The sequence below is a fragment of the Cavia porcellus genome, unplaced genomic scaffold, assembly GCF_034190915.1.
Source record: "Cavia porcellus strain 051 isolate PalLab524CR breed Dunkin Hartley unplaced genomic scaffold, mCavPor4.1 scaffold_7, whole genome shotgun sequence".
NCBI lineage: Eukaryota > Metazoa > Chordata > Mammalia > Rodentia > Caviidae > Cavia > Cavia porcellus.
Genome location: NW_026947490.1, coordinates 46,949,980 through 47,022,068, shown reverse-complemented (window position 1 = coordinate 47,022,068; position 72,089 = coordinate 46,949,980). Strand labels below are relative to the sequence as shown.

At 35.8% G+C, this 72,089-nt stretch overlaps 3 protein-coding genes and 1 pseudogene across 3 annotated transcripts; all 4 read right to left on the bottom strand.

Moving 5' to 3' along the window:
- Positions 1–2,133, bottom strand: part of LOC100719861 (olfactory receptor 10J1-like) — a 2,940-nt pseudogene extending 807 nt beyond the window's left edge.
- A 5,109-nt stretch (positions 2,134–7,242) lies between these two features.
- On the bottom strand, positions 7,243–8,178 carry LOC100726544 (olfactory receptor 10J4). The gene has a single exon (XM_003466551.3). The coding sequence runs from the start codon at positions 8,176–8,178 to the stop codon at positions 7,243–7,245; it is 936 nt and encodes a 311-aa protein (XP_003466599.1).
- A 27,460-nt stretch (positions 8,179–35,638) lies between these two features.
- Positions 35,639–49,042, bottom strand: LOC100726272 (olfactory receptor 10J1-like). Its single transcript, XM_013149100.3, has 4 exons — positions 48,871–49,042; positions 48,228–48,375; positions 38,647–38,699; positions 35,639–36,585 (listed from the first exon to the last, which is right to left on the bottom strand). The coding sequence occupies exons 1-4, from the start codon at positions 49,040–49,042 to the stop codon at positions 35,639–35,641; spliced, it is 1,320 nt and encodes a 439-aa protein (XP_013004554.3).
- Positions 49,043–65,093: 16,051 nt separating this feature from the next.
- LOC106026945 (olfactory receptor 10J1-like) lies at positions 65,094–66,027 on the bottom strand. Its single transcript, XM_013149099.1, is given in 2 exon segments — positions 65,094–65,300; positions 65,302–66,027. Coding segments are annotated over 2 exon segments (933 nt in total).
- Positions 66,028–72,089: the final 6,062 nt, after the last annotated feature.

The following is a 72,089-nucleotide window of genomic DNA, read 5'->3' as shown; positions in this document are numbered from 1 at the left end:
TAGCAGTTATATCCCATTACTCCAAGAGGAAGCAGTTAGTGATCTCAGAGATTACAAAAAAGAATACTTGCGTGGCTGTCCTTCCTAATGAAATGTGTCAGTGATCAGTGTAGCTCTCTGCCTCCATTGAATGATCATTAAATCTGAGATGTAGAAGAATAAAAGTCACGTAGTCTCAGACCTCATGCATATTTCTGAAATGGGTTGAATTAAATTCCCAACTACAAATATGGGATAAATTTTATAGTGGACTTCAGTTCATTACTGGGTTCACTTAACTTTGTTTAAAGTGTTTTTTGCTCTATATCCATCTATTACAATTTTCTGTATATCACAGAATCATATAGTGTCCCATTTTTTCACTGTATAGCTGAATACCCCTGCTATTTAAATACTCTTTCTCTCTCACATATTAGTAATTCTCTTCTTTTTCTCCTGTTACGTAAATTCTCTGTCTTTGTAGATCAATGCCAGTTTTCAGTTCTCCATAAAGTTGTATTATACCCTGATGTTCTCATATTTATTTGGATTATTTTATACCCCTATCATTGCTGCCACTTCTCACACAAATACTCAGAGACTTTATAATACCTTTTTTATCTTTTCATATCTCATTAGCTCAGGATTATACATGAATTAGAGGCCTGAAAATAATTTGTTTAGTGATGGACTGCAGAGTTCTCTCCTTTAAAGACTATGAATCATACCCCATGCACATCTTTTATAAAGTGGTGGCACAGACGATGCAGCAGGGTTCATCTTGTTTTTAAGAAGGAAAAGGAACATCTTAACCAATCACTGACCTCTCTCTGCTGCTGTTTGAATGATGGAAGTCTTCTGACATTTCCTGCCACTGATTCACGAATGTTATAAACTACACTACATCTTTACCTTCCCTAAACTAGGAGTCAAATTTACAGCCAATATAACTTTGAGAGTAGTCACAGGTCTATTCTGAAGAGGTAAACAGTTGTATCAGGAGAGATGCCCCATATTTAAATGTCTTTCACTCAAAAACAGACTCTGAATATGAAAAAGTTACAATGAGGATATATCATTTTGTTGAAGGATGAGGATTGATCTAGCTTATGTAATATTTTACATTTTTGTTTCTTGAAACAGCAAGCTCCTGTAGGGTATTCAAATTATATTCTGATTTGCTTATGCATATTCAAAAAGTTACTTTTTACATAAAGTAAATCACATTTGTGAGGAAGGTTAGAAGGCTTGGAGATTGTCTTCAAGTTTATAAAAATCTATTTAGCAGAGGTTGATGACCAGCTGTTAATCACTTATGCAAAGAATACTAAAAGAGAGTGAGCCTGTGGTGGAAAATGTTTCCAAACAGAAAAAAATCATTTGACACTAAATTACGTAGCTAAAGACATTTGTCTTCTGTGAAGTCTCTGAACAAACACTAGGCAGCCGTCCAGCTATGGGGTGGTGCTGCACCACTACAGGGAAATCAGAAGTGCTTAGTTGAGCTTTTGAAAGATCTAATGATGGGCATGGGTGTTCATAGAAATGTAATCATGTGAAATGTCTTGGAACACATGTGATAGCTTTTCCCAAGGAAGAATTACACTATTCCTGATACCAACAGGGCTCCTATTGAGACATACTAGGTTACAATACTGGCGGATGTGGCTAAAGTCAGTCTTGAGGTATAATGACATAGTTAGCATTCTTCATCTTTGAAAGCCTATAATTCTTTAAAGGAAATTTAAGTAATGCTTCTTTATGGAGGCCTCTCTAGCTGTGATAAAAGCTGTCTTACTACAATAAATTAAAGTCAGTTCATGGGTGACAAGCCCCACGTCACCCCTCTTTGCTAAAGAGCATGATTCTGCCAGTTCCATGTCAGAATGCTGCTGAAGACCAGAGAGGGAATACAAAAGTATTGGCTTCAAGGGTCACAGGAAAGAACAAGGTTGCCACGAAGGCTGTGACAAGGTTGAGATTCAGCCAGTGGGGAAGAAACACTCTCACAGGAAAGTGGTCAGGCAGGCTGAGAGTCATACATTCTTCACAACTCCTCTGGATGGAAAAGTCTTCAAGTCGTGGAAGATGCTCTCCACAAATAAGACAGCTGGACTTCTGGGGGTCACTCCCTGAAGACACCCCAGGAACCATCCTGTGAGGAGGATGCAGGCAGCAGGTAATTTGAGGGCTCATTATATGTAGAACTCATTTATTCCATCTTCAGGTTAGTACTGGGGAGCCTAGCAGAAGCTTTTTGTTTCACGTAGAAACCGAGTAGAAGAAACTGGTTTACTTGGATTGAATTTTACTTGTTTTGCTTTTGTTTTTTTCAGATATACCTTGGAAATTCATAGTGATGTATCATTGCAGTTCAGCCTATAGCTAGACTGTCTTGGATCTCAGGAATTTTAGGCTTTTCTACTTATAGAGAGCCCTATCCATTGTAAGAGCATGGTATTCTTTTTGGAGTCAAAGTGGTCAAATACAGTCATGGTTTGACTCATGTAGCATGAGCATGGTTAGCTCATGCTACATGTGTTTGTCTCATCTCATTTGGAACTGAACGTGCATAGTAGAGAGAACCTCTTGGTGGTATCTGTTATCTGTGTCCATTAATTCCTCAACCATATAACTAGATTCTGTGCAAGCTGCTGGAAATACAGAAATGAATGAGCTCGTATACAAACCTTCAAAGAGCTCATATTTAAGTGCAAGTGATAAACAATCACAATGAATGAAAATAAATACCACATGTAAGACAGCTAGGGAAGAGGTTGCTATTATTTACACTCAGATTCATTATATTTAATCCTAATTGTTTGCATAGGGAAAGTAAGACTACATTGCTACAGTTTTAAATTTGCTTTTTAAAGAAGGATGATCATGAAGCATTGGTAGGTAAATAGAGGCACCTTGAGACTATCAAACATGCATGTTTAAATGTTGCCCTGTTTCTCTGTTGTGAGAAACTGAAAGGGTAAATAAGGACCAAAATACGTAATACATATTGTGAAATAGGAAGAAAATGTTCAAATGGGAAGTGGAACAAGGGTGACAGGAAAGGGGAAGGGTGGAAGGAAAAAGAAAAAAGAGAACGGAAGGAAAATAGAATCACAACTGTATATACGGAGAGGAAGAGAGGCAAAAAGGAGAGGAGGGAGTTGGGGATAAAGAAGGAAGAATACATATCATTTACAGGTACTAACTCTCTACGGTGCATGTGATTATTATTTATATTTAAAATGCACCAATAAAATTAATTTTAAAAATAAGGTATTTGAATTTCATGATTTATAAGGATATTTTAAGTGATTCTCACATATCCCTCCTGTTTATGGACTTCAAAGTTTCCTAACAATTGGCCTCTTAAGGAAATAAACTTCCTTAGCACTAGATACCCATTCTCTCTTCTTGTCTAACTGTTAATTTTGCTTCCTTGATGGAAAAACATGCCCAACACTCAGCTTGGGTAGATTGATCTGGTAACTGTGTGAAGATGAATTTGAGGTGGTAGGAAGAGGCAGGGAAACCAATTAGGCTGCTGCTGTGCCAGAGATAATTGGGATTGATCTAGAAGGTTGGCAGTTGTGCCAGAGAGAAGGGATAGATGTGAGAGACATTCGAACTAAATCGATATGGCTTGTACCCCAATCAATGTGTGGACAAAAGGAAAGGAAAGAGTCAATCATTTCATAAACTACTCTTATCAGGTTCATTTATGCCAATGCCCTGATTACCCACAAATATGCTTTTGTAAGAGCTAACCGTTGTAACAGATGAATTGAACAAAATTTCGTTTTATATTAATAGTCTATCATTAGATAGGATTGATGGTTATGAGTTCTTAACACAAAAAGAATAGAATTGGGGGAAATAGCTCAATGATTTATGATATTTGGGGACAATTAAAATGATTTTAGAAAAGATGAACTGGGTTAATGTTATAAAAATGTAGTACCTGGTGAAAAGGAGAGATACTTAACTTCAGTAGCAATTAATCGAATTAGTTTTCTCAAACAGCAGATGGGAGATGTGTGAAAAGTCTAACCTAGTGTTAATGGTGGCTGTATTACCATTTGTTGCTAGAAAAATGAACATATATAGGGTGACTATAGAAGCAAAGCTCATAAAACAGAAAAATAAACCTCCTATAAACTCCCATAGTTCTGAACACTGCTTTAGTTGAGAGCACATGTGAGTAGTTCTTACAGTTCATACAAGGTATATAATTTAGTTTAGGATCTCAGGAATAGACTTTGTAATGATTCTTTGGAATTGTCAACACGAGGCTTTCAAGGCCCTGAATAAGATAAACAATAGATCAAACTGAAATTCCTAAATGTCTCTCCTGCATACTCTCATGCTGTGTTCCTTGTTGCATAGAGCTGAGGTGTCCAACTTTTCTGCATTTGAAAACTCCTTTTTAATGTCTAAATATTTCATGGGTCTCTCACTTGAAAATAGCAGGATAGAACTAGTTATACCAGCTATAAGTATTAATAGAGAAATACATTCTGAAAAAGAGAACTAGGGATTTAGTAATTAGTACTTTCAAATAAATTAACATTACATTAAAAATTGATGCATATGTCCCTGTAAGAATTTATTCAGCCTAAATACAAGGATTGGTGCACACAAGAATCTCAGGACTCCTTGCTGTGACTCTGAAGCAATTAAGAGAGAAGAGAGGATGATGCTATGGGGAGTATTTGGTAAGCTAGCAAGTGAGGATCACAAAGGAAAGGGGACTCTTAAGGACAAAAGACTATATCTGTGTATCTGAAAAATAATTCTTGGAAGACCCTGGGAGAACGGCTCCCTTTAAGACCTCCTGGGAAGAGTGAACTCATTTACTCACTCTGCTTGTTCAAACCTTAAGTCTGTGCCAACAGTAACTTTAATGTTGACCTCAGAATGACTAGAGAAAGAGAGAGTTATAGTGGAGGTGCTAACAGCTAACACTGCCTGGAAATGTCATTCCGTAATATTACTATTCCTCCCTGAAACCCTGTGTGTTGATATTGTCAGCTCCACGGTGCAGGAAGAAAACAAAGGCCAGGGAGGCCAAGCATTCTTTACTAGAGCATATGTACATACGAGTAGACCTATGGTTGGAATGTATGTCAAAACTTGTGATTTGTACCATATCACACTGCTTGAATAGCTCCTACTCGAGGTCATTGGTTTTTGGAGGAAAGTCATAGTGACCCAACCTGTGGGAAAGAGGATGGGTTATATAGGTTAGTAATCTGAACTCTGTGATTGCCCAGAGTCCCTTGGCCCACTTCAGACTTACTTTTTCTTTTCTTCTTTTTGATTTGTCTTGGGGGGTGGAATGCACCAAAATGTTAAAGGAATGGAATTGCATTACAATACATAATTTATAGATGTCCAGAATGATTTTCAATGTCAAGAGCATCCCTAATTGGATTTGAGAGATTTATAAAACCCCAATTTGGGGTGCTTTTCCTTCTAGCAGTATGGAATAGTGTAGTTTTGTTATTGTAAAGGAGAAGCCCAGGTAAAATAATCTTCATGAGCTTATAACTACAGACTCTGGGGTTAAATTGCTTGTGTTTAAATTCTGATTCTGCCACACACAAGCTGCATGAGCCTTGAGAAATTTACTTAACCTTTTCAGGTCTCAGTTTCTTACCTGTAAAATCAGAATAATGAAATACATACTTCATGGATTTCTGCTGAGGGTTAAATGAATAAAGTGCTTAAAATAATGCTTACTCTCTAGGATAGTTTCAATAAAGGCATATAAAAAAGGATGTCATAAAGGGGAGGAAATAGCCTGAAAATATTAAATAATAAAACTAAAATAGACAAGGGTTGCCTGCTGAGGTGAATTGCATTTTAGTTGCCCCAAATTGTTTTTCTTTCTTTTTTCATTTAATAAATAATTACAGAGTATCTTCTGTGCCCTAGACACTGTTCTACGTGCAACAGATGCTAAAAGAACCCTCAGAGAAAGGTCTGCATGGTAGCTCTGTATGTGTAGATACCAGCCAGGGAGCTTCTGGCCACTGTGAGGTGAGAGGCACAAGTGTTTTGTAGGAGCTAAGCTTGAACAAGGGCCTGGATGCAAGAGATAGTATGGTCAGAGAAAAGGGAGTGAGAGAAGCACGTTGGAACAGGAAAAGCTCAGTGAGCAGGCAGTCTCAACTGGAGTCTAACTTGGGCCTGGTCTAATGAAGGACTCTAAAATTGTACAGTTCAGCCCGTTTTGTGGGAAGGTGAGTGGAATTCTGTGCCTTTGGGCCATTCAGGTATTCACTGCGGGCTGTCTGGGCAGAGGAAGAAGGCATACAAACTCATCTCCATGTTAACTAAAGAAAACTCTTCATAAGCAAGTATAAGCAATTAGCATGCCACCATTTATGTACGCTTTAGGATGGGTGCCCCAGTGCAGAAAAAGCAGACCTGAGCAGAAGAACATCAGCAGAGCCATTGTCCTGCACATTGTATCTAAAAACAGAGAATGGGATGAGGAGAATGATAGGGCTTTTCTTTTACAATTCTCAGATATGAAAGGAGGAATTTTATGATTTTTGCTTGTTACACAAAGTTTAAACTTCTTTTTTTACACTTTTTTTTTTTTTTTTCTTTTTACTGGTACCGGGGATTGAACTCACGACTGCCTGCTTGCAAGGCAGGCGCTTATGCCGCTGAGCTAAACCTCCAGCCCCTAAGTTTAAACTTCTTGATCAGCTTGTAAACTGGCTATCAGAGCTTCTGTCTGACATCTCTCTGGGATTCTTGGTGTAGTAAAAGGCACAGGATAAATAATGGCGAGTCTGTTATTAACAGTAGTGTAAAGTGCAGCATTGGAAATGTCAGGCATAAACAATGCAGACCATAGTTTTGGTGCCCGGATTTTTACAATGAGAGCAGATTCCTCTACATAAATTCTTGTGATATACTATATATTCTTCCCACCAACCTTGCTGGCTTATCATACCTCATGCTAAAAATAACAGGAATGATGTTCAACATGATAGTTCAGTAAATGGAAATGTTTATCCTATTTGATTTTCATCAAGCTTGGTAAACCCATCTGTCCAGCTTGGCAAATCTACCCATCTCTGCTTTCAAATAATATTTTCCTTCCTTGTTTCACTTTATCTCACTTGTTCCCAGCTGCTTCCCAGACCAGGCACCTGGTGCCCTCACACTGTCCCTTGTCTGGCTAGCTCTCGCCAGGTGACTCCTCACTGCACTGTTCTCATTTCATTGCTTGAGACTGACCAACATCTAAGACAGGGGCTTTCTGCCCAGCACTCTGAGCAGGGCATCCTTAACTTCCTTGTTCCTCAGGCTGTACACAACAGGGTTCAGCAGGGGTGTGATGACAGTGTAGGTCACAGAGATGAGTCTGTCCTGCAAGGAATTTTGGGATTTGGGTTTCAGGTAGATGAAGGAGGTACAGCCATAGTGGACAATGACCACTGTGAGGTGGGAGGCACAAGTGGCAAACGCCTTTTTCTGGCCCTCAGCTGATGCCATCCTGAGGATGGTGGTGACAATGAGGACATAGGAGATGAAGATCAAGACCATAGGCAGAACAAGAACACAGAGGCTGATGAGCAAAGTGATAAATTCTTTGGAGGTAGTGTCAGCGCAGGCAAGCTTCATTAGGGGCCGGATATCACAGAAGAAATGAGAGATGATGCTGGCATCACAGAAGGGCAGGCTGAACACAGATGACACTTGAATGATAGCTGTGCTCAGGCCAATGCTCCACGATCCACTTGCCAATTGCAGACAAGCCTTTCTGCCCATGATGAGTGAATACCGCAGAGGGTTACAAATGGCCACATAGCGGTCATACCCCATTGCTGTGAGCAGGAAGCAGTTATTGATACCAAAAGTAAGATAGAAAAAGAGTTGTGTGGCACAGGCTGGAATGGAGATGGCCTGTTGGGGGCTGAGGAGATTGGACAGCATTCGGGGGATAATGGCCACAGTGTAACAGGTCTCAGAGATGGACAGCACACTCAGGAAGAAGTACATGGGTGTGTGAAGTTGACGGTTGAGGTGGATTACTGTTAAGATGATAGCATTGCTGGTGAGGGTCAGCAAATACAGGACCAAAAAGACCACAAAGAGGATGAGTCTGTGATGCCACTGAAAAATGGAGAAACCTTCAAAGGTAAACTGTGTCACAGCTGTGAAATTGAGCCTTGACATTGAGGATACACTGAGTCTGAAAGAGATAGAGCAGGGAGGTTGAATGCTCAGGTTGGAAGCAATAGGTTATTCTAGGGTCATCATTAATCATTTGCATGGAATCAAAAATCAAAAAGAGTGCAGCTCTGTGCTTAAGAAGGACTCAACATTTAGATATTGGCCAAATACTCCAAGACCTTAGAGGTCTGGGATCAGAGAAAAATACAGTAAGGAAATAAGGAAGAGTAACTGCATAAAGGAAATGCTGGAAACCCCCACTAGCATGGCCAAAAGTAGTAGGCCAGAGGATATCCTAGAAGTAGGGGGCACAGATATGGATGCTGTAAATCAGCTGTGGCCCATCATATGTTAAAAATCCTCCTACGAAGTGACAAAGCTACAGAATGAGTTGGTTCAAGAGTGGGGACAAATCCTGTGTGAGATATTTTCTCAGGAGGCAAGAGCCAGCTCCAGTTCTGTGCCAAAGGGATTTTACTAGATAAATCAAGAAACAAAACAATCCCTCCTCTTATCATTCAAATTCAAAGTGACCAATGTCTGAAATAAGGCAGTTAGGGGAAATACTACAGGTTCTCCCTTGAGTAGTGTATGTGTTCCCAGGAATCGTGTGGTCCGGAGTCAGTTCCTGTCTTAGCCTTGTTTTCTTCCTATGGATGCTACACATCATTTTTTATTGCCTGCATCTCTGTCATCCTGGGTGAGCGCTGTTTCTGTTTCTACTTTCTAATCTTTCATTAAACACCATAAAGGCTCTGAAAAACTGAAATGCTAATAACCATTACAAAACAACAAAATATTTAAGTTTATAGAAATCTCTGGCTTTAGCCCCAGAATAAATGGGAAGAGATTTGGTTTTCTTTGCCCATTTAATCTGTCTCCATTTGCTCATCTATAAAATAGAATCATAGTATCTGCACTATACTGTTGCCATGGAGATTATATGAATTATTATACATAATTTTCCAAGTTCAGTACGTGATATATAGCAGGAAAACAATACATTAAATTTTTACTTCCTGCTTTACCTTCCTCCTCATCCCCACTCCCCACAACCCTGAAATCTACTTGTGTGTCTTGGGGCCGCCTAGCCCAGAGCACATATATATGCATATTCTGTCTCTGCCTTACCCTCTCTCTGTCTTTCTCTGGTATTTATAGGTTGTTGCTGCTACTAATTTTTCCAACCCCAATTAAATGGAAAGTCCAGTCTTTACTTTCCATGCCCAGTTCCCATCCAATTCAAGAGCCTGAAATGTGTGGTGACGGAGGTGGGGTGATTTGGAGTCAAAACAGCTCGGGCTTCACTTACTTCTCATGTAACCTCAAAAACATTTCTTATCTCTTCATGCCTTTCAGTTTCCTCACCTGTGACATAACGAGTGAAATATACCATGAGAATATGCATATGTAAGGTATTTAGCAGAGCCTGGTTTAGAGCATGCCTTCAATAAATAATATGCGGAGGGAAAGAGGATCATACATTTCAAAATATGAACATTTGAGGTCATCGATTTATCTTTCGCATTTCAAACAGAATGAAAATTTGAGATCCTTGATTGACACTTCTCTCCTGAGCTGGGCTTCAAGGGTACAATGTGGTCTTCATCCACCTGCTATTTGTGTAGCAGTTTGCAGTCAGAGCAGAGGAGGCTCTCCCAGCATTTGGAGATGTGACGAGAAGACAGCAGGGAAGGAAAGACAACAATGAAGAAGAGAAGGGGACTTCAAGCGGGATCTTGTTGACAAGGCTAAACATTCCCAATGTCCCCCAACTTGTCAGAAGGGGAAACCTTACTTTGATTCTGCACTCTTGCAACTCTGAAGATCTGCCAGCCACTTACTGACCTGTCACTGCCTGGTCTTTGCTTAAGCTACAGGACAGGAAAACAAGGATGGTGAGGGATGTGCTCAGAGAGAATACTCTTTTCATATAAAGGGGGGAAATTAGGTTCACTCAATAAGAGTCAGGTTTCTATTATTGTCCCCAGACCACACATATTCTGAAGGTGATAACACGAGATGGAGGGACAACTGGGTGCTCCTAATTTGCCTGGCTCACTCAGTATGAACTAATTATTTTGGCTGGTTAAGCTCTTTAAACACTCTGTCTAAAATTCTCTAACACTAGTGGCTTTTCAGGGTACTTTCATTAATGCTGATTCCTAAATTTTGTAAGAGTACTTCATACGCATCTTTTTGCCTACACCAAAAAAAGAAAGGACGTGATGTCCCACTACCCAAGGGTCATAGGCCACTTTCAGTCACAAAGCAAGAATCTGCACTGCATCATCATGAAATGTGACTTATGTATCACTGGACTGGGTTGAGTCCTTTAGCATTCAGGAGAGTAAATTCGAGATCCCTGTTCCTAGGGACCTCACTGTTCTGTAGACGCAGAGACTTGCAAAGGGGAGCACTAGAAGAGAAGTGCAGTACTTACCAGGGTCTTTCCGTTAACTGCTTTCCTGATCAGTGAGATCTGGGAATAGCAAGCATACAGAAAGTGGCATAGGCTCTCCTTTGCCTCCCCGTGGCCCTGTTTCTTTATGCTTGGACTGTAGACTGTCTGCCAGGACCATTCCCCTGGTCCCCACACTCTGGGGTCCCACTCCCCAAACAATGATGGTCCCCAAGGAGTGATAGCAGCTCTAAACACCAGGATGTCTGGGGATCTCATTAAAAAGAAACTCATCACCCCACTCACATAGATAGAACTTAGAAAAATCTAGGGTTTTCCATAGGAACCAAGCTTTAGCATCAGAACATGATTCTGCCTTGCTCAGGGGACAAAGATAACCTGTTGCATCTTGATCATCATTTTAGACAAAACTTCTGAACCCAACTATGTTTAAGGATGCAGCTTCACTGGACAAGTCACTCACACTCCAGGGTTTCTGTCCTAAGCACTGAATGATCTACCTCTGTGGTCCCTTTAATCTGAATGTTCATTCATTTATTGACTTCTTCAGTGACTGCTCATTGATTGTCTCTCACACACCAAGTGGATGCAGTGAGGCACAACTGTACCTGTACTGCCTGCTGGTCCCATTGACTTTGTGGTACCTGAGTACCATGATGTACTACCTAGGAAAAACTGAGATCATTTTCTGAGAGGAAGAGCAGAAAGAAGGCTTCATCAGTGTTTTCTGTGCCCTGCCAGGCTTTAGTCAATCTTCGAGTTTTGATTTCCACATGAGCCCAAGAAGGGCCTTTCCAAAGACACTGGAAAGGAAGTTTGGCTTTTTAGTCAGTCCTGGTCTGGCGCCCAGTTTATGCCTTTTTTTAAAGAGACTCACATAGAAGGAAAGGTTCTCTTTCTGAATGCCAGGATGCTGAGAAATAAATACTTGAGAGCAAGACAAGTTTCTTGTGATGTCTTCAAGAGGCCAAGTAAATTGGAGAGACACAAAAGCACAGATAAGTAGCCAGGCATTCGATGTCTTCCACATCATCTCTTTGAAGGTCCATAGCATTTATTACCCCCCCCCCAAAACTGGAAATAATCAAACTACAAGCCTTTAGGAGTCCCACAGCTGAGAGATACATACATGGTGTCTTTACCACTGCTTGGGAATGGCCAATGCATAACCTTGTCAGAACCATGCTCTGTCCATCAGAAAGCCCCCACAGAGAGGCATAAAGCTGGGCGCAGGTCTTCTCCATCCCTAAAAATGAAGTTTGTCTTGGACTTTATTTGTCAATGCTCCTTAGTCACAGTTTTTCTTGTTTTCCTACTTAAATATGTAGCTCTTCGAAATTAGAGATAAAATGATGTGGAAACCCATGAGAAAGGAAAGGAAACCCTGATACTGAAATTATGAGCTGAAGAATGACAGATTTTTGAAAAATGTTATTATTGCCATATATTTATCTGAAATAAGAGGTTTAAACTAAATAAAACTAAAAATATATGAAATGAATGTAACTTTTTTTCTAAAAAAGAGAGAAAATACTGATGATTATATTTTCTGTAAATTTTGGCAGTTCTGTTTTTTTCTTTCTGGTTTTTCTGTCTTATTTATTATGACTTGTTGCATTTGGTTTTGAAATATAATATTGAATGCTAGCAGTTACAGAGGCATTTTTGTCTTTATCCAGATTTTCAGTTAAATGCCTTTCTCGTTTCATTAACTGTGATGCTTTTTACAGATGCCAGGCAAATTCCCATCATCAAAACAAGGGATTTCCCATCTATTTCTGGCTTACTTGTAAGTTTATCATGAATGAGAGGTTAAATTTTCAGCTAGTTTCTTTTCTGCATTGTTAATATAATTATATTCCTTTTATTCTTTAATTGGTTAGGGGTGAATTACATTCATAGGTTTTCTAATGTTGGTGCATTCATGTTTTTAAGACTAATCCCAGTTGGTCTTTTTATACATTGTTAAATTCAATTTGCTGTTTTGCCACCTATCTGTTATTGACTGGTAATTATCTTTTCCTACTTTATCTATTTTTGGTAATCAAGGTTTGCAATTAGCAACTTCTCTCAGTGCTGGAGAAATTTCACACCCTTTTCGCACTCTCATGCTCTGAGCCCGATGTGTTTCTCACTAATATAATTTCATTTATTAGGATTATTGCTCTAGTAAATTTTCTATTTCTTCTTGGTCTGGTTTTGATTATAAAGTTGTTCAACATACTTTTCCTTGTTTGCTTGTTAATTTTTTTGAGACAGGGTCTTGCTAAGTCACTAGATTGCCCAGGATAGCCTTAAACTTGAAATCTTTCTGCCTCTGCTTCCCAAAGTGCTGGTGGGACACCCATGTGTGTTCTCCTGCTCTCTCCTTCCCCTCCCTCTTCCATCCTCTTCCTCTTTTTTTCTTCCTTTTCATGATTGTGCACTTGCACAAGTGCTCACATGCACACACGCGTGTATTGTTGAAGAGTGAATCTAGGACTTTTGCGAGTAGGCCGACTTTCTAGGCCTTTTTACTTTTCATTTTGAGATAGAGTCTCATTCTCTAAGTTTTCGAGACTGGGCTGGAACTTTCAATTCTCTTTCCTCAGTTTCCCAGAGTATGCAAGATACTCTGTATTGGTCCTCATTTTCCTCTTTTCTGCTTCTTTTGCTTATTGTGTCCTCTAATTTTTCTTGGTTATGACCAGTAACGTATTCATTTCTAGATTAATGTCTTCAAAGATTCAAGTTTTTTTTAAATCTATTTTTTAAATTTTTCTTTACTTTTGTATTTAAATTGTTTCTATTTCATTATTTTTGACTTCTTCCTTCTCTGGATTTCTTTTGTTATTCTCTCTCAAGCTTCTTGAATTAAAATTTTTATTATTTTTTAAAGTAATGTATACATTTCTTTCTGAGAACTTCTTTGGGTATATCTCAGTAGTATTAATATATAATGCTTTTGTTAAGATGTGGTATTGTATGCTTTTAGTTTCTATTTTAATTTCTTCTATACACAGTTTAAATTTTTATGTCAACAGAATAAACTTAATACAGGTGTTAGATCCTGAATTTAGAGCCCAAGGTTTTATATCCCATCCTGCCACTGGCTGTATGACTTTGGAGAAATTATCAAATTTCTTTGCACCTCAATCTCCTCATTTGTAAAACGTGAGGAGTAATAATACCTACTTCAAACACCTGTTATAAAGACTGAATAATTAAATTCTTGAAAGTGCTTCACAAAATGACTAGCATGTATCCATTAGATAAATATACAGAACTAAAAGGAAGGATCACAGTGGCATTTTAGTTACTTTCTTCTTTTGGTTGATATTTTATTATATTGTGGTGCATGAATATAGAATATCTATATCAAGGCATCTTTCATGGTTAAAAAAAGTGAACATTCTCGGTAGAAAGGCTATAGTTTTAGATGAGGCTTGTTAGCTGCCACTATACCTTTCTAAGGTTTATCAGTACATTTAATTGTCAATTCCCCCCCCCCAAAATCATTAGTATCTGTAAGGAGTGATTGAAACATGGTGAATGTTTAAATTTTTAAAACATTATTACAGCAAAAGTCACATTGCCATTAATCCCCCTCAAAAATATTCTTTTGAACTTCAAATGCCCTCATCCCACCATTCTTGCTACTTTCTCAGTGTCTTCCTAAGGTTTGGTACAAATACAGTGAACGCTTCTGCCAAGTGCCACCCAATGGAAAGCAGACCTGTGAAAATATTGTGGTGCGCCACCATCCCTCTCTCCAACAGCTACGGCACCGCTGGACTGCCAACACTTGTCCAAAAGGCAAACATTTATATTGATTCAGGACATGGAAGCAGCCAAGACAGCCTGCTGCAGGAAGACTTCCAGAATTGCTTCAGAAAAGAGAATGATGGGAGAAGTGTGTTTAAAGCTCATGGGAATAATAAGAATGTGCCTTTTACTGTAATAACTATTGTTATTTAAGCACACTGTAGTTTTGATCGCCCTACATATCTCTTAGTGTGTTTGGGTAGTTGCCAGTTTCTCTAGGTAGTTTCATTGGGCTTTTCATACAATACATTTTGAAGCTATGCTGCTAGGAGCTTGTAAATTCATGAATGGACTATGTTTCTGGTAAAGTAATTTTTTTGTCAATACTATAAGTTGCTAGTATTTTTCACTTTGAATAATATCTTGTCAGTTGTTAGTGATAGACCATTAGTTTTCTTTTTGTCTGCATTTGCCTGAATATCATTTCAATTTCTTTGCTTTCAACTTTTCTATGTCAGATTATTTTAATACACATTTTTGAAATAGTGAAGTGTCACATTATTAAAATGAAGCCTGAGAACCTGTTTCAATTAACTAGATGAATCCATTAATATCTATTATAACTAGATAAGTTTTTGGATATCACTTTATGTTCTCATTTAGTAAGATTTTCTGATTTCTTTTTGCTTTCTACCAGCCTTATGTTTAATTTCTTATTTGTTTCTATTTTCTGGCTAGGAAGTTGTTCACCTACTATTTCTGTTCTTCCAATGGTCATGCTTAATTGTTAAAATTTAATTATATTTTTGGTAAATACTCCAAATATAAAATTAAAAATGCAAACAGTACTATATTATTTTAAAAGTTGGTTCTCTATCACCCCTTGAGTATTGCTTTTTAGAAGCAACCACAAACTCCATATTTCTACTGCTACAAACTTTCATATTTCTCCTGTATTATAGTTAATATGTACGTAATGGCATTTCTTGATTCTTAAATGTGAGATATTCCCTCTTGACTTTCCAGCTCATTTATAATCTCATCTGCATGCACATGAACACAAACATACCCGCATACTTCCTCTCTATCACCCTCTCAGTCAAAATTAAATCTATTTTCAGAACATATATTATTATGTTATGCAAATATTCACAACTCAACTACACAGCTTATTCTAAATACACATCTCTCACTGTACATGTTTTTCTTGCTAAATTTTTATAATTCAGTGCTTTTATTTGTTGAGCTTTCAATTACCTATAATTAATCAACACTCAAATTTTCCACAGAAGTTGTACAACTTTCTCTCCACAGACTTACATGTAGTCAAACATATGGGGTAATTGCCACCAGCTTTTCTTATTCACTCACTTAATTTATTTATATAACCTGCTAGTTATTTAATTTTTTTTTTAGTTTTAAGATTATCATAGTGGAACCCTTTCCCATTCTTCGTTCTGGGTTGGGTTTCTCTCCAGCGCTGCTCTGCAGCTAGAATTCCAGAATTCCATTATCTCTCACCCATGAATCTCTCTGTTTCCTGGATCCCTCATTTTCATGAAGCTCATGTTCTGAGAACAAGAACATGGGTATTACCACTGTGAAATATGCTTCTAGCATTTACACATGTTATAAATAGCTTATTTGATATATTAGTTTAGCTTAGAAATAAATTCCTTCATAACTGTGACAGTAATTGCCTCACTGTCTTCTAGTGTCTAGTTTGGTTGTCTAATTTCATTTGAATTTTAATCTTTTAATTATGATATGTTTTCCCTCTCTTTCTCTTGGAAGTTTGTAGCATTGGCCTTTATCCCTAGAGATTTTTTATTTCATCACAATGACTTTAAATGTGTGGGGCTTTTTTCTTGTTTTTCTTTACCATGCGAATCACTCAATCTGGAATCTGTTCTTAAGAATTTTAAAACATCTTTTATTGATTTTGTTTCTCTCCTATTTCCGTATTTTCCTTTTGGACATTATATCTGCTCTATCCATCCTCATGTTATCCATTGTTTCCTATTTTTGTAAACCTTTTTATTATTTGTATTACATTTTCTAGACGATTTTCTAGAAATTCCCTTTCAGTGTGTGAACTAACGCCAAAAATAACTTATTTTCCAAATTTTTCTTTGTGTGGAAGCTTGTCTTTATTTCAGAGACATACTTTATTCTCTCATCTCTTAGAAGGCATTAAATATGTATAAACATATGCATATATTTTAAAAACTTTTCCCCTTTTTAGTGCATCACTCCCCCAATTGTCTTATTGTTATGTATTTATTTCTTTTGGTTTTTTATGGTACCCACCACCACAGCTGTCTATTCATGGCTAAGAAAGAGGCTCTAAGAAGCCAGTTAAAAGTCCTGCATACATATGAGCAGAGAGAAGTTGAGGAACAAGCTGTGTTTAATCTGGAGTTGAAGTACCCAGATGTCAGGATCTGTAGGAATTTTCTCTCAGGATTCTTCATTTGCCCAGGAGTAATTTCTCTAATGTTCTCTATGATGGCTGCAAACTTTGTTGCAGGGTTGTGATAATAAAAAAAAGAGGGAGATTGAGGGTGCAGTGTGGATGGGGAATCTTTTAGCTTTGTGTGTGAACTTTTTTCCCTCCTCCACCCCTTTCTTCTCCCCCTACCCTCCCATCCTCTCTCCTTCCTTTCCCTTCTTTTCTCTTCTCTCCCCTTTTTTATTCTCTTGAGCTAAGATTCTGATGTACACGAAGCAAGTGTTCTACAGCTGAATTACACACCCAGCCTTTTTTAAACTTTTGAGAAAGGGTTTCATTAAGTTGCCTTGGCTACTTATGAACCTGCAATCCTTCTGCCTCAGTCTGTCACATAGCTGAGTTTATGGATGTAGAATTTTTCTGAGTTATTTTATTTTCTATATATTTCTCCTCTATCTTGCAAATATCTCTGGAAAATGTAAATCTCTATGATTTTACTTGAAAGTGTGTGTGTGTGTGTGTGTGTGTGTGTGTGTGTGTGTGTGTAGAGGGTAATCTGCCTTGCAGAGAGCTGTATTAGAAAAGTGGAACCTTAGGTGGTGATAATGTGCAGTAAGCCTGCCTGATCTTTGCTCCAGAGGGAGAGGGTATCTGTCTTCCAGGTGTGTTGGCTATATAAAAACATCTTTGAAATAATCATCGGGAACAAAGGCAATCAGTGCCTGTGTTCACAGGGTGCAAACATATAAGAAAACCAAAGAGAATTGTCACAGTAAGTTCAGAGATATACACAAAAAGCCAAAGGTGTGCGTGGGTGGACGTAAATGTTGGCCTCTATAATAGAGAACTGAGCATCACAGATAGGAGAAAAACTGAATAACATGTTTTCTATCAGTACTGGGTATTGAACCCAGAGCCTTTGCACTGACCTACATCTCCAGCCCATTTTTATTTTAAGACAGAGTCCTGCTAAGTTCCTAAATTACTCAGCCTGGGCTTTAGCTTGCAATCTTCCTACCTCAGTCTCCCAGGATACCAACTTGGATTGAGGATGTGTGCACCTCTCTAACAGTCTGTATGAACCACTCCTTCTACAAAGAAGAATATGATTTTATTTTTGGTTTTAGAATGTTTTAAAGCTCTACCTTCAACATTTGAGCCACTAAAAATGAAGGGTTTTTATCATAGAGATAGTAAAAATGATAATAATTGTAAAGATAAATGGCTATTTATTTGGATAGAAATGCATATATTCCTTAAAGTTTGTGTAGATACAAACAGTGGGAATTTTTTGTAGCTGGCAGGAAGAAGCAAGTAAGTTTCAGGGAGAAAAGCAAAATATAATGTCTCAGACAAAGAAGACATAGGGTATCTAAAAGTGCAAAGTGCTCTGATTTTTTAATGTAAAAGAAAGTGGGATTTGGGGGGTCACAATAGACTCTTTGTAAGTATATACAGGGTCTAAATTTTTTTTTTTTTAAAGGTAGATTTCATGAGGGAGTAGGAAAAACAAAAAGCAAGGGCCATTATGCAAATCCTGGTCATTTCCTGCAGTTCAGGTGAATTCCTCACTGCTGCTAGAGAAGTTTTAGAGAAGAGTTCCGTAAATGTCCCCTTCAGAGAAGCAAGAGCTCCCATGTGCAAATAACCTGATAAGAGTCGGAAGCGTGCGGCGGCAGAAACCTAGAAAGGATGTGATTCACTTCAGTATAATCTTGCACAGTGTGAAAAGAACTAATGACGGCTCATTGAAATCAACTCACACAATACTAGGAAGTACATGATGACACATTCAATTTAATAAAATTCAAAGTTTGTTTTCGGAAAATCCCATATATCGAGGTACTTTCCAACCCCAGAGTCACCATGAGGTTTCTTTCTTCTTTACAATAGATCCCAAAGGTGCCGCTTCTTTAAAGTTGTTACAAGTCCATGGCTCCGGATCTTAGAACCACTCTCTATTTCCTAAATGGGACACCATCTTCCCTACTCTCAGCAATGACTGGCCAGCACTTTTTGAGATGGTGCTGTGTCACTTGGCTCAATGATTTGTACATTTTTGAGCCTCAAATATTTTTACGAGGTAAAGCTGTGCTAAAGCTGTCTTTTGTAGTAAGGAGGAAATGGTATTGTAGAGGGATTCAGACCTTGCCCAAGGTGAGCCCTCCTGCTCCAGAGCCTCCATGTTTGACCAGTAACATGACAGTCTTAGTGCTACATCCGGCTCTTAGAAATTACGGCTCTTCTAACTTGATGCCCCCTGAGGTATTCGCATCATTCACCGTGTCTCCCTGTCTCAGATAATGACCCCTTGGTAGTGTTTTCTGACCCTACAGTTAGTCCCTCCTGTATCCTTTTACTGCACCCCTACTAATCTGCATCACGGTTTCCTTTACTCTGTTCTTTTATTCCTGTTTATCTTTCTGTCTTATTAACTCAGTGATTCATCTGATGCTAGGACTCTTTTGATTCATTATTCATTTAACAAATATTTATTGAGCAATTAGCATGAACAAGCAACTAAATCCATAGACCATGACATACAACAAGGGGAAAATATTTGATGAGTGGATAAATGAGTCGATGCTTTTCCCTGGTGTTACTCTCTCCTTAAGATCAGTTTTAATTTGCATCTCTCAAATGAGCAGTGATGTTGAACATTTTTCATATATTTACAGTTGTTTGTACTTCTTCATCTGAGAAGTTCATATTTATTTTAGATGCCTGTTTTTGGATTGGGCTTTAAATTTGGTGAGGCCTGATCTTTTGAGTTCTTTATATATTCTAGATAACAGTCCTTTGAGGAACAATTGGCTAAAATTTTAATCCCATTACATAGATTGTCTCTTCACTCTGTTGGTGATTTCTTTTGCTGTGCAAAAGCTTTTTAGTAAGATGAGATCCCAGTTATTGATACTTTGTAATATTTTCCATGTGACTGGAGTTTTGTTTATGAAGTCTTTGCCTATACCTATGTCTTCAAGAGTTCTATTTATTCTCTCTTCCAGCAGATTTAGTGCTTCTGTTTTAATATTTATGTCTTTAAACAATTTAGATTTTAGCTTAGTGTTTGGTGATATACATGAGTCTAGTTTTAGTCTTCAGCATGTGGTAAGGCAGTTTTTCCAACACTATTTATTTCAGAGGCTGTGTTTCTTCCAGTGAAGGTGTTTGGCCCCTCTGTCAAAGATAAGGTGACTCAGTGAATCTGAAGTTATTTCTGTATTTTCTACTCTGTTCCATTAATCCTCAGATCTATTTTTTGCCATGACCATATTATTTTTATTACAGTAGCTCTGTAATATAACTTCAAATCAGGGATTGTGATACCCCTTACCTTACATTTGCTCCCCAGAATTGCTTTTGCTATTCTATATTTCTCCTGGTTCCAAATAAATCTAGGAATGTTTTTTCTAGTTCTCTGTGGTATGCTAATTGTATTTTGATTGGGATTGCATCACACCTGTATAATAGTTTTGGGAGTATGATCATTTTCACTGAGTTCGTTTTTCCTACCCAAGAGCAAGAGATATATTTACATTTTTTGACATTCTCCTAAAACAGTGGTGAAATTCTATCTCACTCCTGAAAGAATAGCTATTATTAGCAAATCAGCCAATAACAAATGCTGGCAGGGATTTGAGGAAAAAGAAAACTCTTCACTGTTGGTGGGAGTGTAGATATCCCATTTGACCGAACTGTTCTTCTTGGTATCTTCCTGAAAGAATTCAAAGCAGTATACCACAGCAATATATGCCCACTCATGTTTATAGTGGCACAGTTTGTAATAGCTAAATATTTTTAAATTTTTTTTTATTTTAAAAATCCAAACAGAAAACAAGATAGGAACAATGTAAAATTTCAACAAAAGTAGGATATTAACACTAGTTAATATATTGCATATTGTTATCTTAGAAATAGTTGTTCAGGTTACAAGATCTAGTAGCACAATTTGTAATAGCTAAATCTTGGAAATAACCCAAATACCTATCAATGGTAGAATGGATCAAAAAGATGCAGTGTTTTTCTACAATGGAATATTACTCATCTATAAAAAGGATAACCTTGAGGCCTTTATAGATAAATGGAGGCAACTTGAGAGCATACTCGTAAGTGAAATAAATCAAACTGACATTCATAAATATCATATTGTTTCCCTAGTGTAATAGCTGAATTTTGAAAAGCTTTAAATTCCCATCAGCATGGATAAAGAATTTATTTATTTATTGGTACGGGGGTTCAAATTCATGACTAAAAATTTCCTGGCCTGATCCACTTTTAATACTATGGTTTTTTACTCAGTGGAACACTACTTAGCCGTAAAGAAGAATAAAGTTGAGATATTTATAAACAGATGCATCGTGAGAAATTATTCTTAAATGAAATAAATCAGACATGCTTATAAATTATCATATTATCTCTCTAATTTGACAAATTGAAAGTGTAAATAAGAAAGTATATAATAGAAATTGTGAAATAGAAAAAAATTGTTCAAATGGAAGAGGAACCAGGGAGGGGGAGGAGGAGGGGGGAAAGGAAGAAAGGAAGGAAAAAGAAAACAATGAGAAAAGAAGGATAAAATAGAAACAAAGCTTTTGTTAATAAGGAGGAGACGAAGAGTTGAAGGGAGGGGAGGGGAATAGAGGAAAAAAGGAATCCAGATATATCATGTACAGGTACAAACTCCCTATGATGAATGTGATCATTATATGTACCTAAGTTGTACCAAGAAAAATAATTTTTAAAAAAGATCAACTTTATATTTTATTGCTGTTTTCACAAAGAAAAACAGGCGTTAGTTGCTAAAGTCTTTTGAGTAAACAATACAGTTGTATTCATTTAGGCTACTTAAAATCATTGTCCTTTATCTTTAATGTCTCCAATTCCCTTTCTGCAATAGTGATTGGAAGTCTTCCCAGTTGAACTCCCCTCCTTAATATCTCTGCTGGTGGGATTCCTCAAAAAAAACCCCATATATATATATGATTTACTTGGTACCTATTACTAGGTGTTTTGCCCACAGTTTGCTGATCACTTAGATATATTAATTAATTGAATCCTCAGAACTCAGAAGAAAATTCTGTCATTAAGCCCACTTTTGAAATAAAGATACTGAGGCAGAAAGGTTAACTGAGAGGAACTGGAGGAAACAGGATTCTCTTTGGGGGCAGTGTGGCTTCAAATTCCATACTTTTAGTCACTGTGCCCTATGCTCTCTCCTACTCTGTTTTCTCTTTGAGGCATAGCAATTGTGTATAAGTCAGTTTTCTGTCACTATTACAGAAGATGAGAGGTAGCTAATTCTGTAAAGGGAACTATTTAACTTGCATTTTGGAAATTCAAGATTATGGCACCTGCTCTGGCTCACTTCTGGCTGGGTCATCACACTGAATCAGATCTGCTGGTGGGAATGCACACAGGAACAAGGGCTCAAGATTATGAGGCAGAAGGCTAGGCTTTCACAGTCATGTGCCCTTGCAGGAACTACCTTGATCCCTGCTACATCATTGCCATCACTCTCCACATTGTTTCTGGGCTCCTGTGTCTTTGTAAATCCATTGCGTTGAAGACAAAACCACTCAGTTCTTCTATCTTACCTTGTGACCCACAACTCTTTCCTCCTTATCGCCATGCTGTGTGACTATTATGTGACCATCTGTGCCTGCTCTGTGAGTAAGAAAGCTTGTACTCAGGTGACAACTGTGTTCCTGGAAAACACCCTGTCGTGGCCATTTTCCAGGTAATATCTGTGTTTAACATATTCTGTTATAATGGTTTTGTTACCACTTCTGTGACCTGGGACCTGTGCTGAAGCATTTTGCACAAATGTAACCAGCCATCAGTGGGATTACATCAGCCCTTTGTTCTTGTTCTACTCATGGACCTAGTCTTCATCGCCTATGTCCTTATCACCTCCACTATCGTTAAGGTTGCTCAGGTGAAGGCAGGAGAAGTCTTTGCCAGCTGTGCCTCCCCCCCTCTCAGTGGTCATCCTCCACAATGGTTGTGCCTTGATCTCCTGCCTCACGCCAAAGTCCTGTTCTTCCCTGGGCAGAACATACTATCTCCATGGTCTACGTGGTCATCATCTCCCTGCTGAGCTGTGTTGTGTACAGACAGGGAAATGGGGAAGTCAAAGATTCCCCGTCCCTGGTAAAGAAGGTTTACCCCTCAGTGCATCCAAATTGCAACAGCTTCTCTTCATGCATCAATTCTTCCAAAGCCCTGTCAGGGACACTGTGATTCTCCACAATGCAGGCAGTGTCCTCTGGGATCTGCTCTCAGTAAGTCACTTCTCTCAGATTGACAGTCAAGATTCCCTAAGCTGGGTAAAAGTCCTGATAGTCTGGTCTTTTCTGCCAAAAGAGTGAAAAATAAATAAATATAAATGGATACATAGATATAAGTGGATAAACAATAGTATTAGATACTTTACAAAAAACATCAGAAATTTTATTCTGCTTTGCGACCAGGGAATCTTCAGAGGGAAAAAATGGGACATATGGGCTGTGTGGTTTCTTATGTAAATTTCTCTTTAGACTCACTTTTTGGGGCATGCTAAAATTCACTACTGTGTGCTGTTTTTCCTTCTTCCCTGTGCCAGCACTGCTTGAGACATTAAAAACTGGAACTTCATATCGCACTGATTATATATCTTTATATTTGCATACTACCTTACTGTGAGGTAAGCAGGAAACATTCTGAGTGTCGAGAGGTGCAAGGGCATTAGTTCTTCGTATAAAGGGGAGAGTTGGGCCTTGCAGAACTTTCCTGTGGATTTTATTTCTTCATACCCTCCAGAAAATTAGAATTTGTACTGTAGCATCAAGCGAAAATCAAGTGAGTCCCTTTCATTGCTTTAAGTACACTGCAGTTCACGGTTAAGAGTATGTACTTTAAAAAATGCTAAAGAGATAATCATATGGATTCTAATCTTAAATTTTATGTAAGAAATTATGTTAATATGTTGTTAAATAGTGAATCATCCTTACATTTTTAGCCTTGTTACAAGCTGCATAGATATAAAATAACCATAGAATGTTTTTGTTGCTAGGTTTTATGTAGAAATTTGCTCTTGTCCATAGACAACATTGGTGTTTCATTTTTTAACCTTAACTGCTCTGGTTTGATATAAAAAATTTTAAGGGGATGTCCTCCTGAGTTGGCAAGAATCTCTTCTTTTTAATGTCTTCAGGGAATGTGTATTTGTTCTCTAAAAGTAGCCATAAAACCATTGAGTCCTGCATCCTTTTCTTAAGTAGACAAGCAAAGTGTATCTGAACTATTGCTTTCATTTGCTTCTGTTGGCTTACTGCTGTTTGTGTTCTATTAATACTCTGGGAAATACTGTAAATTCATATTTCCATTAAAATTGTACATTTAAAGTGAATTTTCATTTTATTCACTTAAAAAGTTTTTATGCTGTTTGTAATCTTATAATTTTTAAAATTTTAATTACATCCTCTGCTTTTCTATTTCTTTTATGATGGTCTCTTTTCATTTGCTTTTGATTGATTATAACTACAAAAGGTTTGTATTTTAATAATATTTTCAAGACCTAATTTTTGTTGTGATTTTTACTGAACTCTTTTATAGTTTAATTATATTTTTAAAAATATTATTATAAATATCTATACTTAATACTCATTATCAAAATTAACATAATTTATCATTTGCTGTATTTCATTTATTGTACTCATATTTTCCTTTAGATTTATTTAATTCATTATTGTTTCTAGGTCTTTAAACTAAAAATTCGACTTTTATGTCTCTTTTTCTAATAGAGTAATAACTGAATTTATAATTATACATTTGTCTCTGTATTGCCTATATTGCATTATCTTGATATTTTGAGTCTACATTTTTGTATTTTAATTTCAAGCAACTTACAGTTTTTAAAATTCTGATTTCCTCTTTTTCACATGTAATGTTTTTAAAGTATATTTTTATGTTTGCAGATGTGTGAGGATGAGTAGGAAGGGAGTGATTGTAAGGGTTGGTCAGTGTTTGTGGCTGCATCTAAATTTACTACATTGATTGCACAAGAAGTATTGAGATGTTGAAATTACTTGAGAATCTCTTTGGTGTGGTCAAATGTATAAGAAGTTTATGGGCCATGTGTACATGAAAATAATTCCAAGTTGAGCTTGTTAATTTTGCTATTCTCATCCGAATATATTTGCAAATTTTCTTGTATTTTGTCCATCAGTTTCCAAGAAATGTTGCTCAATATGTCTGAAATGATTTTCCAGTAACAATTTCTTCTGGTCATTTTGATAGTGCTTGCTTGCTTGATAGAATTTGAAGCTTGGTTGTCAGATACACACCAACTGATGGAAGTTATATATTTTTGGTTAAATAACTGTTTCATGACAGTTAAATGTGATGATTCATTTTAATTTTTTCCATAAATTTTAGTTTAACTAATATTTAGCTCATTACTATAAGATTATTCTTGCCTTTATATTTTGGATTTTCCTTTCACTGTGTTTCTCTTTGTTTGTCATCTTCAGCCACTAATTTGATTAACTTTCATGTGCTCTAGTTTTGTCTACAGTGGTTGGAAAGTTTTGGAATCTCTACATGTTCACCTAACAAATGCTCTTACGCTTAAAAAAATTACTTTTTCTTTTTTTAGAAATGATGCACATAGAGTTAAAAAATTTAAATATTGCTAAAACATGTAAAAAAAAGTTAAAAAATTTGCCAACTTGTTCCTATCTATTCCTCCTATGCCTTAAAGGCTACTTGTTAGGGGTCTCCAGAAATACAGACACAATAGGATACATATATATATATATATATATGATATTAACTATATTATTTTAAAATTTGGCTCACATGACTTTGTAAAGTGACAAGTTCAAAGCCTATAGGTACCATGATATTTGCACATTTTTATGGTGTGGGGCTTAAAAATTCATTAAACTTATTTAATGCATCATGACCAAATCAGGACACTTAGCATTTCTATTTCCTCATTTATCATTTCTATGTGCTTTAGAATCTTATAGTTATTTTAAAATGGATAATGAACTGTTGTAAACTATCATTACCTAATATGCTATAGAATGCTAGAATTTTTCCACGCATGGAGCCAGTGCTGCAAGAACACTCTGCCTTTCTTTTGGAAGTTCATTCACTTGCTCCTGAGCTAACTGTACAGCTATCAACATGGCACTTCCTTCAGTTCCAACCTGGAAATTCCCCTTCCTTTCCTGCTTTCCTGGGTCTGTCCTCTCCCAGCTTTTTAATCTTTTTTTTTCCTTGTCCTACATCTTCATTTTGTTATATTTCATCATCTAATGTCTTTTACAAAAAACATAGAGACAATTCTAGTGTGTGTTTAAAAATGTTTTTATTTTACTTTCATAGTTGACTGATGCTTTGCTGTATTTATAATTATATGTTAGAAATAATTTTTCCTTAGATCTTTTAAGTATTACTTCAATGTCTTCCGGTTTCTGTTGAAAAATATAGAACTATTTTTGAGTCCAAATTAATTGCTTATTACTATGTTTTTTATCTTAAAGCTTTTAGAGTCAGCCCTTAAAACCAGTGTTTAGAACTTTAAAAGTGATGAATTTTGGGGTGTAGTCATGGTCTTTTGTTTTAAATGTGGTAGTTATTTGCTCTGGAAACTTATATCCTTTTGATTTTTAAGAGTTTAAATACAATTTCTTTGAAAATTTAACCCTTACCACTTAGCTTTAAATTTCATTTTAGCTAAATACTAGTCATCTGATTTCCAATAATTACATGTTGTCCTCTTATTTCACTTACATTTATCTTTTTTCTTGTTTTTCAAGACTTTTATCAAATTTCTCATATATTTCATTAATTTCTGATGAAATGACTTTAAATATATTTTGCAGTTTCTTACAATGAGAAAGTACACATAAATTTCATCATGTTAACTCTTTTAAGTGTATAGTTCATAATATTCTATCATAACAAAGTGCAACCCTTTTCAACTTGTAAAGAAACTCTTATAACACTAGACAATAACTTTGTTTCTCCCCTCTCTCCATTCCTGGAAACCACAATTCTACTTTCATCTTTATCATTTTGATTGCTCTGAGTATCTCATATAAGTGGAAATATACACTGTCCTTTTGTAACTGAATTATTTGACTTAATGTCCTCTAGGCTCACTTATGTGTCAGAAATTCTGTCCTTTTTGAGGTTCAGTGAAATTCCATTTTTGTTTAACTATTCATCCACCAATGAGTACTTGGATTGCTTCTTTATTTTAATTATTGTGAGTGACCTGCTGTGAACATGGGTGAACAAATATTCCTCCAAGACCAGCTTTCAGTTCCTTCGGATGTACACTCAGATGAGGAATTGGTGGGTGGTAGGATGTCTATTTTTCATTTTTTGAAGAACTGCAATGCTGTTTCTCTCAACAGCTGTGTCACTTAATATAACAACCAACAATACACAAGGGTACTTGTTTCTCCCCATCCTGGCCAATGCTTACAATTTTCTGTTTTGTTTGTGGTAGTAGCTATCCTAGTAAGTGCAAGTTGATATGCTGTTATAGTTTTGATGTGAATTTCTCTAAACTTTGGTACTGATGAACATCTTTCTGTGTATTTACTGGCAATTCACATATCTTCTTTGGATGAATATCCAAGTCCTTTGCCTATTTTTTGAAGCAAGTTGTTTTTTGTTGTCGCATTTTAAGTGATTTTCATAAACTCTGATTGTTAATACCTTAACAGATCAATGATCTAAAAGTATTTTATGTCAGTTTGTATTTTGCAGCATTCTGCCTTTGATATATGTTGATATTATCTTTTGGTCCACAACTTTTAAAATTTTTATCAAGTCCAATTCTTGTGTTTAATTTTTTATTAGTACACATTTGCAGTACAAAATGTTTATGTTCCTTGTGTGGAGTTGGTACTTGCACACATTTTGTTTCTTCTGTCTGTAGCTTTGGTGTCTTACCCTCAAAATGATTGCCACGTCCAATATTATGGATCTTTTCCCATGTATTTTTTTTCTATGAGTTTTATATCCCGTATTTAAGTCTGATATATTTTTATTTGATTTTGTATATAATGCTAGATAAGAGTCCAGTTTAATTGTTTTACATGTACACATTTAATTTCCCAGAACTATTTGTTGAAAAGATTGTTCATTTCCTAGTAATGGTTTTGACACCATTGTCAAAAATGACTTTACTGTGTATGTTAAGATTTATTTTTAAATATTTAGACACACATAATGATAACATCCATCGTATGGAATTTGCTCCTGTACATGGTACATCTTCATTCTTCCTTTTTGTCCTTTCCCTCCCCTTCCTTAAACTCCTCTTTCTCTCTCTGTTTACAAAAGCTAAGATTCATCAGACAGGCTCTTAAATGCTGACCCGAATTCCTGGCCCAAATGCCAAGATTTTTGAGCTCTTTCATATTCTTTTCTTTTCTATTCTGTTCTGTTCTATTTGTCTGTATTATATTATTCCAATGCCATAATGTGTTGATTACTATAGTTTGGTAATAAGTTTCAAAACAGATTGAGTCTTACAGCTTTATACTGATTGGTGGAGGGGGATGAGTAACTACAAAGAGCTAATATTGATGGTAATTGATTCACATTTTCAGTACATGTCTCCCCTGAAAGTTGAAAACCTTCTATAGATTACAGAATTCCAAAAAGGTTATATCCTGAAAATTCTGCTAGTGCTGTTATTTTCTAGGTGGGGAGACAGGTTCCTGGTACTGTTTTCTCTGCCCTCTTCCCCTCAGACTCTCTGCTAATGCATTTTCAATTTATAAAATATCTTTATACTTCTTAGAATTTGACTTTTTAATAGCACTCTACTTCTTTTTCACTGTTATTATCTTGATTTTTTTTGAAAATGTTAAATATGCATTTTTTAAAGAATTTAATTTGTATACTACACAGGCTCTCATCCTTCTGTGATTCTTTTCCTTTGTTACATTTTTATTATGGTGATGTATTTTGGAATGTTAGTGGTTTTTTCTTATTTTTTTATATTCTTTCTAAGTATACCCAAAACTAATAATTTCTCTGGAAGCTCTGTATGTATGTATGTGTGGGATGGGGTGGGAGACGAAGACTAGTGAACTTTAATTACCAGAGTTGCAGTGCTGGATACTGTGACAGAGTTAGTTTTATTAAAGTAAGCTTCCTCCTTCCAAAATAGAATACTGAACTGTCCAGATCTATAAGCCTTTGCTTTTGAAATGCTAAGCTCCACAGGACAAAATCTTTCCATTTCCTTTTTGAGAGCTGCAAAATATACTGTGAGATACTGTGAGATTTTCTGATGTCCTTTTGCCCCTCCTCCACCTTTTTTGAGAACAGCATATTCTCGACCCCAACTCATCTTTACAAATCTCTCCAGAAAGTAACCTCCCAGCCTTCTATTTAGGTAGAGGTATGGTCCTAATTGCATAACATCTTTTCAAACTTTTCTGTGTTCAAAGACACTACTTCTGGCTCCTAGATACTTCTGCCCATTCCGAGTGGTAAATAGGCATATTCTTATTTGTTCTGTCTTAGGTTTAGATCAGTATTCTACATGTTAAGTCATACAGACATCAATAATGATGGATAGATATGCTTTAAGGATTCCAAAATTTTGTTGTGCTCTCATTTACTGTCATTTCTATTCTCCTTTCCTACAGAGATGAGTAAATTTTACTTCTTGACTTAAATTTAGTAGTGTTTTTAGAAAAAGAGAAGCAAATAATGGAGATTTATAATCTGTGTTTAATCAGAATTCTAACGTTAAATTATACTTAACATAACTCCTACAACTTTTATTTCTCTCAAATAATGGTCTCCTAGGTGTTGCATTCTACTGGATGAGAGACCTGAATTTACTTTTTAATAATAAATACTTTCATTTTTTAAAAAACATTATGAGAGACTGAGGAAAGAGGACCACAGGTTTGAACCCAGTTTGAACAATTTAGTGAAACCCTATCTCAAAATAAAACTTGAAAAAAAGATTAAAAAGATGATCTGAGGGTGTAGGTCCTGGGTGTTATCCTCAGTACTGCAAAAAAGAAAACCAGAGTTTAGCACTTCTGGTATCTATGTGCCTTCTCCTGTGCCCATGTTCTGGTTTGCCCTATCCCTTTTACATTATTGCCGACCCTGGTGTCTCTACCATGACCCTCTTCTCAAATGTTGCTCTTGAATGGAAACCACCAGTACTGTACTAAGTGCCTGACTGGGAGCAAGGAGTGATTGGGAGGGGGAGAAGAGTGCTTTTCTGGGCTAATATCTCCTATTGTCTTCAAAGCCTGCATGTTTTTGTTTTTCCTCCACTGGGGCATCAAGTAACATCTGTTTTCCTCCCAAGTTTGGGACTCTAGGACTCCCTATTTAGCTCATACTTTTGAGATAGTTTATTTTCTAACTATACTTAACTTTAAGTGTTTATTTCATACTTCATGATTTGTGTTCCTCTAAGAATTCCATTTTTAGTTTTAAACACTGGCTATACTTTTTATTTAAAAGTCTTTCTAAAGCAGGCATAGTGATACATGGCTACAGTCTCAGCACACTAGGAGGATCACAAGTTCGAGCCCACCCTGGGCAATGTAAAGACTCTGCTCTATGATGTTTTTAATTCATCTGAGAAGATACCCAGAAGGGGAATGTATGGATGTAATGGGACCTCTAAATCCTACTTTTTGAGCAGTCTCCACACTAATTTCCACAGTGGTTGCACCAGTCTACATTCCCACCAACACTGGAAAATGTTCCTTTCCTCAACTACTTCTCCAGTACCTGTTATTGGTTGATTTCTTGATGGTAGTCATTCTTTCTGGAATAAGATAGAATGTCAGTGTTGTTATAATTGCATTTCTTGAGTGATCAGTGATGCTGAACATTTTTCATATATTTATTTGTCATTTGTATTTCTTCATCTGAGAAATATGCATTCATTTTAGATGCCCATTTTGGGAGTGATTCTTTGAATTTGGAAGTCCATTTTTTAAATGTTCTAGATAGAAGTTCCTTTTCTGAGAGAAAATTTATTAAAATTTTTTCCTGTGCTATGGCTTGTGTATTCACTTTGTTGGTGATTTCTATTGCTGTGCAAACATCATATGACAGTGACATATGTATACTCATGTTTCAAGAAACACAGTTTGTAATAGCTTAATCTTGGAAACAACCTAAATGCCCATCAACTGAGGAATGGATAAAAAAGATTTTTTTAATATAATGAAGTACTATTGAGTCATAAATAAGGAAAACCTTGAGCCTTACAGGTAAAAAGGATGCAACTTGAGACCATATTAATAAATGAAATAAATTAGACTTGCATGTGTAAATATCAGATTGTCTCCTTTGTGTGAGAAATTGAAAGAGTAAATAAGTTCTAAAGTGTGCAACAGGTATTGTGTAATGCAAAGAATTTGTTCAAAAGGAACTAGGATGGGTAAAAGGAGAAGGAACAGTAGGAAAAAGGTAAAACAATGTAGGTCAGTTTTACTATTGATGTTTCTTAGTTTATTAAAAAAAGTTTCTGCTAATATCAATTGGAGAATTTTTTATATACTCATTATCTCATATCCTATGCAACATGTAATTATTAGCTTTTGTTATTTTCCATTATTTTGTAATGAAAATTTCCCCTTTTTCCATAAAATAAAAAATAAAAAATAAAAAAAATTAAAGACTCAGTGAGACACAGACTCAAAATAGAAAGAAATACGATATAGCTCAGATTAAAGGCCCTGAAATCAATCCCTGTACTTGGAAAAATGTCTATCCCTTTTAGCACTTGGTAGAGGGAAAGTTGGAGACGTGTAAAGGAAAAATGCGGGATGTCTTCATATATTGTATCAAACATTAAGAAACCAAAGATTCCATTTTCTTCAGCATAATTTTCTAATGTTTTACAAACTATGCATCGCTTTGCAAGAAGAAAAATGGTGGGGCTGGGGATTTAGCTCCGCAACGTAGGTGCCTGCCTTGCAAGCAGGCGGTCCTGAGTTCAACCCCTGGTACTGATAAAAATAAATAAACAAATAAATAAATAAATAAATAAATAAAATGCTTTAAAAAATAACCTTTAAAAGAAGAAGAAGAAGAATGGCAATTAATATATTTTTATCCCAGAATAGTATCAGTGATCAATATGAACAAGTCATTCAAATTCAACATTTGAATGTGTATTTTCAAATATTGTTATTCATTTTATTTGTGACTTGGTCTGTGTTAGCTTTATATACTTTCATGTTACAATTCTATCAGTCAATTGAAATGTACATTATATTGATTATCATGAGAAAATTGCAAGAAAAATTTAAGGTAACTTAGTTTGTTAACTTTCTGGAAAAATTTAAGAGTCTTAAATAAGTAAACAGGAAAAGCTGGTTATGATGGCACATTTCTTAATCTCAACACTCAGGAGGCTAACGTAGGAGGATTGTTGCAAGTTCAAGAGCAGCCTGGGCTACAAAGTGAGCTCAAGGCCAGCCTGAACTGCATGGTGAAACCCAGTCTCAAAAAAGACAAAAAAAAAAAAAAAAAAAAAAAAGTAAATAGGAAATAAATTGACTTACATAAGAGAGAATGTGTTATTGAACAGCTTTAGAAAAATATATCCCTTTAAGCCAATGTTTATAAAATTTAAAATTGGCGATTCTAAAGAAACTTGAAGCACTGACATTGATTTATAGCTTCTTAATTCCATATTAGTGACAAATCTTCACAATTTATACACGTGAATTTACGATATGATTTTAATTTTACTTCCTGAAACATATAGGACAATATCTGGGATAAATTATTTTAATTTACAGCTAATAAAAATATAAAGAAAGTGTTTAAGAAGCATGAAGTATTTCTCTCAAGATATTTTGCTTCTCCACCAATCCCGGTTTCTTAGTTGAAAAATGAACATCTACCTAATGTCATGAGTATGTGTTTTTGTGATTGCTGGAATGATCTTTAAGCTAACAATGAAGACTAAATAAATGTCTCATCTCTAAAATGTCAAATGTTTAAGTATGATTACCAAGATTCTAACAATGAAAACTCTAATTTAAAAAATAATGCTTTAATTTTATTTTAGCATCCCATAAATAGCAGTCTTATATAATTGGACTTCAGCACTGACTTAAATTGAAAGCAAATTTTAAGTCAGCCATTGAGTAGTCAGAATGTACGTAGATGCCCCCCTGTTCATTAAGATTAATCACAAAAGCTCAAATAGAAGAGAACAGAATAAACTGGAATGAAAAACATGAGACTACATTGTCTGAGATAAGGCTAAGTACTGTTTCATGAATGTTGTATTTCTGTTTTCACAAGCATGTGTTTCTATACACATGCACACACAGAGGCATACATACACACCAGGTCATGTTATAACATTGTTTTGTTTTGGGGGGCCAAGGGTCATTACAGAGTTTGAAATTCACTGAAGTTGATGGAGGAAATTGATGCAGAACAAAAGGCCAGTTGTTAACTACAGGAATTGATAACCAGGCAGAAAAGCAATGCTTTGGAAATATTCTTTTGCAGGAGACCAAAAATACATGACCTTAAGACAATGACAGATGGAACAATAATTAAGACTTAGGCGTATGTGGGAGGGAGGTAAAAGTTAGTAAGTGATTAGTAAAATAATATAAAATGGTAAGAAAAAGTTAGGTAAGAACATAGGAATTATATTCACAAAAACATGATAACAATGGAAATAATACACTGTATTTCTTAACACTGTTGTTTTCACAGTAATTTCCACTGAGTTTATTCTAGTGTAGTTGATTTGTACAGTAGTTCAATGAGAAAAACAGAGCAGGGAGAGATCAACCAATTCTGCTGATAAAGAAAGTTGCAGTTTATAGTTATAAAATAAAAGCGTTTTCTTATTCTAACAAGAATAAAGGATATTTGTTCCTGTTTTGTCTTTTGCACTTATTGCCTCCTGTATTTAATAAAAAAACTTCACATAAGTTTTAAAGATAAGGAAATTAAGACTCAGAAATTAAACAATTCACTCAAATATATATAGCAAATAACTAGATTCAGAACTCAAAATGGAGTCTTTTTATGTCAGTGTTTATGTTCTTTCCTCTGAATTCTGCTGATCTCTAAAAACTACCACCTACCATTTAAAGGAACTAAGTTTTCAGCTATAGATTATCTATTGCGGAGAAGATTAAAGAGACAGGACGACATTTTCAAGGCTACTGTCAACAATATAAATAAGGCATTTTAACTTACTGAATAAAATTAAATGTAATCGTTGCCAAATACAGGCTAACTCACTTTTGGGTTCTCTTGAATTTCACCATAAACTTTTAAAAAATATAATTTAACCTGTGTAAGACTAAACTTTAATGAGTTGTTTGGAAAATCATGTCACGCAAATTTAATCCTAGTTTTACAATTAACATAAAGGAAGTTGTGGTCTGGTCAAAACACATCACTTGATGAAACATTAAACACTGATGTGGAACTGTCCCTCTAGCAAACATTCCGCCTAGTTATGATATCACTCACTGTCTATTTCACACTGTCACCTTTAAAGACAGCACGGCAAGTGTGCATTATAGTCATATATGGATTTTTGAGTTTGGAAGTTGGGTGTTTGGGATTGATTGCTTCTTGGGTCTTTCATTAGAGGATGCATACAGAAAGAGATGCCTGAATTTGGAGTTTCAGAATGAGTAGGAGAGGCTGCCTGAGAAAGGCTGCCTGGGCAAGCCTAGAGGATGGCAGTGAGTGGTGTCCATTAGGTGACAGTAGCTATGAAACGTCATGAGGGCATAATAAGAAAAGGGAAACTACACATCGCTAGGAGCTGTAGAAGTGTGGGCTGTGTGGGGTGAATGACAGCCTGGAGGGAAGGAGTTGTTGGAAGTGGAGGTGACTAGGGACAGATGATGTATTAACCAAGAGTCTAGAGGACCTTAAGTGATGATAGGTGGTTTGATGACCTTCTTCTTTTACAGAGTCATGGAGTTACCAGATGGCTACTTCCCTCTCTACTTCATCTCAGTTCTCTTGCCCAACCAATTCCTCCCATAGATTTCTCTCTTGCAGGTCTTTTTATTAGTAGCTTCTATGCATTCTGCAAGTATCTCCAAAAATTGCAATTTATTTTCCTGCGTATAGACATTCACATATAGTGTCACTGATGACTTTTATATATTCTCATGGTGTAAAATGCTGATATGATTACTGGTACTATCTCTTTTGTTAACTTGACCATCAAGGGATTTTAATCGCTTTCCAAAAATATTTCTCTTCCATGAGCCTGCAAATATAGATATCCATTTTTCCATATGGCCAATCCGAAACTTATAGGAACAAGATCCAAACTTAGAGGGTTGTTGAATTTTATAGATGGTTATTTCCAGTCCATTTTATTTATGGTATCTCTGATGCAAAAGAACTTGAATTGTCCATGAAGAAATGACTTCAGTTAGGTGTTAAAACTACATACCTCTGAATGAGTAAAGGGAAATGCATGTCAAAAAACCAGTGCTATGGAATCTATTTAAAGCTTTATCTCACGTACAGCAGCCTCTCCTCATTAATTCTTTCTGCGATTCTGGCCCTACTCTGTCTCAGGCTGCCCAGACATTCTGACGTCTTTCCAACACCAATGAGTTCTTCAGCCCTGGTTTCTTGGGAGATGCACTCTTGCTTGTGCTTTGCAGAACTATCTCCATTTTTTCAACTGCTGGATCCATAGTTCCTTTGTTCTTGCCTTCTCTCACCAAATCACTTCTTAAAGGACTCCAGAATCTTAGTGATTGTGTCATGGCTCCACTTTCCTATATCTAAGGAATCTTGTAAGGCTCTATTTGTAGTCGTTCATCCCATCAAGACAGTTTTTTGCCAATAGCCCTACACAGAGCTTCCCTGACCTCTTTGTTCCTCAGGGTATACACCACAGGGTTCAGGAGGGGAGTGATGACAGTGTAGGTCACAGAGATCAGCTGGTCCTCATCCTTGGTGTTCTCTGACTTGGGCTTGAGGTAGGCAATGGAGGCACAGCCATAGTGGACAATAACCACAGTGATATGAGAAGCACAGGTGGCAAAAGCCTTCTTTCGGCCTTCAGCAGAAGCAATCTTGAGGATGGTGGAGATGATAAAGATATAAGTAATAAAAATCAAGCTCATAGGAACCAGAATCACCAGGACACTGATGATTAGAGTCAGGATCTCATTGACAGTAGTGTCAATGCAGGATAGCTTCATCACAGGTCGGATGTCGCAGAAGAAGTGAGCCACCTCACTGGCACAGAAGGGCAGCCTAAACACAGCAGACACCTGTGTCACTGCCACAGTTAGGCCAGTGCCACAGGCTCCCCACACAAGTTGAATGCACATCCTCTTATTCATGATGACTGAGTACCTCAAGGGGTTGCAAATAGCCACATAGCGATCATATCCCATGGCTGTGAGCAGAAAGCAGTTGTTGATGGCCAGAGTGATGAAGAAGAACATCTGAGTGGCACAGCCTCCTAAAGAAATGGGCTCATTTAGGCCTACGAGGTTAGAGAGCATCCTTGGTATAACGACGAGTGTATACACAGTCTCTGAAGCTGACAGCATGCTCAGAAAAAAGTACATGGGGGTGTGGAGATGATGATCCAGACCTATGATGGTCACGATGATGACATTCCCCGACAGGGTTAATATGTACAGTGCAAGAAACACGATGAAGAGTGTGAGCTGGTATTCATGGAGGCTGGAGAAACCCTGAAGGACAAACTCACTCACCACAGTATGGTTCTCTTTCTTCATTAAATCATAGATAGTATCTAAGAAAGAAAAAATATATAGGGACTCTATGTGGGTAATTTCTGTCATATATTGCAGGCTGAGGAAATTCTTGTGGTTAATCTGCCACAGATTTCTGCTTGTGTATGTTCACAGTTTTACTTATTTCTTTGAGGAGTAGAGGGTAGAAAAAATGTACTTGTGTCAGACAGAAGAAAGTACATGGTTTTAGAGTAGAGTACTGTAAATTCTTTTTTCTATTATGTGCTGTTTTGTTTCGGACAAAGATTGAATATTTGTAAGACCAGTTTCCTCATCTGTATATGGATGTAGTGATAACATCACAGAATTGTTGGTCGAAATTTTTATGCTGATAACTATAATACTGCATTTATAAAAATATTAAATACATTAATGTTCAGTGGTATTATGCATAATCCCAGGCACCATATCTGCCTACCATTTTCTGAGCTTCTAGGATTTGGGTGGATTTGCCACTTGCTACTATGGAGTCTTATTTCTATGGCTTACACACTGCTTTCTCATTCCAGTCTTTTGATTCTGATGCTGCTGTTTTTCTCAACTTTGTCTTGTATTTCTCTTCCCTAGATACACTCACTTTCCAAAAGCATGTTTTCTGTAAAATGTTTTATCCTTACATTCTCTCTCTGAGACCAGTACATCCTTGAGTGTGTACATAATACAGAACGGTTTATTGACCTTTTTTCGTATTGTAAGCACTTTACAATGCATTTGTAATGGCAAAACATGTCCACATACATTATTTAATTTTATTAACGTTCAGTGAAACAAGAAGGACAAGGATTAGTGTTTCTTATCGGGTGCAGAAACTGAGTTCAACTCTGTTTAGTGAGTTGACCATAGACACATAAGTGTTAAGGGACTAACTGGAAACTCATGTCTTCTGCTTCCTATGGTTATTTCTTGCAGTACACAAAACTGCTCTGCAGAACTTTCCCATTATAGCTAGGCAGGAACAATACACTCCTACTCCATATGACCACATGGTAGACCCTACAAGGTAAGATACCATTATCTATTGGTAGAATCCTTACAAATTATTGCTCCATTACATAAATTGCCCATTAGCAAACAATGCTGGAGTATCACAGTGAACTTTTCTTCAAAGAATGGAAGGCATGAATGTTTTTAACCTCTGCCTCATTTTTTCGGATGTCTATGCTTATGATGAGAACAAGCAAGTAAATAATTGAGCTACATTTTCACACTGGAATTACAACGTTATAACACTGGAAGAAAGCATAACACTATTAACATATAATTGGAAAATATGTGAGTAGTACAACTTTTCCTGTAGCCTTTACCCTATTACTAAGCAACGTATAATTATATAACAGGTTACTTGTAAAAAAGTTAAATTCAGTAATAGAATGATGGAATTGCTTCAGAAGTGAATTTTGCTGAAAGTAAAGCAAACGAGGCACGTTACAAAGTGATTTACTATTGGGTACATTTCAAACATGAGCTTCCTTTGTGCTTTTAAAATTATATTTAATTTATCTATTTTTCAGAACTATATCATTTTTCATAGAGGAAATCCACATAAGGTATTTATAAGAAATTGGTGTACAGTCATGCTTTGACACTTCTGAGCATGATATGAAAGGAAATCAGATGGGGTTGCAAAACAATAAATTTTACATTAGGTGTCAGAGACCACTGCTTGATAGGGGAAGTTGCTTGACCCTGATGTGTGGAGCATGGTAAGTAGCTGTAAACATGCTTTATGAAGCTTTATAAACTGTGTCTCTGTAGACTATGAATTGTCTGGAGACAAAAATACAGACAAAGAAGACTAGTTGTTGAGTAGCAAAGTCAGATAGTTTATTATCATATTAGCCAAGACGCTGTTTAATACCAGGAAGTCATGATTTATTGAAATTAGCAAGAGAGCAGGAGATCTTTGAAAGCAATAAATAAAAGAAAAAGAAAAATATTCAGATACCGGGATCCTTTCCAGTTTAATATAAGTTTATCCTCTGAGCACAATAACACTCATACAGGTATTATCTCCTTCACCTTCTGTTAGTCACTGAAGGCTTTCCCCAAATTTCACTTACTTCTCTCCTTGTGAATTTGTGGCTCAATGGCAAAGTAGGGGTAGAAGGTGGAGCTGTGGCCCATGGATCACAAATATTCACAAACTCAGGTCATGGAGCGAAGGCATCTACAGAGGATCATTCTACTTACTATAGGACCAAGACAGAGAAGGAGGGAGGTGAAAAGACACACGGGGCTTTGGATACTAAATATTCCCTCGTGCTAGAGGATGAGTTTTTGATACACAAAAATCTCTCTGTGGAGTACTTTCCAGGGTTTCTTGGTGCTATTCACTGAGCAACTTGGGAGTCACCCTGGGACTGGAAGGAAGCAGATGGCCTATGCCAGGGGACCTCATTACATATGGGTAACATTCAGATTACATGGGATTGTGCTCTGGGAGACTTGAAGCAGTTTCACTGCACAAAGAAACAGTGGCTTATTTGTTAGGTTTTATTTTTTTAACTAAGTATTCTATTTTTATACAGTTTAGCCTTGGAAAACCATGGTTACAAAGCCCAAGTGAGCTCTAAGAGTCACTGCCTCGGATTCCAGGAAACTATGCAACTCTTTCTGTAGTCAAGCACACTGTTCTGTGCTAGAGGCTGTTTTCTGTTTCTGGGAGTTTTTGCATCTTTTTCTGTCTGAACTAAAATGGTCAGTGCTGGCTATGAGTTTTATCTCTTCGCTATCAGAGTGGTGCACAAAACTCAAAATATAACCGAGGTTTCTCTAGAAGGTCAGGGCACCACTGAGTGGCCCAACAACTGAGCTGAAATTTACCCTCAGGGACCATCAGGCAAATCATTAAAAACACTGGCACACAAGATTCCAGCCTGGCATTCTCTTGACACTAGTTTTGTCCCCCTCATACTCAGGACCTTATTTTTCCTAAAAGCATTTTGTTCTACTCTTTCCCTCATATCCATCTTCTAAGCAGATCCTGACAGTTCTCCTCTAAATTAGTTTTTCAACACTTGACAAAAAATTAAGTGTCTATATTCATGCCATGATAACTTGAAAAATGTCACTGTGTTCATTCTTGTGTTGGTTTGCTTTCTGTTCTTTTTATTCTACTTTCTCTACTGAATTTGTGGTAGCTTAAATTTAGAAAATTATAAAATGAATAGAAGTGTATGGAAAATATAAAATGCTAATACCATTTGTTCTTATGTTTCAGAGACATAAGGAAAGGAAATACTAGAGGTATTTAGGTGACACAAAAATTTAAATTCAATTGTCATTCAAAGTTATCATCCCAACTTTCTTATCTTATTGTTTACAGCTTAGTAATATCATCTCATGCATAGACCCTTAAAATAAGGGTCCTCAATTCCTGAGCCATGGACACATACCAGGCTATGCAGCAGGAAGTGAGTGACAGGCAAGTGAGCAAAGCTTTATCTGTATTTACAGCTGCTCTCAACCTCTTGCATTAATGCTTGAGCTCTGCCTCCTGTCAGATCAACAGCAGCTTAATATTCCCAGAGGAGCACGAACCCTGCTGTGAAGTAGGCGTGTGAGGGATCCAGGTTGCTTGCTGTTTATAAGAATCTAATGCCTGATGATCTGAGGTAGAGCAGCTGCAAACACAGATTCACATTAGCAGAGGAGTTTGCCTTCACAGAGTTCAAAATAAATCAATTTTCAGACTCATATCAAAACGCTGTCTGTGAATGGCAAGTGACAAGTGGATCAGGCAGCAGGCTGTATGTGGCATGTCAGTTGATGTACTTCAAGTACAGCTATACCCAGTAGCAGGCTTCAAATATCAGAACCCAGCACCTATTTCAATCTATGTGTGGCCTGGTTCTTATTTTATTTATCACATTTTTTCCCATGCATCTTTCCTGCACAAAGAAGTTTTCTGAGTCACAATTTTGGTAAGCCTACAAGCTAACCCTATTCAAAATAAATAAAAAATGAATGAGTTTTAAAGAGCTTCTTTGAAAAGGGATAAAGACCCAATGATATGACAGCAGAAGACACTAAGGCTGCCAAACAAAGAGCAAGGTACATTTAAAAGAAAGTAACAAGGATCCTACTCACAGTATGGGTTCATTGCGACAAGTGATTCACATTCTTCAAGCCTGCTTTGTACACTATGTGGTGACCAGCTACCCAACAAAGCCATGAAACATTCAAAACTACTCCATAACCTGGAGACAGGCATTCTGCGTTAGAAGGCAAGACTTTGAGCTCTTTGAAAGGGAAGAAAAGTATGAACATGAATAACAGAAGCAATTATTGAAAGTTACCACTGCATTCGATGTGTTTGTCTTGATAGCATCATTCTAAGTGGCTAACTGCATTGCTAAAGCCCAGAATCCCTTTACTATTGGTAATCCTGCTTACAACTAAGGACATCATTCATGATCATTAATTCAAAAAATAGCATGTGTTCTTTTTTCAGCTATTGCCATAACTAGACAAAGTGATGAAATAGCAGAGGATATTGAGGCACAATTGTTAGGAAGGATTTATGAGTCACAGTGATAAGAAAAGCAGGTTGACAAGCAATACCAGAGGTTGACAGGCAATAATCTTATTTTTGCATGACATTTTTCAAGATGATGTACATGAGGATATGTTTTACGCATGTTTGTTGCCAAGCAATAGCACAGCTACAGGACTATTCACATCTTTGAATGACTACCTATTGAATGGCTACCTATTGCAAAGTTGAACTGATCATTTGTGTTGGTGTATGCACAGACCAAGCAGGTGCCATGAGTGGATGGCTCTCTAGGTTTCACTGGTCAGGTCAAAATCTTCTTCTGAATGTGAGTCCATGTACCACTGTGCAGTCCATAGGGAATGCTGATTAGCTGCAAACTGCTACCTGAACTTAACAACATTGTACAGGATATGATTCAAACTACCAATCATGTTAAAGTACATGTCCTTAATTCACATCTGTTCATGCAGCTCTGTGAAGAGATGGCAACAGCGAGCACATGTTCTCTTATACACAGAAAAAACATGGCTTTGTAAGACAGAGTACTGGTCAGAGTTTTCCATGTACAAGAATTGCTTCAGAGTGTTTTTTTAAAACAGTCACCACCAGCACCAAATTTCAGTTACACAGGATGGGTTACAAAATTTTCTTACTCATGCAATCTATTCAACCTGTTCAAAAAAAATCAACTGTCTGTAAGGGGAGATCAACAACTGTTTTCAAGTTGGCAGATGAAATGGCTGTATTCAAAGCAAAAGTAGGTTTAGGGGACAATGAGTAAACACTGGGATTTTTTTTCATTTCATACATTAGTAGAGAATTTGAAAGAGACTAAGCCAGGACCTTCTTTTTTCAGGTGGTAGATGATCATTTACATCAGCGTTCAAAACAGTCTGAACATTACTTTCCAATCACAAAATACCTCTGTACTCAGGAAGAGTGAATCTGCAACAAACTTGTAAATAATCCAGATGAAATGATTTTGTCTGTGTCAGAAAAAGATCAGCTGTTTGGTACTGCAATTTATGGTGGCCTTAAAAGTTATTTGAGACAACTTCAAATCTCCATATGCTCTACATTAAGCCAAGGCAGAATATTCTGATTTTTTTTTACAAAAGGAAATAAAAACCCATTTCCATTTACAGTATCCTGTCTTTGAGAAGCAGAATTTTCTCTAGTGACCAAGCAAAATCAGATTATGGAGTAGACTAGACAAAACAAACAAACAAACAAACAAACACAATGTAATTCCTACGTTACTGCCTCCCATAACCTCAAGATAAGACCATCTAGTTGCAGAAAAACAAGCTGGAGGCTCCCACTAATTTTTCAACTCCTCATTAATTATGATGAGTTGCATAATTACTTCATTATATATTTACAATGTAATAAAATAGATACAAAGTTGCACCCTAAATGTTATGTGCTTGAATCATCTTGAAACCATCTTTCCCCATCCCTGCTCTGTGGGAAAAAAAAGTCTTCCAGGAAACTAGTCCTTAGTACCAAAAAAAGTTGGGGACCACTGCTTTGGGGTCAAAATAAGATTGGTCAGCGCTTCAGTTTTGTGGAAAAAATAGAATTCCTTTGCACTCTGATTAGATTCAATCATAAGGCCAAATTACCAAATTGTTGCAATTAGAAACTAGTTTTCATTAGACATGTAAATCATCACTGAGGTATAAACTTCTCCCCATTGTGCAAAGTAAGTATGAAGCCCCATGTAACAGAGATGATTAGAACAGCACTGCAACACAGAAAAGGTGTAGCGAGACCTTTGGATCTGAGCTCACAGCTAAAATGTCAGCAGGTCTTCTTGCAGACAGATGCACCAGCAACCTTATTTGCCAGTAAAGTGTGTCCCTTTTGTATTTCAAGGTTTGGAAAATAAAATCTAATAAAATCCTATGTTTATAAACAATCAAGATAGAAAGGTAGACAGAGATATAGAGTCAGTTAAGAGGTTGATGGCCAAATAACCTGTGACTCTTGGTCATTCATTCCCCCCCCCCCAGAAGTGCCTGTATAGACAGTGGAAGGGACTGAGCACCAGGAAGTCCTCTTTCCATGAGAACTGTGCTTGGTGCCTCTACTTCAGCTTGGCACTGAGTCGAATCTACCACATGCACAATGACAGTTGTCCATATTTAGAATTGTTAGACCCGTATCTTTCAACAGGTATGAAACTAAAATCAAAATGGATCAAAAATTGAAACTTTGAGACAGAAATATTGAACCTACAGGAATATAAAATAGACAGTAGGTGTGGGCAAGGACTTTTGGAACAGAATTCCAATTGTACAAGAAATAACAAGAATAGACAAATAGGATCGTATCAAATTTAAAAGCTTCTACTCAACAAAGGAATCAATTTGTACAGTGAAGAGGCAACCCACAGAATAAGAAAACATTTTGCCAGCTATTCTTCAGATGGCTAATATATAAAATATAACGAATGCTGATGTGACTGTGATGAAAAAAGAACTCTTCTGTGTTGTTGGAGAGAATATAAACTAGCAGCCATTATTCAAATCAGCATGAAGATTTATCAAAGAACTAAACATAGAAATTCCATTTGACTTAGCTATTACCCTTCTAGGTATCTTTCCCAAAGAGCTAAAGACATCATATTACAGTGACACATACATACTAATGTTTCTAACAGCATAGGTCATGATAAATAGAGCCTGAAAGCAGCTTATATGTCTCTCAACAGATAAAGGATAAAGAAAATGTGGTATCTATATGTAACAGAATACTATTTGGCAATAAAGAAGGATAAATTCAAGACATTTGTAGGAAAATGGATACACCTAGAAAATATAATGTTGAGTAAAATAAATCACACAAGTCACATAAGCTTAAATACCACAAGGTAACTCTTATTCAAGTACTGCAAAGTTCAAATAAAGAAGAAAATGAAGGATGCATAGAAGGAACTAAAGGAATAGACTTACAAATGTAAAGTGGTTTAGGAGACCAAGGGTGATGGGAGAGGAGCAGTAGAAGGGGAAATAACAAACTTTAATGTACACTATGACAAATACAGAGAATACACACATTATATGCCATAAACTTGAGCTAGGAATAACAACAAGAAGGGAAATGAGCAAAGGGGATTTAGAGACAGGGAGAGAGCAGTGGGAAGGGAATTCAAAAGAAAATAAAAAACTGCATCAAGTACTTGCACTTAGGCCCTGAGATAAATAAAAATTTCTTGTGTTGCAAACATGTACTAATAAAAATAAATAAATAAACTTGCTTGCACTGAAATTTGGATATCCCAGTTATCTATTACTATATAACGAACTACCTGTGCTTATTGTAGTCAAACAACGATTTATCATTCTGTCTCTAGGGATGCTGAGTTCATCCAGTGATTCTCACACAGGGTCTCTGTGGTTTTGTCAGAAGATGGTTGACACCTGTTCATTTACATGCCAATCAGTCCATATTGAATGTCCACTGATGGAGCTGTGCATAGCCTTTCTGCAGGGATTGGGCTTCCTCACCGTTAGTCAAGCAGTCCTAAAATCCCACCCAATTTTAAAGAAGGGACTTTACCTCTCTCTAGGGTGTAGAACACTGTAAGGAGAGCACATGCAATGGAGATGTATACCCCCTGTCTGAAAATACAGTCTGCTCCAGGGAGTTAGTAGGTGGCCAGTATCTTCTAATTTAAAGTAGTTTTCCCAAATGAAAATGAGAAACAAAATCAAAATTAGACTAGTTGAACTGTAGATTCTCCCTAACATGTTGTTTATGCAAACTTGATCACTCTTTTGTAGCGCTTAAATTACAAAAATTCTTAGAAACATGAAAGTGTAAAAATGCTAAAGAGGAGATTTTAGTGTGAAACACCAGGCTATGTAAGGGTTAAACTGTTGATTTTAAAGAGACCTCTTCGGTGTTAGAAGAAAAGAGCATATGCATGGTGCTCTGAAGTCAAGATAACAGCACAGCTGAGACAGTCAAGGACATGGGCTGCTGACAATCCCTATTCCAGAACAATAAAGCAGCCAACCTTAGAGATCATATCGTTATCTTAATTGGAAAAATTTCCCGCCTTTGTTCCAGCTTCCAGTGCTTTGGGCTTTTATACCCTTCTCTTTCTGTATCCCCCAAATCTGTAGAGTAAATATGGACTGTCTGGGCTATTTGGAGAATTTCTTCATCTTTACTCGCAGAGAGTCCTTACTATTAAGATAGAATCCTGACCTTCCTGGAGTTCCAAAATCCATACTTCTGACTCTTTTATTTAAGCTATTTGCTGTCCAATCTTGTTTAGGATATTGGGGCTAGGCCAATACCCTGATATTATAGATTAACTGCAAAAATAACATTAAAAATGTAAGGTGTTAGTAGAATTGAAAAAGGAGATATATATATATATATATATATATATATATATATATATATATTAGTAGACCACATAATTACAGAAGGGAAACAGAAGTTTCTAGGTAATTTTCATAATTAATAAATTTTTTCATAAATTTCATAATTAATTTTCATAGTTAGTGAAATATTAGCTAGATAAGTGTTGCCTGGAGATTATGTGTCTATATTTAGGCTTCCATCTTTCATTATCTTCACTGTATTTAAAATATATTGCGTATTTATCATTTTGACATTGATAATTAAAAAGCACTACATTTACAGTCTATAAATATATGAAACACAACAATAAAATAAGCTTACTTAACTTGAGAGCTACTTTTACTTATGTGTTTCTCACTTTACCACCTTCCTATTCACTCGTACATTGTAGCTCCACATGTGTTTATAACCACTCTTATGTTTATTTTGATTATATTGATTTTATGATTTTGTTAATACCTGTGCATATTTATGTGACACATTACTTAGCTGTGGGGTTTTTTTTTTTGGTAGAATAAAGCAAATATTATACTCTATATAGTTTTTTTTTGAAAATTGCATGTTACAGTTCCAAGTTTCAGGATGGAGTTGTAGTTTATTAATTTAACCACACTATACTATTCCATCCCTTCCACTTCCAGGAATAGAGAAGTACCAGTATTTGCCATCCTACATTGTACATAGTTCAAAGGCAAAGGTTCAAAAGTTTCTCTAAGGTTTATTCCTTTGAAGAAATACTAGCTCATGGAATATAAATTGTTTTCAATTTTACAAGACAATGCTACATCGAATTTTGAAATTGTTATACTAATTTATATTATGATAGCAAAGAAGGAATCCTAATTGATATACATGTTTTCAAATCATTGATATCACAGTTCCTAATCTTTATCTAATTATTGGATGTGAAATTATATCTCATGGTTTTAATTTACATTTTACTGAGTATTAAAGAAGTGGAATATCTTTTCAAAAGTTATTGGCTGTTGATGCACTATGTCATGCAAAATACCTATTTATGTCTACCCACTTTCCTGATAGATTGCATATGCCTCCTTATTAGGTAATGGCAAATTTTTATGTATTTTGGGCATTGAATTCTTGTTCTTGACACATTTTGCAAATATTTCACCTTATTTTGTGGATTTTCTTGTTCATTTTCATGATGATAACTTTTATCGAACTAATTATATTAATGCAGACAAATGTAAAATCCTTGTGGGTGTTTTAGTACTTATTTATCTCTTTTAATTTTCTTCTAAACATATAGCTATTATATTTTATATTTAAGTCCATCTGGAATTGATTATTATTTGCAAGGTACATATCCAAGTACATTTTTTGAAATGGGTAATTAGTTATCTTCCCTGAAGAGTTCCTGCTTTTCCACTGATTTACAATTCTATTTCTGCCAAATATAATTCCACATAAGCATGGATTGATTTGAACAGTTTCTACTTTGTTCCCCTGGTTAATTCCCTGTACCAAAATCATACCGCCTTCAGAGCCATAATTCATAATATATTTTAACAGAGTGGTCAGCTTTTCTTAGCTTATTTTATGCTTTAGCAGTTGATGCTTCACTTTTCCATGAATATTTCAGAATCAGAATTTTGAAATTACATTAGGTTAAATGATCATTTGGCTGGACAACTTAGCAACTTAGTGAGACCCTGTAACAAAATAGAAAATATGAAAAGGGCTGGGATGTAGTTCATTGTGGAAGGCATTTAGTTAAATCCTCAATACCAAAAAATATCACTTGTGATAAATTTATAGAAACTCTTCAATTAAAGGAAATCTTCAATTATTTAAATATCTAAAAATTGTCTCTGTGGTCCCTAAAATCAAGTTAAGTGATAGAAAACCTGTTATGATGCTCATGGTTATGGTTTATTGCAGAAAATGATATAGATTACAACCAATAAGAGGACAAATTCATTGTTAAAGTGTAACCCAGAGCATAAAATTTCATGTGTTCTCTCCCAGCATGTCAGAAATAATACATGACATATGTAAATTCCTATCAACCAGGAAGCCCTGATCTTTGATGTCAGTTATGTAACGTTGTGTGACTTAGCTACTCAAACTCAGCATCCAGGGGAAAAAGTTTTCATCACATAACATATGGTTAGTGTACACTATTTGATAGGCATTTGTTAGGTAGGCTTACAGGATCAGAAGTAAAAGAAGGTTCAATGGCTATTCTTGTGCCTGAGAGCCAGAAGACCCAGCAGCTGCTCAGCCTAAGATGGAAGTCACAAAATCAGAGAGATAAAAGATGTGTCACAAGTCAAAGATCAAAGCTTGGAAGGTCATTGAAGAGTCATAGGTAAGAGTCTACATTGAAAGACTGAAAAATCTGGAGATGATGTCCAAACACAGTGTTGAAGATTGGCACATTGTCTCCCTTTTTTCTCTTTTTATTCTGTCTAGGCTGTAAGTGTATTGATGCCATCCACATTGGAGTGGGGAGTGGGTGTCCCCTTTAAGTTTGTTGGCCTATGTGTCAGTCATCTACAAACATATCCAGAGCTGTGTTTTACTAATCCTCTATGAGGTTTTTACTCAAGGCAAGTTGATATATTATAGCTAATGGTCACAATCCACCCCTTGTCAACTTGATAACCAGGTACATCTCCTTGAACCATATGATTAATATCTAAAACATCCCCCATTTCTGTCTCAGCATGCACCCACCCTGAAACAGTCAGTGCCTGGTAAACTATAATCATGAAGTACAATCCTTTCCTGACCTCTGACCTCAGCCAAAACCCAAATACCACTTCAATGCCCTCTTCTATGTATGCCAGAAGATCACATCTTTCCCTCTTTCCAAGGAGCAGCAGCAAAAGCACATCCACTCCTTGGCCATCTGCAAGCACAAAGAGGGCCAGGTGGTTCGAGGACGCTACAAAGATCAGAAAATCAGCAAGGTAGTTCAGGTGTACTGAACTGTGTTGTCTACATCAAGTTAGTATACCATGAGGCAGCTAATGGCATGACCATCCATGTTGGCATTCGCCCAAGCAATCGCCTGGCTAAAACTGAACAAAGACAGAAAAAAATCTTGAATGCAAAGTCAAGCTTCAACAAATTGAGAAAAAGAGATGAATACAAGGAGGAGCTCACTGAGAAAATGCAGCAGCTTGAGTATAACTGTCCTGCTGTCATGGTTTAACCAGATGTGTAGCCTGGCCTGCAGTTCTCCATAACTTTTCAAGATTTCTCTGGAATGTTTCATCACTTTCTTGTTTTGTTGTTGATATATGGCACTGTACATGTATGTTTGCTGTCTTGATCAATAATTTTATGAATAAAATTGGAGCTATTTTCCACTCAAAATAAAATATCTCCCCCAAATCTCATGTACTTTGAGGATGATTAGATCATGGGAACAGTGTACTCATGAATTCACTCATGAGTTCAGTAACTGAATGTGCTCTTAAGAGGTGGACCCGGGAGTGGAGGTGGGCCACTGGGGGAGTGATTTGGAAGAGTGTATCCTTCTCTCGTCTGTCTCCACTTTCTGATTGCCATGGAGTAAGCAGCTTTTCTTTGTGGTGTCCTTCCTCCATGTCGTCTCTGCCTTGGAACCAGAATTGTGTACTGAAACCACAAACCTCTCATCCTTTAAGTTGCAGGTGTCAGGTATTTTTTTTTCAGGGAAGGGCAAATGACTAATATATAGCCTGACATGTGTTCCAGACTACCATTATTCTTTTTTTTTCCCTTCAGAAATATCTTAGCTCTTTCTTTATACTTGTCCTGGAATCTACCTTTGCTTCAAGCAACTTTGGTAACTTTTAGGAGAAAGTAGTACTTAGAAATTATCTTAGTTACTTTATGCTCGTCGCTTAGACAAAATACCTGATGCCCAAGTTGGGAAAGGAAAGGTTTATTTCTTATAGTTTTTGAAGATTTCAAAACACTCAGTTGGCTCCCAGGCAGGTGGGTTGGCTGGGCCGCCCTTCATGGCAGCTGCAAATAGCAAAAAGGAACCAGCAAAGAGCAAAACACACCTTCTTCTTGCCATTACATCACATCCTGGCTCCACCCCTATGTGGGTGGAGCACCGACACCATCAATCTAAGCACTATACAATGAACCATCACAAATGAACAATGCAAACTTATGAGGCCTGGGGGCCACAGACAAACCATGACAGAAACCAAGATTTGAGAGCCAGGTGCCCTCATTGTCAATGCTGTATAATTACAAAAAATCTTTAAAAATGGACTATCTTTGAGCACTAATATCTCTAATATTAAAAAACACTTTGTATACCGGTATTGCCAATTCTAAGCTACAGTGGTACCTCAGTTCACAAATGCTTTTGTTTGCAAACACTTGCGAACAGTTGAACAATTTGTTTTGCAAACAGAGGGGCTTGGCAAATTTTTGATTTTGTCTGTGAGTTCTGTATCTACTGAGGAACACGGTGTGGCCATCTTTCCTACATGAACACCAACGTGGCCATCTTTTCCTGAATTGTGGACTGAATTAAATTCATGATCTGATGTACCACTGTAATAACTTAGAGTGCACTGCAGTGTTCTCGCTTTCTACATTTAGAACACTTTTCTAAGTTTCTATCTCAACTTTCTAAAACACAAACTTTCTAAATAGATTTAGAAATGTCCTATACTTATATGTATGTGTGAATGTGTCTGTGCTCATATGTACCCTTTGATTTTGTAATCTAACTTGATTCTGCTTTATACAACGTTATACCACTTGGTTTTTTCTTAAATAACTGTATTTTGGACACCTTAGTAACTCAGTACGTGAAGATTTATCATGTTAATTTGAACAAAATCATATTTTAAAATAAAAATATGGCTTATCTGGCTTACCCTTTCAGTGGATAATTGGGTTGTGTTTAACTTTGGGGAATTTCAGGAGTAATGTAAAGAGAATTATGTCCATATGTAATTGTGCACTTCTGGGAGCATGTGTCTAAAAGATACATTTCTCCAAGTAAATTCCTTGGCCAATGATTCATGTATTTAAGGACTTATTAGCCACTGCTAAACTGAAGCCAAAGTGGTATATACACATAAATATTCAGCAACACCGATAATGCTTCCCCATCCTGGCTTTGATCATAGGTAAAAGTTGTATTCAATTTTTTCTTTGAAGGTTTATTTCTTTACTCATGAAGACTCAGTATCTTTTTATATGCTCACTGGCCTTTGTGCTATTTGTTGTGAATGCCATTTGCATATCTTGCTCATTTTTCACTTGTGTTATTTGTCCTTTTCTTATAATAGTGGTTTTATGATAAGAAAATAAGCATTTTATTATACATGTTGCAAATATTTTCCTTCTGTTTATCATTTTTATTAGTTTTGTGAACTTGAAATTTTGTCAGTATTATTTTTATGTATTTATCTGTTAATATCAAACCTTACTACTTTTGCATTTTGATTAGTGCCTAAAAATGACCTTCCCTAACTCTGAGATTATTTTTAAAATGCACCCATGCTGTCTTCTGTACTTCTTATGCTTTAATGCTTGATTCATCTGAAATTTAATTAGTTCTAAAAAATAAGGTTGCCTGTATTTTCTGTTTTATGCAGAATACATAGCCTGGGTCCCAATGTCTGGCACAACTTGAAGGAGGAAAGCTTTAATGTAGCTCACTGTTTCAGGGCTCAGTGCATAATTGGCTCCAAACATCATGGTTGAAGGTGTAGCAGAGCAAAGTGCATGGCAGCCAGGAAGCAGAGCTAAGGGACAGCCCCAGGAGGGAAGTGGTGAGGGACCAGACAAAATACCCAAAGCCGCGTCTCCCTGACACACCCAGATACCCCCAAGTGTGTGCTTCAGCACCCACTGGACAAATTCCAAAGCAAGTAAAGGTGATGCTCCACCATAGCCATAACGAATATTTAAAGGCAAATTGGATAAAACTTTTAAAAATACCAATCACAAGCTCATTTCCTCAGTATCATGTATGTAGTTCTAAAAATGTATCATACTGGGCGGGGAAGATTAGCATGAAGAGGGACGAAAAGAAGAGGGGAGAAATGGGATTGAAATTAAGGTGGTGAAATGCATATACTAACTTCCCAAAGCAAGCCCAATCATTATGTTATTCTAAAATACACTAATAAAACAATATCAAAATCTCACTATTGCTACCTTATGCTATCATATAGAAGGTTTCCTGAGGGCTTGGGATTTAACTCAGCGGCATAAGAACCTGCCTTGTAAGCAGGCGGTCGTGACGATAAAAAACAAACAAACAAACAAAAAGATTTCCTACACTTTATTATTCTTTGCGATTTCATTGTGCTCACAAAAATTTAGGGAAAATTCTTGTTTTTAATTTTTGCAAAACAAAAATATTCTGTCCAAAGTAAGATTTGAAAAAAATTTCTTTTCTATGTGTCCTAGTAGGGTTTTAAATTATTGTATATGTAGAAAATGTACATTTATTATGTTTTATTTGATCTATTTTATTTAGAAATGAAAATATTGTCTTATATTTTCTAAAATGTGACTTCATTATCATCACTTATCTGTCCAGTTGATTCTCAGTGATATTCTAACCAAACTATTTCTTCACTTGGGAATCTTTTATTGAGTCATCTTGATGACATCACTTCTATTGTTTTTTATATTAACACATTTTGCCTTATTAGGTTCAGTATTTTGCCTCTTGCACAGTTTTTAATCTCTTATTTTTAACCTTATATTTTTGTTCAGAGTGTAGTAAGTACTATGAAAACTAAAATTGTTATCTCACGACAAGGGCACTGGAGAGTACAGAGGTGGTCAAGGAAGGAATCTCTAAGAAGTATTTATCTTTTCAGTTGAATCCTGACAGACAATGAATGAAAATAAATAAATGAATGAGAATCAGGAAAAAGAAGTCACTCTAAATTGAAGGAATAGCAAAAATAAAAATTCTAAGTTGGAATAAACTTACCAAGAGGATAGTTACTGAAGGCATCAGCAGAGGATTGGTTATGAGAGATGAGTCCACTGTTAAAGCATGACTTGTAAGGGTCGATAGGGCTGCATATACAGGATGCTAGGCCATGAGGGACATGGACTTTGTTTCAAGTATACTGGGAATTCACTGGGTCGTTTTAATTAGGTGAAATATATTATCTGATGTTCATTTTTAAGAGTTAACTTCAGTTGTTGGGTAAAATACTGACTGAAAAAGAGTAAAACTAAGGCAGGAGAGAATAGTGAGGGAAGATGAGTTCCCAACCAGGATAGTCTTAGTAGAGCTGAAAGGAAATGAATAATAAATTCACAATTCATTTTTTAGGTAGAACTGACAATACTTGTCAAGAGATACCAGTCTAGATAGCCCACAAAAATTATTTTTCTCTCCTTCCAGTAGTTTGGGGAAAATCTACTTAAACAGTTACGTTACTTCAGCGGTTTCAAGTTTCTGCAGGAAAGAGCTGACTGATAGTGGCTTCAGAGATTTTGATGCTGCTTTTGTTTTTTTAACATCACTACCCAGACTAGGAAGCTCCTACTATCATATAATCTTGAGTTTGCTCCGTCCTCTTAAAAATGTTCCATGCCTATGATACAATCCAGTTACACAGAGCTTACGCTTGAGGTTAATGAGAGCTTGGGAAAGTTTGTGCCCTTTGATGTTTCTGTGTGTGAAGACTGTACTCCTGTAATATTATTTTGCTTTATGCTTTGTGGTGCTCATAGTAAGTGTGTCTTTTTGCTCTTTTTTTTTCTTAATGATGTGCTGATAGAGTTAGTGGTAGGAAAGGCAATGAGGAAAATACTGATGACAGACTCACTGGCTTTTAATTTGAGCAACTGGGTAGAAAAGGTGCTATTAACTAGATTGGGAAATTTATACTAATTTTTGATGTACTTCATTTGCGATGATCTTGGGCATCTAATTGGTAGTGTCAAAAGTAAGCAGCTAGTTAGACAAGCCTAGATCTAGAAAGAATCACAGCTGGAATGATAAATTTAGGAATGTTCGTAATTCCCCTTGGCAATTAAGCCTAAAGGATCAAGAGCCAATCTGCTACGGCCCTTTCTTAAGAGAAGTCACAGAAAATGTTACTAAATATCTGCCCCTCCTCAACAAAAGTCTTAGCTCCAGGTAATTCTAGGCTATGAAAGGAAATTATACAAAGCTGGTGAATAACTCTACAAAACCTTTTAGAAGTGGATGATTCCAATGGTCTTTTTAAAAGGTGCCAATTTTAGAAAAAATAAGATTAATCAAATTGTTTTATGAAGTTAATAACGCTGAAAAATAAAATTTAATTTTCTGTGTATATATACATACAGTACTAAGAAATTTCATTAAAGTAAATAGGAGTAACCAACAGTACAGTAAAATAATAATAAGACAGATGTACTAAGACATCACGCAGACTTGTGTGACATCAGGAAGAAAACTCTCAAGTCCACAGTTCTTGGAATTTGAATGCCTGCTTCACCATGTATTAGGTGTGGGAGCACAGATTTGTTTACCTCTAGTTGCCTAAATTTCCTTTACTGTACAATGAGTGTAGTATCAGTATTTAAATCTATAAGTGAATTAATACCATCTAAATCGTAAGACTGTTATAAAGTCATTCAACATACTTCTTTAGAAAAATGACTGACATACGGTACACATTCAATACATGTTAATTATTATTTCAGTAATATGAGAATGTTTCTGAATTTTTGATTCATTAATACATTTCACTGTATTAACTGTATAAATAGGTAAAGAGAAAAAACACTGTATTTCACTGTATAAACAGGTAAAGAGAAAAAGCATACACCTTTGCCCTAGACATTGGCAATGATAGATGATAAAATATAATACCTATTCATTTGAAATACCTAATTAAGTAGGATTACTTGAATTACTGTACATGTAAATGTATATGTATTTCAAGGAAAGTCTACTATCATAAGTAATAAGCTCATTAAATAAAATAAGAGAAAATATTTGTTATAATTTTTATTGTTTAATTTTATCCATTAATTTTGTCACTCAAAGAGAATGAAATTAAAAATACAAAAATTGGAAAAAAGAGATCAAACTGTAATAGCTTCCAGACAACATAATAAAATCCTTGGGATACTTAAAGAATTTACTTAAAATCTATTGCAGTAATTAAAATGATTCCATAGTATATCTGAGTTCAAATTTATGGTTATCTTCAGTACATATAAATAAAGCCAACTGACAATATGATAGAAAATACACCACTTTCAAGGGTAAAACTTTAAGAAATACCAAAGAATAAATTTAAGGAATATGGAAAACTTATAGAAAAAATTTCTGGAACAGCCAAGACATACATAGACTTATATCTTCCTATTGCCCCTTCAAAAGAGTGAGAAACTCTGAAAGTAAACAAAAAGGCCACCAAAGAAGAGCTCTGAGATAAGGGAAGAGGAAGATACTTCTGTTTGTGGTGACACAATGACAAAGTGACAGGGCATTTCACATTCCCCTACCCAACAGAAGAGGAGGCCCAGGCAGATGTTTCCTGACCCCCAACCTGAACCTAGATGGGCTCATTCCACCAGGATCACACAGAATCCCTCCCAAATGAACCAGCACCTCCAGACCTGGTGAAACTCATCTCAGAGCCTTGCCAAGATAAAATGACAGGGAAAACACTTGTTTCTCAGGAGACCTGCAATTATTTTTCTCTGTGGAGAGATACCTGGGCAATTGGGTAGCATCTATACAAACAACTTGGTCCATAAAGTCCTTTTATCCCGCTTTAAAGAATTCCTCTGGCTTACCAGAAACACATAGGCAAATGAACAGTGCTAGCAGGAGAGATCCTCACAAATGAACCGTGTTCTAGAAGTCTCATTGAGTATGTTACCAGCACTGACCCTACCTGATGGCTGCCCAAAGACACAGACACAAATGGAAGTGAGTAGGGTAGGATGTGGGCAGGGAGATTACCATAGATACACTGGAAAAGCTTGCCATGATCCACAGGCCAAAGCCTGTGACCCTATCAAGCACCTAGCCAAACATCTCTGTTCCTCTAGGCTGAGGATCCCCTCAGGGTCAGCAGTCCAGCTTGGGGAATTCCCTTTTGTTCCCTTGGGCAGCACCAGCTGAGAGCCCTGGGAGCACCAAAAAATCCAAGTTGACCAAAATAAGGCTGAAAATGCTGCAAAAAATTAAACGGTGCTGGAACCACCATTCAAAAAATTAGGTCAAGCAAAGTGGGTGATTATTTTCTAAAATAAAAGATTAGAAGTTAGATTCTAGGGCTGGGGATTTAGCTCAGCGGCTATGTGCCTGCCTTGCAAGTGTGTGGTCGTGAGTTCGATCCCTGGTACCGAAAATGAAAAAGACAAAAAAAGTAGATTCTAACATAATACACAAAAAATTCAGGATATAACATATAAATCAATAGAATATACAGAAAAACTTCTGAAAATATAAAAATTAAGCAATATATTTTTAAAATGTTCATATATCCAAAAAAAATTTTAATATAGAAAAAGGGATACAAATGAATATACAACTTGTATGAATATAGTTTAAACAGTGCTAAAACAGAAATCTGTAGTAATAATGAGTATATTACCAGGAAATATCTCAAATTAATAATTTAAATTCTTACCTGGACAAACTAGAAACAAAGTAGAAAATAAAGAAATGATAAGATTAAAAGCAGGAACCAAAGAATTTGAAAATAGGAAAATAGTAAAAACAACAGTGAGTGATAAAGTAATAAAGCAGGTTCTTTGAGTAAACACAGTAAAATAAATATCTAAAATGGTTGACAAAAAACAACACAAGTTACTAACATCAGAAATAAAATAGGAAATATATCTATAGATTGTACAACTATTTAAAAATACGGAATTAGTATGAGCAACTTTATGTTCATAAGTTGAACAACTTGAAAGAAATTGTATAATTTCTCAAAAATTCACACTATTGAAACTCAACCAGCCTGAATAATGCTGTGATTATTTAGTAGGTAACAATGAGACTAGCCCAATAACCATTTAAAATCTATTTCACAACCTTAAAGTTCTGAAACAGAAATCTGTAGGTTCTGGTAACCTATCAATAAATTTTATGAGACGAATATTACCCTGATACCCAAAACAGACAAAGGCAAAGCAAACCACAGACTAATATTTCTTTTAACTTAGATTTAAAAACTCTAACAAAATATTAGCAGCAAATATTACAAAGCCATCAATGCACAAAAAGAGTCACACCCAATGACCAAGTTGGATTTATTCCAAGAATGCCAAACTGAATACTCAAAAATGAGGCAACTGTAATTCACCATAAGTAGACTAAATAAGAAAGACTATGTACCAAAAAACATGGAGAAAACATTTTTTAAAAACTAACACAAGAAAACCCTCAGTAACGTAAGGATATACAGAAATTACTTCAATTTGATAAAGAACATATTTTAAAAAGCTTATACCTAGCCTTGTGCCTATTTAACACATTATTGGACATTCTAGCCACTAGAAAAAGGCAATGAAAGGAACTACCTACAGGTTAGGAAAGAAGAGATGATACTGTCCTTATTTGCCACTATTAGGATTAGCTACACAGAAAGGTCTAAGAATATCTACAAAAATTAAACACAAACTCCCAGAGTAAGTGTGTTAAATGAAGTTTGAGCATATGATGAAAATCAATTACATTTCTAAAGATCAGAAATAAGCATTAGAAAACCTAAATTAAAAACTTTAAATCATAATATCATTTATAATTTCTTCAAAGAAAATGAAATACTTCAGCATCTATTTAGCAAAAGAAGATTTTTTTGAAAATTATGACATGCTCATAAAAATCAAAGAAAATTTAAATAAATGGAGTTCTATTCATAGATTGGAATATTCAAAATGGTAAAGATGTTAATTTTTCTTAAACTGATCTAATGATTTAATGTAATTCCATCTTTATGTCAGCAGGAACTTTTGTAGACATAGAGGAGCTTATTCTAAAATTTATATAAAAGTCCTAGAATAATAATAACAATTTTATGATGATTAAAGAAGTATAAATTGAAAGGAATCACCTCACCTAATCCTTCCCATGCATTTTAGAACAGAATTGATGAAATAATAACACTTAGATCACTGGAACAAAACCGAGGACTCAGAAATTGATCCACAAAATATACTTTAATGACATTTGGCAAAAGTACAAATGATATTCAAGGAAGAATAAATCTTTAAGAAGGATTGGGCTGGAAGCAATTGAGTATCTATAGGCAACAATTTAAACTTTGGCATAAACTTCGCATCTGATTCAAAACTAATTCAAAATGGATCATGGCCTTACCTGTCAAAAATATAAAACTAAAATATTTTAATTTTTGTACAAAAATTAATAATCCTTGATTCAAAAAAGGCATGGAACAATGGAAAATACCAATGTTTTTTCATTAAGCCAACTCAGAATTATTCAGATGTTTAGTTTCCATAAATTCATTTATAAAGGATAACCTCAAAAGACTAAAAAGTGTCAATTGAATTTTGAAACTTTTTAAAATTTTAAAACCAATAAGAATAAAATGATGATACAGAATTTCAAAACAAAAAATAGGAGATTAACTATGGCTAATATAATATAATGTGTACAGTTATCATCAAAGTAGTAGTTCGGATTACAAGATACAGGTGTGAAAAATGATCAAACAGGTAAAGCACAAACTGCTCTTTTTGATAAACATATTAGTAGTATAGTTATCTATTTTGTATGTGTATAATCTTTTCCCTTCTTTCTTTTTCTCCTTTCGCTTATTCTAGTTGTTCATTCTTTTTGAACAATTTCTTTCCTTTTCCCTTTCGCAGTATCTGTTGTATATTTTGGATCACACTCACTTCTTCAGTTTTTACCCTGGGGAAATAATATGATATTTACACATGTAAGTCTGATTTATTTCAATTATAAGTATGGTTTCAAGTTTATGCTTCTTTATAGTTGAGTAGTACTCTACTGTATGAAAAAGACCATATCTTTTTTATTCATTCTTCAGTTGATGGGCATTTGGGTTGTTTCCAAGAGTTAGTTGTTACAAATTGTGCTGCTATAAACATGGGTGCATATACATCACTGTGATATAATGTTTTTAATTCTTCTGGGAATATATACAGAAAGGAAGTAACTGGATTGACTAGGACCTTCAATTCTAGCTTTTTGAGGAATCTCCACAGTGGTTGTACCAGTTAAAACTTCCACCAATAGAGGACCAGGATCCCTTTTTCTTTATAGTCCTGCCAGCGTTTGTTATTGGTTGTTTTCTTGATCCTGACCATTTTTTCTGGGATGAGATGAAATCTTAGTGCTGTTTTGATTTGCATTTCTTGAATGGCCAATGGTGTTTTTTCATATATTTATTGACTGTTCACGTTTCTTCATCTGATAAGTGTATATTCATCTTAGACCCCAAGATTGGATCTTTAAAATGGGGGGGGGCCTATTTTTAAAATTCTTTTATGCTCTAGATAGAAGTCCTTTGTTTGAGGGACAGTTAGATAAATGTTTTTTTTTTCCATTCTGTGGATTTTCTTTTCACTCTGTTGATGATTTCTTTTGGGGTGCCAAAACCTTTTAATAAGATGAGATCCCACTTCACATTTTGAAGTATTTCCCATGCAGTTTGCATTTTGTTAATGAATTCTTTGCCTACCTCTGTGTAACCATTCAGATGAGACTCCTTGACAAGAAGAACAACTATCCCCACCTGGGATATACTTGGCCCTATCTCCATGTACTGATGTGTAAAGAGCTGGCTAGACTATTTCTTTGTCCCTTCTATCTGCTTTAAGCATTGTAAACTGGGCTAACTGAGGAACTGATGGGTAATTTCCCACCTAGTAACCTCCCAAATGGGTTGGACAGCTTTGCTCCATGCTGAACCTTGAGAAAGAGGCTATGACTTCCTAGGGCAACAAGATTGTACATTAGAACTGAAGCACTGATCCCAAATTGTTAGATACTGCCTCAGTTCTGTTACGCAGATTAATCTCTCTGCATTTCTTGATCTCTGCTTATTGTAGAGGTGATCTCAAACTTCCTACCTAGCCCAGCTCATTGTAGTCACAGTAGTCACATATTTACTGCTACACTGTCACTCATCCTTGAGTCACTCTCCTTATAAAGAATTAATACAATTTGGGTTGGCCTCTGGGTGTGTCCTCTATTCCAGTGAACCACCAGCTAGGCTGGACATAGGATCTCTTGACTCCCTATATGTCTTATCCTTACCTTGGGTTGCATTGGAAGTGGTACATTGGAATTAACTCACTAGAATTCCAATAACTTCTCTTTGGGATTACAAATATAAACCTTCCTGGACCACAGTGAGGACTGGGAAGTGTTTGCTACCTATCCTTGTCTCCAAGATGTCTATCAACTTTCTTTTTCAGTAGATTTATTGTTTCTGGTTTAATATTTAGGTAATTGATCCATTTTGACATTTAAAGTCTAAACTGTGCCTGGTCATATATATGGGTCTAGTTTTAGTTTTCAAAATGCAAAAAGCCAATTTTTACAGCACTATATATTAAAGAGGCTATTGTTCTTCCAAAGAACATGTTTTTGCCCTTTCTCAAAGATAAGGTAGACTGGTATGTTTGCAGTTGGGTCTGCATCTTCTAAGCTGTTTCACTGATCCTCAGGTCTGTTTTATTTATTTATTGTTGTTGGCGTTTTCCTTTGCCAATACCATGCTGATTTTGTAACAGTGGCTTTGCAATGTAATTTCAAGTCAGGAATTATGATGCCTTCTACCATGCCTTTGTTATCCAAGGTTGCCTGTGCTATTCTATGTCTCTTCTGTTTCCAAATAAATTTTAGGAATGTTTTCTCTAGATCTGAGAGATACACTAGTGGTATTTTGATTGGAACTGCATGAAATCTGAATGACAGTTTTGGGAGTATGGCCATTTTCACAATGTTTGTTCTTCTTATCCATGAGCAAGGGATATCTTTGTATTTTCTGATATCCTATTTAATAACTTTTTTCAGAGTACTGTAATTTTCAATATATAGATCATTTACAACTATTGTTAGATCAGTTCCTAAATATTTCTTTTTTTCTGGATGCTATTGTGAGATATGCTGTTTCCCTAATTTCTGTCTTGGCGAGCTTGTTGTTTGTGTATGTGAATGTTATTGATTTTTGAGTGTTGACTTTCTGTTCAGCTACACTGATGAATTTGCTTATGAACTCTAGGAATCTTTTGGTGGAATTTTTGGGGCTTCCATCTGCAAATAATGATAATTTAATTTCTTTCTATCCTATTCTTATTTGTTTTCTTTCTCTCTTTTCTAATTTCTCTGGCTAGTATTTCCAAAGCTATCTTGAATAGGAGTGATGATAGTGGAAATCCTTGTCTTCTTCCTGATTTTACAAAGAAAGCCTTCATTTTTTTACCATTTATATGATGTTGGCTGTTGGTTTTTAATATATGGCTTTTATCAGATTGAGATAGAGACCATCTATTCTGATTTTCTCTAGTTTTTATCATGAATAGTGTTGATCTTTATCAAAAGCATTTTTATTGCATCTATTGAGATGATCATATGATTTTTATTTTTGGCTCTGTTGATGTAGTGTATTAGGTTTGCTGATTTGTGTGTTAAATCATCCCTGCAACCCTGGGACAAATCCTATTTGGTCATGGTGAATAATCCTCTTGATTATTTGCTGCATTCTCTTTGCAGTATTTCATTGAGGATTTTTGCATCTATGTTCATTAGGGAGATTGGCTTGTATCTCTCACTTTTGATTGGGTCTTTCTTTGGTTTTGATATCAGAGAAATACTTGTCTCCAAAAATGAGTTAGGGCACATTGATTCCCTTTCAATTCCATTAGACAGTTTGAAGAGTATTGGCATTAAATCTCTAAGTTTCTTGTAGAAGACAGCTGTGAATCCATGGAAATCTGAATTTTTCTTTGTTACTAAATTTTTAATTATATTTTCAATTTTAGCAACTGATATTGGGTTATTCAAAATTTTTATCCCTTCTTGATTCAGCTTTAGTAAGTCATATATATCTAGGAATCTGTCCATTTCTTCTGTGTTTTCCATCCTATGTGAGTAAAGATTTTTGAAGTAGGCATTGATGACATGAATTTCCACATAATCTATCATGATTTTACCCTTTTAATTTATCATTACATGAATTTGAGTGTTTTCTTTCCTTTTCTTGATAAGGTTGGCTAGGGTTTTATCAATTTTTTTTTTTTTTTTTTTTTTTTTTTTTGTACCGGGGAACGAACTCATGAAAGCGAGGCAGGCAGGTGCTTATGCTGCTGAGCTAAATTCCCAGCCCCAACTTGTTTATTCTTTCAAAGAACCAACTCTTTGATTCATGAATTCTTTGTATTATTTTCTGAGTCTCAATTGCACTAATTTCTTCTCTTTTCTTTATAATTTCCTCCCTTCTTTGAGCTTTGAGCTTGACTTGCTCTTCTTCTAGAAGCTTGAGGCACAGCATTAGTTGCTTATTGTGCTTGTTCTGTCTTCCTGCTGTGAGAATTCACTGCCATATATTTCCCTCTTTGGACTGCTTTCATTGCATCCCACAGTTTCCAGTATGTTGTATCTGTAATTTCATTTAATTGTAGATATTAATTTCTTCTTTAATTTCATCTGTGACCCATTGGTTATTCAGGCAGATGTTAGTTAATTTCCATATGTTTATGTAGTTTTTGCAGTTTTTTGCCAATAATTTCCAATTTCAGTGCACTACAGTCAGAAAATATGCATTAAATCAATTCGTTTGCATTTACTTGCATTTATGTTCATGACATTATAGAAGAACGAAATTTCAAAATAGAAATACTAATGCAAGTAAAGCAATAATAAAAAAAAATGCTAAGCACTTCTCAAGAAGACACAGAAGGAAGAATGGAGGAGCACAGAAAAAGGAGGGAAACCTTCAATGAAGAATATAAAAACAATCTAGAATACATGAAACAGATTCAAAGAGGCTACCAAGAAATTAAAAATTCCATTGAAAGCTGGCAAAACTGCTTTAAAGAAATTAAAGATAGACTATCAAAACTTAAAGACAGGTTTTCAATTTGTGGTTGTGAAAGGAAAGATCTCTTAAAAATAACAAGGTAACGGGAAGTAACAATACAAAGGCTAGAAGATGACAGGAGTTATAACTTGAGAATAAAAAATATGAATGAAGAAGCAGGGATAAACACAAGTGAAATACAAAGACTATTCACAGAAATAATTAAGGAAAACTTCCCAAGCATAGGAAAAGGAAATGATATTCAGATATATGAGGCATACAGAACTCCAGCCAGCTACAACCAAAACAGATCTCCACCCAGACATATAATAATCAAGACTGCAGAAATTCAACTCAAAAGAATTTTTTGAAAAATCTCATAACTGAAAACATTTTTATTGAAAGTTAAAACAGTTTTTAAATTAGCAAACTTTTCTAGGAAATGTTTTTCAGTTTACAAAGATTGCTTTTGAGTATCAAGAGCCTCAGTACTAAAATATCCCATATGTGAAATAAATGAGAGGACTACAGAATTGTGAAAAATTTAGAATTCTTTTCTGCCAAAACAAAATAAAGGCATCCATCCTTGAGAGATACAGCATCAGAGTTAAACACTGTGAAAGGCCTACTGTCATTCCTTTTCCACTTAAACCCTGATAAAAGCAAAGGAGGTATGCCTCTAACTTCCCAAAGGACTCCTTAAACAATTTGAATTCTAATGGAGCAGAAGTAGGTGAGGTGGAATAATGGGATAACACCACACTGAGCCCTACTTACTCCCTAACAGAATATCTGGCTTCCTTTAAGAAACAGTTGACTGAGGAGCCAGTGAGGCTTCAAGGGGGTCACAAGCAAGATGCAAAGTAAAGGGACCACACTGGTTAAAGAAGACGGAAATACTGGAGTCCTCTCAATAGACTGTAAAAAAGATGGCCACTGGGTTATGGTATCATCATGGATTCCATCAAGTGGAGGTTGAAATTATCTAGATAAGGTTCTCTTGTGTCCAGAGTAAGCAAATGAAGCCTTGACCGGAATTTAATTGATTCCAAAGATAATGAGGGAAGGAAAATGTAAAGAAGGGGGATTTTACAGTTTTTGCTCATTTCTTGACTTACTAATCATTAATTGCTTGAGTTAACATAAAGAAACCCAGATTTTTTTTTTTCTGTCAAGTGATTTAGGAACTCAGAATTAAAGTAAACTGGTGGAACATTTTTAGATTTTTATGTACTTTCATATACAGTATATAAAGTTCACAAATATTGTACACATTTCATTTGATTTTTCTGTGTCTTAGAAATATTTTACAAGGAGAATTTTATGTACTTCATGGGTTTCTTACGTATTTTTAAAAAAATTTCTCAGTATAATAATTTTGATTTTGTTAGTAATTACAACTATTAATCTATTTCTGTTCATCACTTATTTTGTCTCATAAATTAAGTCTAAAATTTACTCTTATTCTTTTAATTTTTGGATAAGGGGAACAATAAATAGGTCCTTATTGTTCCATTTGTTAATCAGTTGATTTAATTTTATGGAACTTTTATGTCAGAATTCCTTACTATTTACTTTGTTCAATTTTTCAAAAGCAACAAAATTTCCTGATTTTTCAGAAAGGTGTAATATTGACTCTCATTTCTATTTAATTCTGTTTGCTTGCTTTTTGATTTGGGAGGGAGAGGATCCAATCAGAAGTCTTTCTAAATTCTTATTCAGCTTGACCCTCACCTTGTTCTTCTGTCTCCCTCTGCTTGCCTTGCACTAAAAGCTGCAATTTGGGTCTGTTTCTGCTTCTTTCCTTCTTAATGGGTTTCATAGCATTTTCCATCAATCTTCCTCAGCAGTCTCCCCTTCCTCAAGAGAGCCCCTTGTTTATATTGTCCATAACACAAAAGGCATTTTTTCAGCCCACAGAACCTTCCTCATATTGCTTATCTTCAGCCAGAAGAAGCAAAGCATCCGCGTGAGTCACTTGAGTTCTGTTCACATGATCAGAGCTGCGAGGCTGTCATATGCTGATCAGGAGGTGTTTCCACTCAGCTTCCCCTTCACTCCTTGCCCCACCCCCAAATCCTTTTTCACTTGAAAATCCACATGTGACCGGGAGAACAATTACAGTAGAATGTTTGAAATATTCTCTGTGGAAAGTTTTGGGCTTATTCTAAATCCATTTCTTAAGCCATGTCTCTATGTTTGCTGTGCTTATCTTATTAAAACATAAGGCAATAGGATTTCTGAACCTATATTTCCTTGTAACTACTTAGTCAATTTATGTTAAAAGAAGATTTTGTGAGGAAATGTTTTTAATGTGGCTTATATTTCAGGAAAGTGGAAGAGCTATCTTTAAGCTTGAAATGAACACGAAATGACACTTTGATCTTATAATTATCTTCTGGAGTAGAGCCAATGACGGTCTGTGTATGGGTCTGGAAAGAGACCTGTGTTTTTATTAAGATAACAAAAAAGGTGGAGGAAGTGAGAATCCGTTACTAGAGGTTAAATTCACAGCTTCACTTTTGCCTTGGCTGTAATGTACTAAACTTCACTAACCACATGAAATCCTGACTGTATAATTTTACCTATAAGCTTCCTTCTGGAGCACGACACTGTTGTTTGAATAGAGATTATCATTTTAAGAAAGGGATTTCCTACCCACCACTCTACACAGAGCATCCTGAACTTCCTCATTTCTCAGACTGTACACAACAGGGTTTAGTAAAGGTGTTATTACAGTGTAGGTCACTGAGATTAACTGATCCTGATCTTTGGTATTCTTTGATTTAGGCTTGAAATAGGCAATGGAAGCACAGCCATAGTGGACAATAACCACAATGAGGTTGAGAGGCACAGGTAGCAAAAGTCTTCTTTCGGCCTTCAGCTGAGGCAATCTTGAAAATAGTGGAAATAATGAGGATATAAGAGATGAAAAGGAAAGTGGAAGGGGCTGTGATAGCCAGGAGGCTGATAATTAAGGTCAGGATATCATTGATGATGGGGATAGCACAGGCCAGATCCAAAACAGGTCGAACATCACAGAAGAAGTGCTCAATTAGTGAGCTGCAAAAGGGCAGCCTGAAAATGACCACAGCCTGAAGCAAGGAAAGCAAGAACCCTGTAGCACACACTGAGGATGCCAGCATGATACAAACTCTCCAATTCATTATGATGGAGTAGCGAAGAGGGTTGCAGATGGCCACATAGCAGTCATATCCCATTACTGCCAGCAAGAGACAGTTGGTGATAGCAAAGCCAAGGAAGAAAAAGAGCTGAGTTCCACAGCACTCCAGGGAGATGGATTGGCTCAGACCTACAAGGCCTGAAAGCATGCGTGGGATAATGACCAGGGAGTAGAAAGTCTCTGAGGTGGAGAGGACACTTAAGAAGAAGTACATAGGAATATGGAGATGGTGGTCAATGCGGATAATAGTCACAATGATGATATTTCCAGCCAGAGTTAGGATGTATAAGGCAAGAAAGACCATAAAGAGTGTGAGTTGGTGTTCTTGGAAATTGGAGAACCCTTGGAAAACAAACTCTTTAATCTCCTTGCAATTGGCTGTCTTCATTGAGTTCTTCAGATCTGAAAGGTAAAGACAGGTCAACACTATTTCTTTCCACCAGAGACTGCCCTGACTTTGAGTACACTGCTCAGAGAGCAAAGACGCCATACAGTGAAGACTCAGTTCAAATCGCAACAGATTAACTCTCCTTGTTGGGGACGTGATAGACTAGATGTTTGTAATGGAAATAAAGATTTACAGAATTAGAGCAGCATTACTTGAAAGTTTGACATAGGACATTTTTGCAGATACACTTGAATCATTTAAAAATTAATCATATATGATCATAAAGTAAGTCTCAAAAATTTAAAAGGTATATTTTCTTAAAAGATAACCACATTGTTAGGTTATAATGTGATTAAGTCAGAAATTTTATCTAAAACCCCTTGATAACCTGAAAAATCGCATATTTTGATAATTTAATCCACAGTCAAAAGAAAAACTCACAATGATATTATAATAATACATTTAGAATCAAACAATATAAGAAACTGCATAACAATATGTGCATAATGCATGTGAGCCATGAGAGATAAAATCATAGTTTGAAATGTTTGCTTGATTAGAACACCCATCCTAATAAGTTAAAAACAAAGTAGAAAGAAGAAAATAATGAAATAAAATTTACAAATACAAAGGATGGATAAAATAGAGATCTGTAAAAGTAAGTTTATAAATTTTAGGCCAATTAGTGAAATATAGCAAGACAAAAAATTAAAAATAAAAATGAACTTTATTGTGAATTAATAAGCATAATTCAGAAGTTTCAAACACAAAAAGATGAAAAATAATATTACAAGCAACCTTATCTTACTATATTTTAGTAGTAAAATAGATGCATTTGTGTGAAAAAATTATTACCAATAAAAAAGAATTAGAAAACTAAAAATCCTTGTAACTGCTTTAAGAAACAAAGGGAACTGTTAAAAACTATAAATAAACAAGCCACTAAACCCAGACACTTTTATCAAGAAGTGTTATAAAACACTCAAGGATAAACTAATTCTAACATTGCATAAACTATTTTAAGTAGTACAAAAAGAAAGAATATTCTCTACCTCATTTTAGAAGCTAGAATTATCTTCACATCAAACATAGGTCAATCTCACAATTATAGAAGCTAAATTCTTGCACAAATTATTATCAAACAGGTTTGATAAATGGGTACATGACAAACATGGCTTTATTTCAGAATGGGAAATTCATTTAAAATTAAGATGATCCACTTTTATATTTTTTCAAATAAACAGTTTAAAGGGAAAAAGTCACAAGATTTAGGCATGAAAAAACTAATCAAACAATGAAAGTACCAACTGTTCTTTTGGATGACTATCAGAGATTAGTAGTATAGTTATCTATCTTGCATATACATACACATACATATGTATATATATGTATACCTATATGCATATAATCTTTTTCCTTCTTCCTTCTTTCTGTCCTCCTGTCCAGTTGTTATTTCCTTTTGAGCACTTTCTTTCCCTTTCATTGTCATATTTATTGTAGTTTTCGGATCTTATTACTCTTTTAACCTGAACAACTACTTCTAACATAACAATATGCAATATATTGACTAGTGTTAATTTTCTACTCTTTTTGGAAATTCTGTATGGTTTCTATCCTGTTTTCTGTTTTGCTTTTTAAAATAAAAAGCAAGAAGTGATATGATTATTTCAAAAGCTGCCCAACAAAACTTTTTAAAATTTAGTGTCTTCTTTATGAAGAACTCTTAGAAATCCATGAACAAAAGATTTTCTTTATACTTGTAGAATGTGTGTACTGTGGTTTGGCAGCCCTCATCATACATAGAGGTAAGATACCAAATGGTTTTCTTTAAGATTAAAACAAGATAAGGGCAACTGCTTATGCTCTTTTCTTCAACTTTGTATTGAATATTCCAGCCATCCCAGTAAAGCAAAGAAAAAGAAATTAAAGATATAAGGATTGAGAAGGAAAAAATGAAGCTGACATTATTCATGGATTGTGTCCGTAGAAAATGCAAAAGAAATTACTGATAAATTATCAGAATTATTACAGAAGTTTAACAAGCTTTCTTATAAAAATTTGTTTCATTTCTCTACTTCAGTGAGCTGATAGCAAATTAAATTTAAAGGAGTTACCATTTATAATGGCTTCAAAAATATAAGGTACACATGAATAAAGGCCTTCATGGAGAATATTACAAAACCTTAATGAAAAACACTAAAGAAGATTAAAATAAATTATTATGTTTATGGATTGGAAGATAATAGCATGAAAATTTCAGTTAATCCACAATTGATCTATAGACTCAATGTAATTTATCCAGAATCCCATATGGATTGATTTGATGGTTTGTTGGATTGACAACTAATAGTAAAATTTATATAGAAGTTCAAAGCTCCAAGTGTAGCCAAAACACTCAGAGAAAAAAAACAAAACAAAAGGAGAGGATTTGTCTTTCAAATAGTTACTTATCATAAGCTATAGCAATTAAGAAGGTACAGGATTAGCACAGGGATAAACAATCACACTAATTGAAGAAAACAGAGATCTGAAATACAATGAATATGTATTACTTATGAGGTAGAATGAGAGGTAGTTTCAGTTATTTTTAAGTGTCCTTTGAGACTATTTCAGTTATAGTTCTCCATCTATGTATTTCTCTCATCTTAGTTCTCAGGGCATTTCATTTATTATTTGATAGTACTTATCACATCACAAATGAAATTGTCACGTGATCTGTCAAATAGATTGTAAGCTCTTCGATGCAGAAGTCATACTTATTCAATTCCACATCTGTAGGGTCCAGCCTAATTTTTGCCATATCTTAGGCATTTGATAAGTATGAATTATATACACCAATGAATGAAGGGATGCTTCTGAGGTACTTCTAGTCTAAAGGAAGAGACTCATAACTCTGCCGGATGAGCACAGAAGCACTGTATCAGGCACACAGAACAACACTTAAGTGAGAATCTAGACTTCAAAGACACAAGGCAGTGAGAGGAAGAGAATGTGGTTTCTTTCTTCCAGGATTCTGCAGGCATATGGAGCATATGAAGCACCTAAGCAAGAGGAAGAAAACCTGGCATAACTGAGAGCCCAGGGTAATGTCTGTAGAGCTCATTAAGTTGCAGAGGTTGAAATGCTGCCAGAGAGGAGGCATAGAAGAATAGTTAGGAAAAGATGGATAGATGAACGAAGTGTTGGCAAGCCATTAGCATTCAGAAGGGACATACACAATTAATCTTCAGTTTGTTTTCCAACACTCAATCTATGTTTGGATACACAACTCTTTTGTCTAAAAAGATAGACATATATATGACTTTTTGCATGTAACAGCTTCCTCTGTTACTCAAATTAATAGTAAATCTGCTACTCAAAAGTAACTATGTGTTAGAAATATGAAGAAATTTAATCTCAAATAGGATAAAGGAGTTGCCTAGCATCACACACTTAGTTCATGGCGCAGTGCTAATTGAGAAATCCCACTATCTTGATTCTTAACCCTGAGCCCTTTATTGCTGAAAAATCTCAGTACTGGAAGAAGCAATTCTATTTCAGCTTAGTTACTGATAGATGAGACATTAATACAAGGAAGTGAATGAACCTTCTTTAGGAAGACATTAGGAAATTTGATGTATCTCATTTGGAATTGTTATATTGGAGATATTGAGTCTTATTGGAATAAACTATTTGTCAGACTTAAGTAACTATTATTAACTGGCAAGGCCAAGTATGAAACTCAGGTGTGCCTAACTACATCCTGTGCATTTCAATCAAATCAAAATCCTACTGAACGAAAATTCAAACAAGGTGGTAAAGCTAGAGGTGGAGACAGCAGCTGTATGAACAATGCCTGACTCAATCTTACTGATTCAAAAGATTACAGGGACATCTACACAGACAAGAATTCTGGGTGCGGGCTGTCTTGTCCTCTCTGTGACTTCTTCTAGATTCTTCCATCACTTAGAAACAAAGCCTGTGAGAATACTATATTCTACCTTACAGGCACTTGGTCCCAATCAGCCATTGTATAAGATATAAAGGAAGCACAAAACTCTAGTGCCAAGAAAATCATCAGAACACCAGACTAGCAAAAGAAAGAAAATGAAAAAATTTTAAGTCAATTTTTCTCTCTGTCTCTCTCTCTCTCTTTTCTACCAACAACCACTTACTTCTTGTAAAGTTGGCAATATGAGAAAGTCTCTCAGGAGTTGGTATATCTGAAATTGAAAAAAAGAAGTACAGGGATGAATTTCTTTCCCAGAGGCCAGTTTGGGAGCAACTGAAAACCCCAAGCCTAGGCAGTTGACACTTCTGAGTGTCTTAAGGAAGCCTATAGTTTAGTGACAGATTCAAGACTAGCATTTTGGTACCCCAGGCCCGCGAGAGTCTTCCCACACATTTGAAATCTCTGGAAACCCAACTCCCGGGTGATTATCCCTGAAGAAGTAGATACATTGGCTCCAGAACATAGAAAACTTCCCCTTGAGAGCTGTTTCTGGGTACAGAGGGCACAAATAGTTTGAAACTCCATCCCAGGAGTCTCGTTAGAAATTTGGCCAATTAGTAAAACAATACCCTCTGCCTTTGGTTACCAAGTCAAAGAATCAGCTTGCATCTTAGAAACTGGAAGGTATTTTGTAAACAAAACAAAATTCCTAAACATCCTAAATAAAGTAATTATCTGTCATTTTGTGTCTGAAGATTATTCTTTCATTTATTAAACAAATATTAATGAACATCTACTTATGGGCCAGGCAGTATGCTGAGTATTGGGGAAACAGGCACAATAAAAGAAGTATTATAGTGTTTACTTTTATAGAGCTCTCAGAGATAGACACACACAGAGCTATAGCTGATCTGTTTGTATTTGAACAAATAGGAAAAAAGGAATCTCTTCTGGGTACATTCAGTCCATGTAGATACCACACGGTGGGCAGACAATACATTCTTGCAGTGAATAAAATGACTTTTCTACCTCTAGCCAGATGGAGCTCTTTGCCAAAATTCTTGGCTTGTTAAGTGGACTGTGGGCTCAATTTTACCCCTCACTCTCTCCTTGGTTAGATGTCCTTGTATAGCATGCAGCCTGTCTAACTAGACATCTTTCTGAACAAATAATTTCACAGATATATTATTCCTAGCAAAAATAAATGCTATCAGAGCAATGAAGGGTGATCTGGAAACATATAACAGATTGGAAAGGTTGTGCTTTTCTGAGAAATCTTAAAATATTTCTCAGTGACTGATGCCTGAGATGGAATATTAAAATGAGTAGGGTCAATTAGGTGAATTTAGGGATAAGTTCTTCAGGTACAGAAAAAAGCAGGAGACAATGAATGCATGATGAATTAGAGGCATTAATTCCATCCAGGAAGTGAAAGAAAGCCAAACTGTGTTCAAGGAACCTGAGGAAGAGATCACTTGAGAAAATGACAGGTAGAGAGAATATCCAAGACTTTGCACAACTTCAAGCTTATTGTCAAGCTGATGTGGTGCCAGAAAAGCTTTTATGGAAGTTAACAGCTCAATCAGATGTGCATTTCAAAAGGTTTCATATAAATGTGGAAAATGAATTAGGGAAGAGCAAAGAAATTGCAAACAAAGTCAACGTGGGATACCAGAGTTCTTCAGCAGCAGTATCATGGGAGTTGGAAAAAGGGTGTAGACAAGGAGACAGTTTAGGCTAGTTGGGGCACCAAAACCCAACTCACGATAGGAATCTTAGGTTACATATCAAGAGTCTTGGCTTTAACAGGCCCAGTAGTGACTCAGAAGTCAATTCTCAGAAAACGTTTATCTACACAAATAAAGTGTGGCTTTTTGCAGAAATCTGAATGGTTTGCTCTGTTATCTCCCTATTGCAGCTTGCAGAATATTGGCTTGCTTACAGTAACAGAGAAACATGACAGTCTCTTGCCCAATTCTTAGACTAGAATTCCTGTCTCTTTATGAAGAGATCCTCATGATGCCTCAAATGTATGTTACAAACATATACAACTATAGTCACTGTGAAAATGAATTTTTTGTTACATTGGAACTACTAGGTTATAAACCTTCATGGTAAAGATAATTATGTT

Coding starts and splice junctions, on each gene's coding strand:
- LOC100726544 (XM_003466551.3), bottom strand. CDS start 8,178: ATGTCAAGGCTCAATTTCACAGCTGTGACACAGTTTACCTTTGAAGGT.
- LOC100726272 (XM_013149100.3), bottom strand. CDS start 49,042: ATGGAGGAAGGACACCACAAAGAAAAGCTGCTTACTCCATGGCAATCA. Junction 48,376..48,870: donor ACTCATGAGTGAATTCATGA/GTACACTGTTCC, acceptor TGATCTTTGTAG/CGTCCTCGAACCACCTGGCC. Junction 36,586..38,646: donor ACAAATTCACAAGGAGAGAA/GTAAGTGAAATT, acceptor TTTCTTTCTTAG/ATACTATCTATGATTTAATG.